Source organism: Hibiscus syriacus, unplaced genomic scaffold, assembly GCF_006381635.1.
Source record: "Hibiscus syriacus cultivar Baekdansim isolate YM2019G1 unplaced genomic scaffold, ASM638163v2 tig00110945_pilon, whole genome shotgun sequence".
Taxonomy (NCBI): Eukaryota; Viridiplantae; Streptophyta; class Magnoliopsida; order Malvales; family Malvaceae; genus Hibiscus; species Hibiscus syriacus.
In genome coordinates, this window is record NW_024062926.1 from 58,472 (window position 1) to 130,560 (window position 72,089).

General features: G+C 34.3%; 4 protein-coding genes, 1 long non-coding RNA gene and 2 pseudogenes across 5 annotated transcripts; 2 read left to right on the forward strand and 5 right to left on the reverse strand.

The window, feature by feature from the left end:
* Positions 1 to 7,686: 7,686 nt before the first annotated feature.
* On the reverse strand, positions 7,687 to 10,178 carry LOC120147880 (MDIS1-interacting receptor like kinase 2-like). The gene is made up of 5 exons (XM_039161137.1): positions 10,174 to 10,178; positions 9,847 to 9,980; positions 9,013 to 9,108; positions 8,257 to 8,792; positions 7,687 to 7,992 (listed from the first exon to the last, which is right to left on the reverse strand). The coding sequence occupies exons 1-5, from the start codon at positions 10,176 to 10,178 to the stop codon at positions 7,687 to 7,689; spliced, it is 1,077 nt and encodes a 358-aa protein (XP_039017068.1).
* Positions 10,179 to 10,559: 381 nt separating this feature from the next.
* Positions 10,560 to 24,041, forward strand: LOC120147984. The gene is made up of 3 exons (XR_005518331.1): positions 10,560 to 10,658; positions 12,890 to 12,894; positions 23,960 to 24,041. It is a non-coding gene; the product is annotated as an uncharacterized LOC120147984 (long non-coding RNA).
* On the reverse strand, positions 21,284 to 23,149 carry LOC120147983 (annotated as a pseudogene).
* Positions 24,042 to 46,151: 22,110 nt separating the features above from the next.
* LOC120147959 (glutathione gamma-glutamylcysteinyltransferase 1-like) lies at positions 46,152 to 48,255 on the reverse strand. Its single transcript, XM_039161179.1, has 4 exons — positions 47,958 to 48,255; positions 47,625 to 47,781; positions 46,941 to 47,179; positions 46,152 to 46,454 (listed from the first exon to the last, which is right to left on the reverse strand). Exons 1-4 carry the CDS (start codon positions 48,033 to 48,035, stop codon positions 46,332 to 46,334), a joined length of 597 nt encoding a protein of 198 aa, XP_039017110.1. The 5' UTR covers positions 48,036 to 48,255; the 3' UTR covers positions 46,152 to 46,331.
* Positions 48,256 to 52,782: 4,527 nt separating this feature from the next.
* Positions 52,783 to 54,158, reverse strand: LOC120147958 (annotated as a pseudogene).
* A 2,971-nt stretch (positions 54,159 to 57,129) lies between these two features.
* LOC120147881 (17.4 kDa class III heat shock protein-like) lies at positions 57,130 to 57,572 on the reverse strand. The gene is made up of 2 exons (XM_039161139.1): positions 57,362 to 57,572; positions 57,130 to 57,267 (listed from the first exon to the last, which is right to left on the reverse strand). The coding sequence occupies exons 1-2, from the start codon at positions 57,497 to 57,499 to the stop codon at positions 57,130 to 57,132; spliced, it is 276 nt and encodes a 91-aa protein (XP_039017070.1). The 5' UTR covers positions 57,500 to 57,572.
* Positions 57,573 to 62,996: 5,424 nt separating this feature from the next.
* Positions 62,997 to 63,383, forward strand: LOC120147882 (uncharacterized mitochondrial protein AtMg00810-like). Its single transcript, XM_039161140.1, has one exon. It carries the CDS (start codon positions 62,997 to 62,999, stop codon positions 63,381 to 63,383), a length of 387 nt encoding a protein of 128 aa, XP_039017071.1.
* Positions 63,384 to 72,089: the final 8,706 nt, after the last annotated feature.

The window sequence follows — 72,089 nt, forward strand, 5'->3', positions numbered from 1 at the left end:
AGGTCTATCATGTTGATCCAACATGTATTTCTCTTTGAGCTTCCACCATATTAAAGGAATGGTTGTGCTCATCATAGAGATACTTCTTAGTTCCAGAATCTCAGGAACTTTGGGATGTGGTGCTTCATCAAGAGCTTAAGATCGTCTCTTATGTCGTTGTTGCACCATTTAATATTCGAGCCGCCTTTTTAGGTTTTCGACTTGAATCCTCCTTTGGTTCCAAGATGTTATTTAAAATTATATCTTAAACCCCCTTTTATCATTTTTCATATCATGCATTAAAGATTTAAAAAACTATTTTGTAAATAAAAATCAATCCTGAGAGACAGAATGAAATTTGAAGATAGTCTCTTTCACAAAAAATCCATGTATGATTAGATGGACTTTTCATGTACGTAATGTAGGCCAGGGCTCATGGTTACGAAAGAAAGGGATAAAAGGCCCAAACAAGTGTTAAGGGTAATTGAACCAAGGATCAATTCATTCTGATGCCTTCAATCTTGCCTTGCTTGACTTGGATCTGCTTTGCTGGGGATTTTTCATAAGATTCCTTTATCTCCAACATTTCTTATGTTTCTTGTTGAATGAATCTTTGAACTTATTACACTTGATCAACCTTTACTTGAGGCTCAATGAGTCACCCATCTTGATTCATTTTTTTTTTTCCTTTTCCTTTTTTTTTTTCCTTTTTCCTTTTTCCTTTTTTCCTTTTTCCTTTTTCCTTTTTCCTTTTTCCTTTTTCCTTTTTCCTTTTCCCTTTTTTTATTTATGATGATATAGGACTTCAATTTCTTTGAGAACCTCTTTTCCTCTTGTATTTCGTAAATTTTTTCGTTATTCTTGAATGGATTGATCTTCAAGCACTTTACATTTGATCTACCTTGTAGTTCAAAACTCTCTTCATTTCATGAAGATTTGCCTTCGTAATTGACAATATTTATTCATGTGAGCATATCTTCTTCTTGCCCCCCCCAATATGGAGGGTGATCCTGTTAGGGTTGAATCAGAAGAAAAATATTATAGGCTCAAAAGGGGACGATAAGGGATATTTTTACATATATTTGAAAGGATAAATGAAACAATGCCGTTCGTCATCTCATAAACAGAAGCCTTTGTAAAAGTGGTCCCTAGGGGGATGAATATTCAAGATTAATCTTTATTTACATGAAAAATGTAATTAATGCATGATATTTATCTAAATCAATTTTTTCTTCTTATTTTTTATCCTTCTTGCTTTGAGTATGCCCCAATCACTCGAGATTATCTTCGATAAGTTGATCCATGATGTCTCATCTCATCTCTTCTTGCAGGAAGATTCACGGATAATTTGAAAGTTTGGTTCTTTTGAGGTCTTTTGGTTTATGATGGTTTTGTATTTGGAAGGACAAATACGTGGAATGTTATAAACCAATCAACAATCAACTCTACCCAGGAAGGTAAACATGGATTTGGTGTCTCAAAATAGGTAGAGATATAACTTCAGAGTCTCAGATATTTGTATGGTCAAGATTGGTTTAATAAGGGTCAGTAATTGACATTGGATGTGATATGGAATGTAATTTTACCACTTGCCAAAGATATAATTCTTGAAAAAATATTTAATCTACTTGATACTAAATAATTTCAAGATTAAAATTTAATTCCTTGCTCATAACCATAAAAGCAACACAAGTTTATTATCACAACAAGACAGAGAAAGGAACGAAAAACATGTTCAAACAAGATGTTGAAAGTAGAAAGTACTACAGTGGTAGATAACAACTTCCACTTATTTTGTTATTTAGCTTGCTCTCATTCCTCGAATGTTGGGTGTGTATTTGGCTCTTATTTTCCCCTATTTCTTGATCATTTCTTGTGTCAAGATTCCTTTGTCAACAAGCATCTCTATTTCTTTTAACAATAGCCTACAATTGCCTGTGGAATTCCCAATACCCCCAAGTGGAAATCACAAACACTACCTTGATCATAGCTATGAGCAGAAGGGTTTGGTGGCATTTTAATTGGTCTTGGTGTGATGTATTGACCTTTAATCAAATGAGAGTACAAGTCTGAAAAGAAGTTTGGAACACTTCCAAAGTATTTCTTGATCGTGTGACTTTCTTGGTCGATTGGACAACTACTTGTTCTTTTTCTTTTGCTATTGAGGGGACTCTGGATGCGACATTCATTCACGTCATTAGCTTTCGCTCTTGATCCGTCGGGATCTTGGATGTGACTTTTGAGTTTCTTCGTTGATTACATTTTCAATTAATTCTCCATTTGTCATAAGATTCTTGAATTCCTTCGTCGGATTTGCCAACATTAATCAAAGAAAGGAGCAGAAGGGAATCCCGAAACATATGTGATATCATTCTTCTAAATTGGAGGTTGAACTTGTGCTGCCACCTCTCCATCTTAAGGCATGCTTCTAAAATCCTTCATTGGTTTTCATCTTTACTTGAAGATCCATACGTGTTGGAGCTAAGCTTTTAACATACCGATATTATCCCAAAAAATGCATCAGCTAAATCAACCCATCTCCTAATGCTCTTGGGTCAAATGATATACCATACTACTACTGGTCCAATGAGGCTATCATGGAATGAGTGAATTAATAATCATCAGAATTTAAATATCCTTCCATTTTTCTGCAAAACATTCTCAGGTGGATTAGGGGACAACTGGTGCCATCATATTTTCAAAATCAGGCATTTTGAATTCATGAGGAATAATCAAGTCTGGAACCAAGCTGAGCTCTCTTGCTTCTAGTTCTTGTGGGAGGAATTAACACCTTTCATATTTCTGATTGCTTCATCCATTCTCTTGAATCTCTCCTCATATTGTGAATAATTAATGAGGCTATTCTTTGGGCTTAAGTGGATGCCCCAGGGTATGTTATCATTCTCGACTCTTCAATCTGATAACATGGTTTCTCTTTATCAATTATCTCTTCTTTATCAGATGTCATCCCTGACTAATTTGATTTGATCCATCTGGTACTGAATCCGATGCTTTTTTCCTTGTATCTTGAGGTAACCTGTCAATTGTTCTGGCCACTGATCTTGTAGTCCCTCACAAGATTGCTCCATTGTTTTCATGATGATATAGTAATATGAATGAATGATATTGGTTTACTATTACAAAACCTTTCATGAATTATTTACATATTTTTATAATTAATGTATATAGCAATACTTAAATAAAAATGTAATGTAAATGAGAAAATGCATAAATGCAAAAATAAGAATGCAAATGTGCATGAAAAAGCAAACATAAAAGTATGAATACAAAATGAAAAATGCAAAGATGCAAAATACAAATGCATGTATGAAAATGTGTACTCAATAGTGACCATCTTACAACAGATTTCATTGAACACAAAGTTTCGTGCATCAAACAAAACTTTACATGTAGGGGATAACTTTCACTCCTAATTTCTCTATTTCCCTTAAAAGCAAACTAACTTCCACTCATGCTCAGGTGTGGAGTTATCAATCTTCCTTAATTCTCTCGTGAAACTAGCTAAGTCCACGAGCTTAGAGCCATATGTTTGCTTGAGCACAACTTCCTTCATGATATTATCTTTTTCCTTCATCTTCTATGTCAATTCCCGAGTTGTAGACAATGTTGTTCATTTTTTCTTGTGAGAATCTTTATGTTCAAGAATTTCTCATACAAGATCTCCATAATCATCTAAACATTTCTTCAATGTCTTGTTCTTGGCCTTGATTTCTATTCAATATCAATCTGATGTGATGGATGATATGAGCTTCCATGTTAGTTATAGTATTATTCAACATTTGATTTTTGACTTGACATTTTTTCAAATTGACTACAGTTGTATTGCATCGTTCTTCTGCAACTTGTCATGAGAAACATCTTGGCTCGTTTCCTGTATCTTGCAGTTCTTTTTCAGTTGGTGACCTCTATTATCCACTCTTCTGGGGTGTTTCCTATGCCAGCATTTTGAAAGCTTGATTGGCCTTCTGGAAATCTTCATGCATGGTTTCCATTTTGGTGCTCAATTTATTGTTTTCAATCTTTAAATGTGTATTTGAGCCTCAGACCTCAGCAAATCTTCTTCCTTCTGGACACCTCTAATACTTTTACCTTTGAAGACTTTTGGTATTAATCTAGTAGACCTTCAGTTACCAAACTAGGTCGATCATTTATCATAAATGTAAGGTTCCATGATCCAAAGACTTTGGACTCGACGTTTGAAGGTAAGACAATTCTTGATGGTATGTCCTTGAGCTCCGATATGATTCACAATAAACGTTGATGTCATACCATTCGGATACAGAGGTTGGAATAGTTTTATGTATGGAGCCACTTCTCGTGCTTCAAGTATCTTTCATATAACTCTTTATATGATATAGGGATAATCAACATGAGAACTACCTTTGTTTTGGATTGAACCTGAGTTTTAGATGTCGGGAGCAGACTAAACTTCGAAGATTTCGATTGTATGATTTCATCTCATTTTTAGGAGCTTTTAGTTGTCACCGTTTCCTTGGTATCTCCTGATAATTTGTGAATACGAATGATGACTGTCCGTAATTCTCAAATTGGTTAAGATCCGAAGTTCCTTGTATATGATATTGTAGGGTTGTCATTGGCTCTCTCTCTTTTTGTGCAGGGATCTCTTTTCCTTTGGCCAAATAGATATTCTACCCATCATCTTAGACATCTGCTCTCTTATTCTCGTACTCCTTTTGCTCTTCAATGGGCATACGATCTTTGGGTGTATAGCTCTCATCTATCCTTGGAGTTACCTCAGGATGCCATTCCATGGTTGCATCATTTTGTTCGATCATAAACTTTTTGTCCATTTATGAATTCTTCCAATTTGATGAACAGTCTTTCAAGTCAACTCATTTTGGTTATGCCATGATCATGCAATGCAAACAAAAGAATCAATAAAACAAGTTAGAGCAAAACCAATGTATGAAAAATAAAATGAGAAAAAAAAAAATTGGTTAGTACCAATAAATAGAAAGAAAAGATTCTATCTATCATGGTAGTTCCATGTTTGTTTGGAAAAATAAACCTAACCGCATGATTAGTTTGCATGCATTATTTAGAAGAAAAAGATAAATCAAATAAATTGAAAGCTAAATCTATTTCTCCTCTGTGTATACCTACGGACAGGGTTTTAGTATTATCTTAGATCAGGTGAATTCTAGGGTTTATTATATGCAGAGTTTCGGTTCTAAGAGTAAAGGTACTAGAACTGTCCTTGTTGGTGCCCCTTAGGCTGACAAACCCTTAATCCTAGTCCATTATAGACTAAAGCATATCGAGTTTAATTCGAGGGGATACATTTCCCTATGCCTGACACGGAGAATAAATTCACGAAGACATAGATATATGAACCTCGAAAGTTACTTACTAGGTCTGACACGGATAATAAATTCTCACGAAGACGTCGCTTTCACTCCCACTTAAAGGGACAAGCTTGATTAAAAAGCTTATGTTATGCAATGTACGTGTTGTGTGTGAGGAGAATATTCAAACCTTTGACAAATAAATAAATAATAAAAATAATGAAATTTAACATATGAAAATAAAAAGAATTAATGAGGGGATACATTTCCCTATGCTGAAACGGAGATAAATTCTCACGAAGACATATGATATGAACCCCGAAAGTTATTTACTAGGTCTGACACGGATAATAAATTCACGAAGACGTCGCTTTCCACCACACTTAAAAGGGACAAGTTGATTAAAAAGCTTATGTTAGCAATGTACGTGTTGTGTGAGGAGAAATATTCAAACCTTTGACAAATAAAAAATAATAAAAATGAAATTAACATATGAAAATAAAAAAGAATTAATAAAAAAAATATATAATAAATATTATGAAAATCATAAGTAATAAAAATTTTGAAAGAAAAGAATTATAAATATGAATTTTTAATTTCTAACTAATAGAGACAATTTATAATTGATTTTAAAGCTTGGCCAGGTCCTAGTGGAGTTGCCAAGCTGTCGTAATCGGTTTTCGCCCGGGCATGAAATTTTTACTGGGGGAAAACTAAAATGAATAAATAAATGATTTTGATTTAAAAAATGTTTTGGGAGTCGCCATCGACCTTTTTGGGTTAGGTAGGTGAATACCTAAAAATTATCTTTTAAAAGAGTTTTTAAGAAAACATCAGTTAAAAGATAAACTGATATGCGTTTAACCAAAAATTTATTTTTTTAGAAATAAAAAGGGATTTGTGGTCGATTACGTTTAGGGAATGATTATCACTCCTATAACGCCTAAATTGGTAATCATTAATTATAAATTGTCTCTATTATTGGAAATTTAAAAATTCAAAAATATATTTAATTCAATTCTGTTATTTCAAATTTATTAATATAATTTTAAGAAAATATAATATAAATATATATATATATATATATATATAAATAAGATATTTATTTACTTAGAAATATCAGAAAATGACTTTTAGGTGCTTTAAGACAGTTCATTTCTTAATATTAAAAAATAAATAAATATAAAATATTTCTGTAAAAATAATTAAAATAAATATATATAATTTATAAAAATAGAATATTTATTTATTTAAGAATATCAGAAAATGACTTCTAGGTGCTTTAAGACAACCCATTTCTTAATATTAAAAAATAAATAAATATTAAAATATGATTATTTTTCTAAGAAAATAATTTATATAAAACAATATGTATTTTCTGGTTTTTATAAGTAGGATATTTATTTATTTTTAAAATATAAAAAATAAGATATCTAGTTGCTTTAAGACTGCCATTTTCTTTGATATTAAAAAATAAATAAACATTATTATTTAATTATATATATATATATGACTACAATAATAATAAAATAATAATGAAAGTAATAATTTAAAATATATCAAAAGTAATAATAAAATAATATTGCAAATAAATAAAAGAAATTAAAAACTATAGGATCATTTTCATAAATATATAAATTTAAAATATAAAATAATAAAACTTATGAAAAATATATAAAAATTAAGGATCAAATTATAAAATATAAATAATTAATGTACATAATTAGAATTATCATGTAATATAGACATTAAGAGTGTAAATTAACCATAATAAAATATTCGGGATTACAATAATAATAATTAAAATTTTAGGGACTAAATATTGTATTTACCCTAAATATATATAACTATGGTATAGTGACTAAATTATAATAAATAAAAATTAAAATATACAATTAATATTATGAAAATTGATTTTAATGACCAAATTGCAAAGATACAAACATAGAGGGCCTGCGCGTAGGGTTTGACCTTTATGGGAAATTACACAAATACCCCCCCTAAAACGACGTCGTTCAGGAGGGGTTTAAATACCCTTTAATCTGGCCCTAACAATGTCTAAGCCTCATTTTCCCTTTCTTTTTCTCTCTAAAAGAGAGAAATTCAAAATGCTCTCTCCTTTCTCTAAGTTTCCCTCGCAGGAGGGAAAAAGACACCGGCCGCCGCCGTACTGGCACGACCACTGTAAATGGTGGCCGAAAATTACATATCTACCCAAATTAAAGCCCGGCTTTCCCTAAAGCCAAATCCGAAGATATTTTAGCCTAGATCACTACCAAAATGCGTAAATCTAAAGTGGTTACCCCGACGTTTTGGCTTCAACGGCATAGGGAGGCTCCGACGAGGTAAGTCTCGTTTCTCTCTTTATTTTTGTTTTGGCTTACTGCTTGATGTGGGTGCTTGTTGATTGCTCTGCTTCATCGTTTCTTTTCTTGGTTGTTGGTGATGTTTTGCTCTTGGGTTCTTGCTCTTGGTCTTTTCTTTTGCAGGTTTGGTGGCCATATTTATAGGCCACCACAAAGCTGTCGTCGGACCGGTTAAAAGAAGGATCGTCCGGTGAGTTACCATAGTTATGGTGGTGAGTCACCATAGAGCTTGACGTGTGGAGCACGTCGTGGCGTTTCTGGAGCATTCTGGCGAGGCGTCGGCAGTGGAGTGTGGACGTGTAGGCGCCGCCGCATGGTCCCTAGGGTATCATAACCCTAGGGTTTCACCTGGAACCATCTGGGCCGTTGGATCAAAGCCAGATCTAACGGCTGTGAGCTGAGGCAGCTAGTTGAGATGATGAAAACCTAGAAGGGTTCTGCTGGGCCTGGACTGGATTGGGCCTCAAGGATTTGTAAAACGGGCCTCCTGGTCTATTTGTAAATGGGCTCTGATTTTGGGCTTGTATTTTTTTAATAATAATAATAATAATATATAATAATAATATGAAAAAATTAATGTTTACAGTGTAACTTAAAGTGCCTTCGAATGAGGTCCAATTGGATGAGTCAGGCTTTAGAAGCCTGGCAGCACCAAAGTCTGCAACATGAGCCTCATAGTCTGAATCAAGCAGAATGTTCTTGCTTGAAATGTAACAATGGGCTATAGGAGGGGAGCAGTCATGGTGCATATATGACACAGCATTAGCCACGCCTTTAACAACATTTACTCTCTTAATCCAATCCAACTCCACTGCTTGTTCATCGGTCTTTAGTATCTTCTCCAGGCTTCCTCCTTCCAAGAACTCGTATACCAAAAGCGAATGTCGGGGATGTGAACAGAAACCGTGAAGTTTCAGAATATTGCGATGGCGTATTTCAGTCAAAGCTTGAATCTCACTGCAAAAAGGCTTTTGATCCGCCACCACATCTTCTGGAAGTGGATGACGTTTCTTCACAACAACCACTTGACCATTAGACAATTGTGTCTTGTAAACGCTTCCATATCTTCCGACTCCGATGCAGTATTTGGAGTCGAATTCTTCAGTTGCTTCAACAATGTCTTGTACACCATTTTCCCATCAAAGTTGCAAATTGCAAACAGATTATCACTTGCTACTATCCGTGGCATGTTATCGGTGTTCGTTCTCTTCGTTGTGAAAAAGAAAGAATCCCAAAGATAACAAATGCAAGTAGCAGTGTGCATGAAATTGGGACTAGAGTTGCAATCACAATTTTGCTATTTTTCTTCTGATCAGCATCATGGTTTAAATTTGAGGAACATGGTTCCAGACGAGTGGTATTTCGCACAAGCCTTCGTTGTTCCTCAAAGCCTCCAATGAAGCCTCTTGAAAGGCCTTGTTGTGTGGAAGAGGACCCTGCAAATGATTTTCGGATATATCAACTGATGTTAGGCTTACCATATCATCCAAAGTCGACAGAATAACACCGAGCTTATTCCAGAGAGGTTCAGCTTTTCCAGAGATTTCAAGTTCCCGACTTACTCCGTTTTATTGATCAGCAAATTCTGGCTGAGATCAAGAACTTGAAGGAAAGACAAGTTGCCAACCTCAGAAGGAATGGCTCCACTCAATCTATTGCGGAAGACGGCTATCGGATAGAGTAAAATCGCAACTGATAATTTGAGAAATAAAAATGAAGATAAAGAAGACACAATTTACATGGAAAACCCCTAAATAATATAGGGTAAAAATCACGGGCAACGGTAGAAGAATTTCACTATGAGAAAATAAGAATTACAACTTCTCTCGATTTACCAAGGAGAAAACAATGATAATTCTCTCTTGATAAAAAGGAGGAGAAAACAACTCTCAAGAAACTCTCTGAATTCTCTCTAGTATTGGAAGAAAGCTAGAATGCTTTGGGATGATTTTGAAGCTAAATGAGTTAGGGTATTTGTAGTTAAAGCTTAAGAACTAGTCTTGAAAATATCCTAAAGTACAATGACTAAATGTGAGATTTTACTATTACAAAAAAATAATAATTTTGATGAATCATTATGCCAACTAATGCACTTTATCATTGCTGCCAATAATACACTTTCGGTGCATTATTGAAACCAATTTGGTGCTTTCATAGCTGGCAACTTTCAATACTATTGACACTCAGATTTAGTTCCAAGAGTGTCTTGCATTTCCACAACCAACGTGGAATAGAGCCATTTAAGTTGTTTGCAGCCAAGTTAAGACGAGCAAGACCGGACAACATTTCGATTTCGGGGGAATACTGCCTGAAAGATGATTATCATTCAGGTTAAGGTCGAACAAGAATTTCAGCTCTCCTAGTTCCTTTGGAATGCCCCCAGTTAGATGATTTAAAGAAATGTCACACTCGTATCTGAGTTGCTTTTCCAAGTTCCGAGTGTATCGCACCGGAGATATTATTGTTCGAGAGCTTTAGGCTTGTTAGATTGTGGCACTGACCCCATTTACGGCTAAATCTTCCGATACATTCCCCGTAAGTGTGTTCAAGCCGAACTCTACGTAAACTTGTACAGTTCTTCGAGGGGATTGGACCTGTCAAATAGTTGTTAAGTGTAGCAAAAATTTCAAGTGCTCCGCCAAGGCACACCTGCTGTGGTAAATGGCCTATCAAGTAGTTTTCACCGAGTCATATACTTTCAAACTTGTAAGATTGTTCATCTCTGTAGGAATGAAACCACTAAGGTTGTTAATGAACAGCTTTAGGTAGGTAAGGGAACTCAACATTCCAACTTCTTTCGGTATGGATCCGGAAATTTTATTATCAAAGAGACCAAGATAATGCAAACCGGTTAAATTTCTGACAGAGTGAGGAAGAGAACCAACCAGATTATTTTCGGATAAGTCAAGGTCATTCAGGGACTTCAACATTCCAATTTGTTGAGGTATAGAACCAGAGAGCTCGTTTGCGTATAAGTAGAGAAAGAGTAAATTTGCCAAGTTTCCTATAGAACCAGGAATTTCACCAATAAGACTATTAGACAAATCAAACCGTTTAAGGGCACTCAGCATTCCAATTTCTTTTGGTATGGACCCCGAATTTATTACTATAAAGGATAAGATCAGATAAGTTACTTAAGTTTCCTATAGATGAAGGGGTAGAACCAATCAATTTATTTCCAGGAAGGGAAAGTTTAGTCAAATTGTCAAGTTAACTATAGAAGCAGGAATTTCACCTGAAAAGTAATTGTAAGACAAGTCAAGGTATCTTAATCTGGATAGAGTACCAACATCTGATGGAATGGTTCCATTGAGATAATTATTGCTTAGATCAAGAACAGTAAGCCTGGGGAAAGAAGACAAGCTAAAGCCATGAAGTGTACCTCTCAAACCAAAACTCGAAAGGTTTAAAGGGCTCACTTGTGGACTTGTCGCAAATGATCCCGGTCCAGTTACAGGGGCCATTTCCATCCCAAGAAGGGAGGAAAGATTGACTTTGAGTATCGAGAGTGGCCTTCCATTTTAGAAGAGCACTGGCTTCCTTCTGTCTTGCTGGTGATGAAGAGCCAAAGACAAGGAAAGGGGAAACCAACAGCAGGGTGAAGAAGAAGACCCTGAATGTAAAAGATGTTACCTTGTTGTTAAACGATACCATTGCTTAAAATAGGGAACTAGTTGCAGGGAATATGAATATGAATGAAGAGCATGTGTTACACTTATAGCTAAAAGCATTTCAACCATGCAGAGTATCAGGACGCATGGTGATTATTGGGGCTGAAATTTATGCTTCATATCCTATTTTGCATTACAAGTATTTATCCCTTAAATCACCACAACCAATCGTGTTTTTTTTTTAACAAGGTTGTTCACCAACCTTTTATCTTTGTATCCAGACCTTCATACAACTGTTTATAGTCAGAATTGAAAGCCTTGAAACCAATCACTTGGAATATTCAACCTTTCTGCTTGTTTCATGCAACAATTAGTGCTATTCTAGCCGAATGATAAGAGATTTGAAAATAGGCTGTTTAGAACATCAAAAGCAACCTGCAATTGAAGCTGTCGTCAAGTATCTTAATAGGGTCTTTAACAATATATGCTATCGGTGAAGACAGTCTACAATTCCATATGATATGTTCGGCTTTTGTCTGCACATTGCGAACTTTTTTTTTGTTTTGGCTCATATTATCCATCTTTAGAGGAGATGGTAACATATAATATTGCTCTGTTAATATATTGACAGAAGACTATCCTTGAGTGCAGTCTCTTACCACTGGTTAGTCTTATTAACTTTAATCGAACGAATTGTAATACCCCAAACCTGGGTTAGTAACTAAGTGTAAGGATTTAAAAGTTAATGATTTAATTTTGATTAATTGAAAAGTTCAATGATTAATTTGGGATTTTGTTTAGGACTAATTATCAAAGAATTAAGAATGTAGGGGCATTATAGTCTTTTAGCAAGAAAAGAATTAAAATTCATTTCCTAAAGACGTTTAGCATGTGGGAAAAGGAAATTTCTGGATACTATTCTTTTTTTATATTCTTTTCTTCACGTGAAGCTTCATTGTTAAGGTGAGTTAATTTTCAAGTTGAGTTTTCTTTCGTTTTTGAGTTTGTTTTTAATCCTTGGGTGGCATAGAAACTTAAGGAAACTTACAGGATTTAGGAATTTTTGGTAAATTAGTAAAGTAGGTTTTTAAGTGAAAGGTGAAATTTGGTTAGTAACTTGATTCTAAAGACATATTTGACTTGTCAAAGGCCTAATTAAGGTAATTGAAATCTTAGAATTGGTGGAGAAAATGTTTGAAAATTTGATACGATTTTTAATCTCAAGAGTTATATGGATAAATTTGGATGTTAAAAGGAGATATTAAAATAAGTTAGTTGAGGTAAGTGATAATGAGTTTAAAAGCATACATAGAGTTATGGTAAAAGATTTAAGTGAGTTTTGGGTAAATTTCGAAATGAAATAAGTGATTATGGGTAAGGGTATCGGTACTGGAATAACTTATCATACTATAAGGTTAAATTGAAGGAAATAATATGAACTAGATGAACAATATCGATACTGGTTGAAGAAATATCGATACTGATGTGAAGGTATCAATACCAAGGATAAGTATCAATACTGTAAGTAAAGATGAAATTCCAGAATATTGAAATTGTATCATTAATGAAGTATTGGTACAATATAAGAGAAGTATCAGTGCTACAGGAAGAGTACTGATACTATTCAGTCTGAATTGTTAAATTTGGTTCTTCATTTCGCTTAAGTAATGATTAATTGGTTAGATATTAATTGAGCTCTGATATTCATATCGATCATGTTAATGTGTAGATTTGATTGAAAGCAAGTGCTGAACGAATTGACAAATAAGGATAAGGTGAAAGTGAAAAGGAGTTGATTAGGGCTTAAGTGAGGCAAATGTGAGTGCTCTTTATTTATTATATATATATGATTGGAGGACGACTTGCGAGAAGTCAACCTTAGATGCTTTTAAACAAAACGATTGGTATTATTTGTGGTTTTAGTTAAATCACATTTTAAAAGAAATGTTTAAATTTTTGCTATGAGTATATTTATATATTCTATGTGAAATACTATAAATATGAACATTGTGAATATGTTTTACGGAAGAAATGATAATTTGAATAATGGCATATTAAATGTTATGAATATATGATCTATGTGAATAAATGATAAGTTAAGAAGATTCGGTGAATGAAATGAGTATGTTTTACGTGAAAAGATTCTAATATATGCTATGTGAATAAAAGCTATGTGAAATGAAAACTATGAGAATAAGCTCTATATGAAAATGTGATAAGAAACCTTAGCTTATGCAGAATTATTCTACGTGAATGTGATATATGTGAAAAAGACATTTTTAATAATGATATGTTAAATAATTATATGGAAAAGCCCAAAGTATATTTTATGAGAATTAGGGGTATAGTTGGCATGCCAAGAGTCGAGGATTCCATGTGGTCATTCGGGATAAACCTACATGGTCATTCAGGACAACTATGGCACTTCAGTGCAAATTATGTGAGCAGTGGTGACTGCATCAGTGCACAACCTCAATGTATTCACATACCTTGAGTTCTTAGCAATACGCTGGGCTAATAAAACAAATTAAATAATTTGAACAATGAGTAACAATATAAAATGTTCATGAAATGTCTATTGGATTTGATATGAAATGTTTTTAAGGAAATGTAAAATCAAGTATCCAATAGTTATAAAGTAAGTAATGTTGAGTAATATGTATAAATTATGAAGAATATATTGATTTTTGTACTTAATGTTATTTTGAAAAAGTAACATAAATGTTTTACTACTTTATTATACTCATTATGCCTCACTAAGTCATAGACTTAGCGTGTGATTGTTTTCACACGTAGGTCCAAAGAGATTCGAGGTGCAAGCCGAGTAAGCAAAAAAAGGGCAACATACTAGTGAAGATTAATAGATCAGAGAGATTTGAATTGCATGTGTTTTTGTTATGGTCATTTTGGTTGGCATGTACTATAAATGTTTAAATTTTAGATGTTATGATATGTTTTGTAAATGTGTTTCATTTTTTTCAATAAAAGTCAAATTTTAGTCAAAATTTTCAAGAGTCAAAGTTGAATAGTAATGTGACACCTTAGAGTATATTCGGGTTGGGTACGGGTCAGGGTGTTACATTATTGATATCAGAGCTTAGGTTGAGTCAAGTTTTTTAAATAGACCGGCCGATCGACTGTAAAAAAATGTTTGGTTTGTATACCAACGAAATAACAAATATCTCTGATCTAATAGTGTAATGATTATGTTATCATTGCTAGTATATTTAAGCGATTAGGTATATTAGATGTAAGACAAAGAGATTTTTCGAAGTGAAAGGGGAAAAAGAGTTAATAAGAAAAGTAGCAATCATCAAAGTGAATAACAGACATCTCAGGGAGTACTTTTCTGACGTTGGATGTGATTTTGAAGCGTTTTCAACTATCTACTTCTCTGATTCCTAGGAAATGTTGTTAAAAAGATAAAAAGTTTAGGAGCACCAAGTTTAAAGAAGGAGTTGAAGAAGATCTTGTTTCTACGGATCTTGGCTAAGTGATGAGGAAATTTTGTTTAATGGTTTTCACTGTTTTAAATGGAGGAGTTGGATGTAGTAATGTCACTATTAATATGTTAAGCAAGTGTATGGTGGACTAAAGTGATAAATACAGTAAATATGTTTCCTAATAGGATTTTGAAGTAACTATTATTCAGTTATTATTATAAGATTGTTAATCCTTCTTAGTGGATGAGGTGGATACTCAAACTTTCATAGTTAAGTTAAAGCATAATTTGACTGTTTGGGAGTATCCAATTGTGTATCTATAAGGGTTACCTGAATCACCTCTAGAAAGATATGTAGGAAGAAAGATAAGTTATGAAATTATTGACAAATTTTCGTCCATTAAGTAAAGTAGTAAAGAAGAAAAGTACCATCTTCCGGGGATTTATAATATTTGATTAATTAAAAGGGATTATTGTATGAATTTTTCTTAAGGTTGGTAAAGAATGTTTTTCCATTGGGTAAAAGAGTAAATTGAAACGAGACTACAAATTTACTCAATTGGAAAAACAATAATACCAATATAGAGTAATGGTTAAATGTTTTCAAGCCACAAAGGCAAGAATAAATAACATATAAGTTGCTATCAAGGATGTATAATAATTTTGGTTGCAGATTAAATATTTTTTTGTTAAGCTATAGAAGATTGTTCAAAGTAATGATTCAGAGAGGCTCGAAAAGATTTCAAGATTTTGATGATTGAAAAAGAGAGTAAAGATAAATGAAGGATATGAAGTAGAATATAGATTAATGGTTAAACTTTCCGAAAGAAGTTAAGGGAGGAATGGTAGAAAGTATATATGTTTGAGTTATGATTGAGTGTAAGTTGGAAATGGATAGTTGTGAAAGATAAGTCGGAGAAGTAATTGCAATGTCACAGAAGATATTTGAAATTTATTCAATGTGGTGAGGAATACAAATAAAGCAAGTGGGTTTTGTTTGAAGTAAGAGAAATTTATTTCGAAAAATGAATAGGAATTCGGAATTGTTAGTTATAAGAAGTTAGTTTAAATGTAAACTATGTAAACTGGATTAGAAAATCAGTCAGAAATTACAAGTTGAAGTGGAAAAATTATTTTAAATGGTTAGATAAAAATTGAATTTAGTTTTAATGGATCAAGGGGATAAATTATTAATATAAGGAATAATAAAGAATAAGATTCTTTATAAAGGAGTGTAGATTACCAAACTTAGGAATGTGCAATAATTTGGCAGTCAGTAAGGATTTCAAGTAGTATGGTGATGATTTTCATACCATTTGAGAAGGATATTGGAGTACGAAGAAAAAGAGATGACATATGTTACAAGTAAGATTTTGAATTAAAAAGGGAAAAATTTCCGAGTTATGAGTATATATATGACTTTCTATGACCTATAAGAAAGTTATGGAAATTAATATATTACATCCATTGGTTGTTGGAAGAAGAAATAGCACCAGGAATGCAAAGGTAAAGTTCAAGTTTATTAGAATAAAGGATGAATTTATATAAGTACATGTTAAGGATAGAACAGGAAATCAAGGAAATGGAGGAGTATATGAGATGTTAAGGTAATTAAAGACTTAAGAAATTAAAGTGAATGGTTTAGAGAACCAAGTATGACAAGGATTTTAAAGAGGTATAGCTTATAAGCTTGATATGTTGAAATTAAGTTATTAAATAATTTGGAATAAAAGTAAACAATTTTAGTTCTCAGGAGAACTGAGAAAGAGTTTTAATGGATCTTGCAACGGGTTACCTTTTCATCGAACAAAAAAGGACTCAATTTGGGTAATTGTGGAGCAGTTAACAAAGACAACACATTTCATTCCGGTTCGAACGGGTTTTTTTCAATGGATAAGTATACAAAATTATACATCAAGGATAGTTAGACTACATGGAGTGCCAGTTTATTTATATCTGATGGGATCTAAGGTTTACTTCAAGATTTTAAAATTCTTTGAACAAGGCTTTCGGAACTCGATTTAATTTTTGCATTACTTTCCATCCGCAGATTGATGGTTAGTCTTATCAAATTATTTAGATTTTGAAGTTATGTTAAGGAGTGGGTGATCGAGTTTAAAGGATATGGGAGCATGGTATGATAAGTTGACAAATAGTAAATGTGGAATTTTGTTAGGTTGTATTCCTTAGCCATGTAGACTCAATTAAGATGATAAAGATAGTAGACAATTATATTCCCCTAACCAAGTTATAGATGATAGGCATGTTACTTATTGGAACTATTAAGTGCCAAGAAAATAGTGGAAAATGAGTATCATAATTATAGGATGTGTGTGTTTGCACAAGAAGAAAAGTTGAAGTTACACTGTTAAGCAATTAGAGAAGATGAAATAAATCAATTGATTCACGATCTCGAGTTAGCAATGATTGGGGATGCTTTGTGATAGAACACCATTAATTATTTGGTGAATGATGTGATATCCATAAGGATCTAAAAAGTCAAAAGTATGTATTAAATCGAAGGAGTGAAAGACACAAAATGAAGTAATTCTTGAAAAATGAGGACATGTTTATCAACTACAACCATGAAAGGTTAAGGTAGTGGCTGATGATACAAAACTGAAAGACATTTATACTTTTGAGTTTTTAATAAGTGATTATCTTTAAAGTAATACCATGTTTTGATTTTATAAAGCCTTTTTTACTGGATTGAATAATGATTTTTTAAGAGAAAAGATGTAAAGAGTTATCATTGAGTTTGTTTTAAATAGTTGTCATGTCAGCAAGTTAAAGTAAAGTATTAAGATCACTCAATGTGAAGACTTATATGAGTGAAAGTGTCGGACACCATTAATATGGTTAGAATTAAAAGACCGAGACTTAATAGGGACAAATCCGATCCAAGAAGTTGAACATAAAGTGAAGATTATTCAAGATAATCTTAAGATAGTTGCTAATCGAAAAAAGTCCTACGCAGATTTAAAGATAAAAAATTGAATTTCAAGTAGATGAAGATTCTTCTTCTGGACGTAAGAAAAGTTTAGTCCTAAATTCATTGACCTTAGGAGATCTCAAAAGGAATTGGATCAGTAGCCTATCAGTTAACATTGCCACAGAATAAATATTCATCAGGTTTTAATGTTTCAGGTTGAGGAGATATTGATTAGATTGTTCTTACATCATAACACTTGAAGAGATAGAAGTTCAATTGACTTGATCTAGGAGAAGAGCCAGTACAAATTTTAACACTTGAAATCAAACAATTAAGGAAATAGAAGATTCAGTTAGTTAAAGTTTTGAAGAAATTATACAAAGAAAGAAAAGAATGGAGCATAAAAGGGCATAAGGAGGCATTTCCTCATCTCTTTGTACAGTGAAATTGAGGACGAATTTTCTTAAGGGGAGAATTGTAATACCCAAACCTCGGGTTAGTAACTAAATTGTAAGGATTTAAAAGTTAATGGTTTAATTTTGATAATTAAAAAGTTCAAGGATACTTTGGGAATTTTGTTTAGGACTTATTATCAAATAGTGAAGAATGAAGGGGCTATGGTCTTTTAGCAAGAAAATAATTTAAAATTCATTTCCTAAAGATATTTAGCATGTGGGAAAAGAAATTTATGGATACTCTTCTTCTTTTTCTCTTCTTCTCTTCACGTGAAGCTCATTGTTAAGGTGAGTTAATTTCAAGTTGGGTTTCTTTCGTTTTTGAGTTGGTTTTTAATCCTTGGTGGTATAAAAACTTAAGGAGCTTAAAGATGATATATCCTACAGATTTAGGAATTTTTTGTGAATTAGTAAAGTGGTTTTAAGTGAAAGGATGAAATTTGGTTAGTAACTTGATTCTAAAGGCATATTTGACTTGTCAAAGGCCTAATTAAGGTAATTGAAGTCTTAGATTGATGGAGAGAATGTCTGAAAATTGATATGATTTTTAATCTCAAGAGTTATATGGATAAATTTGGATGTTAAAGGAGATTATTGGATATAGTTGAGGTAAGTGATAATGAGTTTAAAAGCATACATAGAGTTATGGTAAGAGATTTAAGTGAGTTTGGGTAAATTTCGAAATGAGATAAGGATTTCTGGGTAAGGTATCGGTACTGGAAGAACAATACTGATACTATAAGTTAAATTGAAGGAAATTATAATGGATGAACAATATCGATTGGTTGAAGAAGTATTGATACTGATGTGAAGGTATTGTTACCAAGGATAAGTTATCGATACTGTAAGTAAAGATGAATTCCAGAATGTCGAAATGGTATCGATACTGAAGTAGGTATAGTACCATAGAAGGAAGTATCGACACTACAAGAGAGTACCGATACTACTCAGTCTGAATTATTAAATTTGGTTCTTCATTTCGCTTAAGTAAAGGTTAATTTGCTAGATGTTAATTGAGCTCCGATATTCATATTGATCATATTAATGTGTAGATTTGATTGAAAGCAAGTGTGAATTGACGTATAAAGATAAGGTGAAAGTGAAAGGAGTGCTTAGGGCTTAAGTGAGGCAAATGTGAGTGCTCTTATTATTATATATATGATTGGAGGAGACTTGCGAAAGCACCTTATACTTTTAAACAAAATGTTGGTATTATTGTGGTTTTAGTTAAATCATATTTTAAAAGAAATGTTTAAATTTTATTCTATGAGTATATATTTATATATATTCTATGTGAAATACTATAAAATATGAATATTGTGAACATGTTTACATAAGAATGATATTTGAATAATGACATATGAAATGTTATGAGTATGTCCTATGTGATAATGATAAGTTAAGAAAGATCCGGTGAAATGAAATGAGTATATGTTTATGTGAAAAGATTCTATGCTAATATATGCTATGTGAATAAATTTATGTGAATGAAATACTATGAGAATAAGCTCTATGTGAAAATGTGATAAGAAACCTTAGCCTATGTGGAATTATTCTACGTGAATGTGATATATGTGAATAAAATACATTTGAATAATATATTAAAAATTATATGGAATAAGCCCAAAGTAATTTTATGAGAATTAGGGATATAGTTGCATGCCAAGAGTCAGGATCTATGTGGCTTTGGGACAAATATGTGACACTTCGATGCAATATATGAGCAGTGGTGACTGCATTAGTGTAAACCTCAATATACTCACATACCTTGAGTTCTCATCAATATACATTAGGCTAATAAAACAAATTAAAATTGAACAATGAGTAACGTATAAATGTTCATGAAATGTCTATTGGATTTGATATAATGTTTCAAGGAAATGAAAATCAAGTATCCAATAGTTATAAGTTAGTAATGTTGAGTATATATGTTGTAAGTATGAAGAATATTTATTTTGTACTAATGTTATTTTGAAAAAGTTACATAAATGGTTTAGTGCTTTATACTCATTATCTTACTAAGTCATAGACTTAGCGTGATTGTTTTCACACGTAGGTCTAAAGAGATTCGAGGTGCAAGCCGAGTAAGCAAAAAAAAGGGCAGCATACTGGTGAAGATTATTAGATCAGAGAGATTTGAATTGTATGTGTTTTTGTTATGGTAAATTTTGGTTGGCATGTACTATAAATGTTTAAATTGTAGATGCTATGATATGTTTTGTAAATGCATTTTCATTTTTCCAATAAAAGTCAAAATTTTCAAAGAGTTAAAAAGTTGAAAAGTTAATGTGACACCTTAGAGTTGTATCCGGGTCGGGTACGGGTTGAAGGTGTTACACGAATATTGTCATCATTGTGCCACACTGTTTCATCGTCACCATCATTTTCCTTCTTGACATTCTTGATAGTGATCTTATCAAATAAAAGACAAACTCTTTAGAAAATTCTTGCATGTGAAAATCCTATAACGGGGGGAAGGATTATATTTCATCCTTTCATTTCATCATTTTCATCATATTTCAGGAATGAGCAGCACCTAGCAAACCAAATAGTTTTTTCCTAATGCTACACAGTCTCAACTCAGCTCCCGATTTTGCAAATATAGTGATCAGCAACAAAAGCAATGACCAAACCTTCAATGGCTGATAAATACTTTGAACCATTCTACTTAGAGCATCTCCAGCTACAACACGTAATGTTGCTGCATTTGCTGAGCCTGCTCCAATTGAACCAATAGAGTGCTCGGGATCATTGCACAAACCGACCTCCATGTGAATAACTTTCTCAGAACACTTTGATCTCAGATCAGTTTACATCGAACCACAGAAAATTAGTATGTTTCAGCTTGATATACAAATAATGATGCCAAGCCAAGGGACATCAATATTAGCACCGAGAATCTTTAATCCCTTTTAAGTTCATTAGGTGATTTGTATAAGGTTTTAATACCCTCGGAAAGAAGCAAAGCATAAATTGGAGGAATTACTCCATTCAGATAGAAGCTATAGATCCGAATAGAAGCACCGGGATCTCTTACTTGTCGAGAGATGCATGCTGATGCGCTCAAAGAAAGAGCATGGATAATACGTTTCTTTTCATATTTATGGAACTGATTCAATCTGGGAAGCCTATATCTTTCTTGTTTTTGGTTGATGCATTCAAGGATTCACACAAAAACAACTAAGACTTGCCTGTTACACTTTGGAAACTGTTCTATGCTCATAAGGTCCAAATAAACAGCATGGAATTATACACACTAACAGGAAAAACAAGTGATACGACATGGGAAATCGAGGAAATGTACAATCAGAACAGGAAAAACGGAAAAAGGGCAGTAATTCCATGTGCAGCCTTCAGGATGTATAACCGCTAGAATCAAGTAATTGGCTTAATGTTATTTTGTGAAAAGGCTCCAATAAGGGTGGATCCTGAGTTGAGAGCTCCTGAGAAACTTGTAGCATACTTGGTCGAGATTGTGCAGTGACACGTAAGCATCGAGATGCTAGTTTTACAATGGACACCACTTTGGATGCTGTTTGTCTCCTCGGAGATGGAAGACGCTCGTCTAACAGATCTTTCAGTAGTAAATGAATGAAGGTTTCTTCTGATGATGTGCATGATGGTGAGAAGGAAGAAAATGATGATGAAGAAAAGATATCAGATCCCCAGGACGTCTTCCCATAAGTGTTTCCAATGCCACCACTCCGAAGCTAAATACATCGCATTTTTCGTTGATTTTCATTGTATAAGCAAGCTCTACAAAACAATAAGCAATCTCAAGTGCATGATTACTTCAGCTTGTGTTCAACAATTTACTTTATCTAAATTCAGAACAATTATAGCATAAAAAATGAAAAAGATAGGAAGAATTAAAGAAACATACCTGGCGCCGAGTAACCAGAAGTGCCTTCGAATGACGTCCAATTGGATGAGTCGAGCTTTAGAAGCCTGGCTGCGCCAAAGTCTGCAACATGAGCCTCATAGTCTGAATCAAGCAGAATATTCTTGCTCGAAATATCACGATGAACTATAGGGGGAGCAGTCATGGTGCATATAGGACACAGCATTAGCCACGCCTTTAACAACGTTTACTCTCTTAATCCAATCCAACTCCACTGCTTGTTCATCGGTCTTTAGCAACTTCTCCAGGCTTCCTCCTTCCAAGAACTCGTATACCAAAAGCGAGTGTCGGGGATGTGAACAGAAACCGTGAAGTTTCAGAATATTGCGATGGCGTATTTCAGTCAAAGCTTGAATCTCACTGCAAAAAGCCTTTTGATCCGCCACCCCATCTTCCGGAACTGGATGAAGTTTCTTCACAGCAACCACTTGACCATTAGACAATTGTTTCTTGTAAACGCTTCCATATCTTCCGACTCTGATGCAGTATTTGGAGTCGAATTCTTCAGTTGCTTCAACAATGTTCTTGTACACCATTTTCCCATCAAAGTTGCAAATTGCAAACAGATTATCACTTACTACTATCCGTGGCATGTTATTGGTGTTCGTTTCTCTTCGTTGTGAAAAAGAAAGAATCCCAAAGATAACAAATGCAAGTAGCAGTGTGCATGAAATCGGGACTAGAGTTGCAATCACAATTTTGCTGTTTTTCTTCTGATCAGCATCATGGTTTAAATTTGAGGAACATGGTTCCAGACCAGTGGTATTTCCGCACAAGCCTTCGTTGTTCCTCAAAGCCTCCAATGAAGCCTCTTGAAAGGCCTTGTTGTGTGGAAGAGGACCCTGCAAATGATTTTCAGATATATCAACTGATGTTAGACTTACCATATCATCCAAAGTCGACGGAATAACACCGGTGAGCTTATTCCGAGAGAGGTTCAGCTTTTCCAGAGATTTCAAGTTCCCGACTTGCTCCGGTATTTTATCGATCAGCAAATTCTGGCTGAGATCAAGAACTTGAAGGAAAGACAAGTTGCCAACCTCAGAAGGAATGGCTCCACTCAATCTATTGACACTCAGATTTAGTTCCAAGAGTGTCTTGCACTTCCACAACCATCGTGGAATGGAGCCATTTAAGTTGTTTGAACCAAGTTAAGACGAGCAAGACCGGACAACATTTCGATTTCCGGGGGAATACTGCCTGAAAGATGATTATAGTTCAGGTTAAGGTCGAACAAGAATTTCAGCTCTCTTAGTTCCTTTGGAATGCCCCCAGTTAGATGATTTAAAGAAAGGTCACACACTTGTACCTGAGTTGCTTTTCCAAGTTCCGAGGGTATCGCACCGGAGATATTATTGTTCGAGAGCTTTAGGCTTGTTAGATTGTGGCACTGACCACATTTTGGTGATAGCTCACCAATCAATTTATTATAACTCAGATCAAAATAGTCCAAGTTTGGGTATACGCCTAAATCTCCGATACATTACCCGTAAGTGTGTTCAAGCCGAACTCTACGTAAACTTGTACAGTTCTTCAAGGGGATTGGACCTGTCAAATAGTTGTTAAGTGCAGCAAAAATTTCAAGTGCTCCGCCAAGATACACCTGCTGTGGTAAATGTCCTATCAAGTAGTTTTCACTGAGATCATATACTTTCAAACTTGAAAGATTGTTCATCTCTGTTGGAATGAAACCACTAAGGCTGTTGGTGAACAGCTTCAGGTTAACAAGGGAACCCAACATTCCAGCTTCTTTCGGTATGGACCCGGAAATATTATTATAAAAGAGGCCAAGATAATGCAAACTGGTTTAGTTTCCGATAGAGCGAGTAAGAGAACCAACCAGATTATTTTCGGATAAGTCGAGCTCATTCAGGGACTTCAACATTCCAATTTGTTGAGGTATAGAACCAGAAAGCTTGTTTTGGAATAAGTAGAGAAAGAGTAAGTTTGTCAAGTTTCCTATAGAACCAGGAATTTCACCAATAAGACTATTATTAGACAAATCAAACCGTTTAAGGGCACTCAACATTCCAATTTCTTTTGGTATGGACCCCGAAATTTTATTGCTACGAAGGATAAGATAAGATAAGTTACTTAGGTTTCCAATAGATGGAGGGAGAGAACCAGTCAGATTATTTTCAAGGAGTTGGAGTTCATTCAGGGACTTCAACATTCCAATTTGTTGAGGTATGGTACCAGAGAGTTTGTTTACGCCAAAGTATAGAAAGAGCAGATTTGTCAAGTTTCCTATAGTTGCAGGAATTTCACCAGAAAGACAATTGGAAGTCAAGTCAAGGTATCTTAATCTGGATAGAGTACCAACATCTGATGGTATGGTTCCACTGAGATAATTACAGCTTGGATCAAGAACAAGTTTGGGGAAAGAAGAGAAGCTGAAGCCAAGAAGTGTACCTCTCAAACTGGAACTCGAAAGGTTTAAATGGCTCACACTTGTGGACTCGTCGCAAATGATCCCGGTCCAGTTACAGGGGTCGTTTCCATCCCAAGAAGGGAGGAAAGACTGAGTTTTCTTATCGAGACTGGCCTTCCATTTTAGAAGAGAACCGGCTTCCTTCTGTGGTGATGATGGCTCATCTCTGAAAGTGGCAGAAACAGAACCAAAGACATGGAAAGAAGAGAGCAGCAGCAGGGTGAAGAAGACACTGAATGATAAAGATGTCAAGTTGTTGATAAAAGATGCCATAGCTTAAAATTATAAGAGCAAGTACTGGTTACACTCAAGTTTAGAGGGAAACTAGTTGGTGGGAATATGAATATATGATTAGGAATAAAGAATATCACAATTATTGCCTACCTTTTCCATTCAGTTATCTCCTCATCTCATGGGACAGTGGAAGTGAATCACCAATCATGATTAAAAAAGGAACCCAATCACTAACCTACTCGTTACATCTGTCCTGCCATGCTTTTCGTGGACAAGCGTGTTAACTAACCTTTTTCACTTTTTTTAGAGATGTAATCTTTCTGTAATTTACCTAGTAGATATGGGCTATGTCTTAAAATCGGACTGGATCGGCCGGTTCAATCGAGAACCGTTATTTAGTCTGGTTCAATCTAAACCGGTTGAATCGTTATTAGTGAACCGGCCAGAACCGCTGAACCGTTCGAACCAGATCGGTTGAAAATCGGAAAAAACCGGGAAAAATCGGGATTTTTGTTTGTTTTTTTTTTAAATAATTAAACCAAAAAACGTCGTTTGTTAAACGAGCCAAGTCGAACTCGAGTATTGCTAAGCTCGACTCGAACTTGAAAACTTTAAAAGTAAGCTCAACTCAACTCAAACTCACAAGCTAAAAATTATCAAGTTCAACTCAAACTCGAAATATAATATTGAAACTTGAACTCAAAAAGACTTGAACTCAAAAAAAAAATTAGAAGCTCGATTGAAGCCTAAAATTCGAGCTTGATTGAAGTGAAAGAATAGTTCACTCAATGCTCACTAAAATGTTCCATGATTTTGAATGTGAAATTACCTCTATTATTTATAGAAGTTAGTTGTGATGCGCTTCTATGTTTCTTAGCAATGTGAGATTGTTTTGTTATCATATTTTTACTCTTTAGACTTTTGGGATGCTCTTCTATGTTTCTTAGCCATGTGAGATTGTTTTAAAAAAAATTAAACCAAACAATATCATTTTGTTATTATTTTTTTAACCCCAAATTTATTTTTTAATTATATAGTTATATAATTATATTTATTATTTAATATGTTTTACCTTAAATATTATGTTGTAGTTAATTTGAATCATTTTGTTTCTGTAACACACGTAACTCGTATATTTATACCTATACAGATTACGGATGTCACCCGTATTTTCTAAAACCATTTTACGATTCGAAAGCAATTTAAAATTTATTTTCTTAAAATAGTAAATGATATTATAAAATTATAATATCATAAAAATTACGTTTCGTTGTAACCAATTTAATTCAAAATATTTTTAATTATGAATAGTGAATAGTACCCGAATAGTGAACAGTGAACAGTGAACAGTGGGGGAATCGATTCCCTGTAGCAGGGGAATCGGTACCCTTTTTCATACTGGAAATTTTGGTTTAAAACGGGGTTGGTTACTGTTCATGCTACAGTAACTTACGAAAATTTACATATAAAACTCATAAAAATTAACCTTTCATCACTATAAAAATTCCTAAAAATTTACTCAATAATTAAATTAAACATTTCCAAATTACATGACACTATCTAAAATCAAATTTCACAATAGGATGTCTTACTGATATTGAAATATACCTCTCGATGCTTGATGTCGTTCTGAACTCTTTATTCTTATTCTTTGCTTTTTACCTACGCGTGAAAATCATCACACGCTAAGTATAAACTTAGTGAGGCAATTAAAACAATATATAGTGCAATACAATTCATGCATGAATTTAGATTTCAAATCCAATGCCATAAAACCATGCTAATAGCATCTTCAATATTTTACCATAATCAATATAATATAAATTTCTTACCTTTTATCCCATAAGCTCATAAGCTTATTTTTACCAAAATACTTACCATTTAAAATTCCATAAGCTCGTAAGCTTATTTTTTTTTCCAATATACTTGCCATTATTCTGTAAGCTCATAAGCTTATTTGCATGGTTACTATTATTAACCAATAAACCATAGACAATAGCCCAATATAACACCCTAAGGACCCTGGGTATACGAGTAAAATACCTGCACCGTACTGCTAAACCTGCACTAAGCTTACGCCATAGTGCTAATCCGGACAATACACATAAGGTCGTGCCCACCACCTACACTAAGCTTACGCTATAGTGCTAATCCAGATATAAACCTGCATTTAGTGTCCTTACACACTATAGTGTTAATATAAACCTGCAGCTGCTATACTCTATGACATGCCAACTATACCCTGTCCCTCAATGACTTACTTGGGCATATAGTCTATTTTATTCGATCCATCTATGGCAAAGTATATTATCAAATTTAACATTGGGCAGTTCATACCCGAAAACATTCATGGTAAAATATCACATTTTGTTTTCATGATCAATGCATTTTAATTTCATCCTCTGATATCTCAATGTCAATTTATAAAAAATGATATAAAATCATGTCGATATAAACAAGGTCGACTTATCGTAAGTCTTCCTTATGATGTATAAAACATCCATGTATAATTTCATGCATGTATTGCACTCACCTTGACACTTTATGTCTTTCAAAATATATAAGCCTCACTATTGTTCACCATAAGCCCTTTTATATTTGATTTGCTTCGATTACAAATCAATCACAATCTGTATAAATCATCAATTCATAATAATCCATATGTTAGTATTTTACTAACATAAATACATTCCACCATATCTCCATACTATATTTGAAATTCATCATCTATCAAAATATTTAACTCTTAATTATTCCTTATAACATTGGAACCAACTTTTCCCATTTACTCAAAATGGTCTTCACCATTTTACCACTTAAATTCTTAATACCAATAATTCCAACATTGAAATTATTTCCATTCAAATGCTTTTACAAAAGCATTAATACATTTACGTATCCCAACTATGCAATTGTTGTACTTAAATCACCAATCATTTCAATCTTCCCAAAATAATCAATTTCACATTTAACACTCATTTCAATTCTCAAACAACAATTCCAGCATAGTACATCAATTATATAACACTTACACAATAACCCATCAATTTTCCAGAATTCAGACAACTCGTACTACCTTTAAAGAATCATTAAACTGTATTGATACACACACTGGATTTTAATTCCGTTTTTTCCATTGAAAACTAGACTCGAATACGAATCTATCCATATAAATAAATCATTCTAATTCATTCTGTACAATTTATGGTGAATTTTCAAAGTTCACCAACAGAATCTGTTTTGTTACAGAATTCTGCTGTCCGACTTTTCTGACCTTTCCTCAGTTAACAATTCATATCTATTTGTATACAATTTGAAATTGATCCCCGTTTATTTTAAACGAAACTAGATCCATATATGAACACAATATATAAAAATAACCTCCAAATTATTTTTATATATTTTCTAGTGAATTTTCGAACTTACTGTAATTCCCAAAATCTACATTGTTTTTCTTTAACCTCGTCCTTGTGTTCTTCATCAATTCTTACAACCTCAAAATCATCAATAATCATCATCAAGTTAACAACCATAGTATAAAACCAAATTTCTAGATTTGGGGATATTTGAATCAAGCAAGATTATCATGCAATATTGATATCAAATGATAGCGTTTTTCGCAAATAACCATTTTCTATTTTCATCATACTCATAATCCTAAAGAAATTGCTTGAAACATGAGTTGAAGATCTCTTACCTTTGAAGAAACCCACGCAGCTTTTGGAGGAGAAGATGAACACATTTGGTTGAAATGTCATCTTAATTTACATTTCATTCCACTTTAAATGAATATATTATTCATTTAATTGTGATAAGACCAAAACACCCTTAATGAATCTCCAAAATCACCATAAACCCAAGCCATCTGATATTACAAAGTCAAATATAATTTAATTTGACTTTGACCTACGAAAATGCCCTGAAATTTTCAAAACTTGCGTTTTAGTCACTAAATTTCACAGTTTCGGTTAAATCTGGAAATTTGCACATTTCCAGACCAAATTTCTCTGATATAAAATATTAAAATAATATTTCCAACCATTTTATAACATCCTTCAAATTTTTGTAAAATTCCAATTCGATCGGAATTTACCGATTTCTTACCGGCTTTAACTCTTTCTTTACTAAATTCCAAATCCAACAATATGATTTCTATAAAACTCTACTCCCAAGAGTAAACCATCTATTTATAAAATAAAATTCTTTTTAGGAAATTATCACTTAATTCCCTAAACTTTTTCCCAAATTTTATACTTTGGCCATCAAACTTCCAAAATTTACATTTTGGTCATTATCTAAATTTTTGGGGTATTACAATTCTCTCCTCCTTAAGAAAATTCGTCCTCGAATTTTAAACTTTCTATGAAAACCATAACTTCTCTTTTATGAGGTTTGCACTTTCTATTGTAGATTCATAACCCTAATTTAGGGTTGTACGAATTGGTAAGACATAATCTCGTCTCATACAAAAACCTCTTCTGTCAACTTCTTGAATTCCAAATTTTTTTATTTACTTTGAGAATTTTGTAAAAATCATGCACATTATTATATTTTGAACTTGTTTAATCAAATTCTTCAATCTGATTTAAAAATATCTACACATTCTCATATCATCCTCTCTATCCCAAGTAACGTCCTCTATATTATGATTTTTCTGAATCACTTTAACTAGAGAAATCATCTTGTTACGCAGTTCTTTGATTTCTCGAGCTAATATCCGAACTGGTTTTTCTTTATAATCAAATCCGTTTGTATCTTAATTTCCTCTGATTAAATGACATATGAAATATCCAATCGATACTTTCTAAGCATCAACACATGAAAAACATTATGTACTTTGTCTAACTCTGGTTCTCCATTACCTCCATAATAAATGCTAACTGATAATCCATCAGTCTAATTTTTTTTTATCTCATAAGATCCAATGAATCTTAAGCTTAGTTCTTCTTTGCCTTTTTGAGCGCATAATATTTTTTTTTCCAAAATGATACCTTGAGAACTACTTTATCACCTTCATAAAATTCAAGTCTGCATAAGACTTTTGCCAATTACATATCATCTTGAGATTTTCTTGAATTATCTGTACTTTATCATAAACCTCTTTCAATAAATCTAGGCCAACAAAATTTCAATCTTTTAATTTGAACCCATTCAATGGTGTTCGACATTTTCTCCCATATGAAACTTCACACGGAGTTATCTTGATGCTTAATTTAATAATGCCATTGTAGAAAAATTCTACTAAAAACAATTACTTTTCTTTTCCCATGATTCCTTAGAATCAATCATACATGCTCTCAGCATATCTTTTAATATCTGAATAGATTTTTTTTTACCATCCGTCTGTGGATTAAAGATCATACTGAAATTAAATCAAATACCCAACACTTTATGCAAATATTTCCAAAGTCTTAAAGTGAACTTTGGATCTCTGTCAGATATAATGGAAACTGACATTCCATGTAGTCGAATTATCTCCTTGATATACAACTCTGTATATTTATCCAATGCATAATCCATTCACATCGGAATAAAATGTGCCGATTTATTTAACCGGTCACTATCACCCAAATGGAATCCTTTTTATTTGATGTCAAAGGTAGTCTTCTAACAAAATCCATAGTGACTCTTTACTACTTCCACTTTGGAATAGAAATCAGTTGTAATAATTCCGAAAGCACTTGATTCTCAGCTTTTATTTGTTGACATGTCAAACATGTAACAACAAACTCAGTAATACTTCTTTTCATACCTGGCCACCAAAATAACTCTTTACATCCTGATACATTTCGTTCCCACTTGTATGCATAGTCAGTAGACTATAATGTGCCTTAGAAAGAATATATTTCTTCAACTCATCATTATGAGGAATACAAATTCTTCCTCAATAATTTCCATCAAAGTTGGCTTCAAAGTCTTTAGTCTCGCATTTTTTTTCCACAAGTGAAATATTTTTTTTCATCTCTCATTTTTTTCTCTTTTTCTTTTCTTTCTCGTTTTCATTTTTTTCTTCTTCGTTTTCATTTTCTTTTTCTATATTTTTTTTCTTCTATTTTTTCTTTTTTTTTCTTCTTCTTATAATATATATATTTTTTAGCTCTTGTGCCAAATGCCGAGACAACATGACTAAGAAAATCAACTTCTGATAGCCAAAACTCACTCTTTGACAGTTTAGTATATACCTTTTTATCCTTAAGTATTTCGAATACAGTACGAAGATAAGCATCATGCTCTATCTTTGTATTCGAGTATACTCGAATGTCATCAATACAACCACCTCAAATTAATCCAAGTAAAATTGAAATACTTGATTCATCAAGTCTATGAATGCTACCTGAGCCTTTTTCAAACCAAACGGCTTTACTACGAACTCGTAGTGTCTATACCGTTTCTTGAAAACTATCTTTAGAACATCTTCCTCTTTAAAATTTAACCGGTGATATCCCATTCGAATATCAATTTTAGAAACATTATTGCTCCTTTTAAGCTGATAAACAAGTCATCAATACTCAAAATAGGATATTTGTTTCTGATAGTTACTTTGTTTAACTATCAATAATCTTTTCAATAATCTATGCATAGTTGCATATATCCATTTTTTTTATAACCAATACCTGTTTACCCCAAGGTATAAAATATTCAGTCTAATGCATCCTTCATCTATCAATTCTTGCATTAGTTCTTTATTCTCTTAGCTCAATCGAAATCATTCGATATGAACCCATAGTTACAAGATTAATGTCTTGATAACCATCAATATTGAATTCTACCTCTCAATCTGGAGGTAACCCATAATAATAAATCTAAAAAGACTTATGGAAATTCCTAAGTTATGGAAATAACATATAATCTTACTTTAGATACTTGAGTATCTATCACCTTAGCTAAAAAAGCTATTCATCCTTTTTACATCATCTTAATCGTAACCATTGTTGATATCACATTAGTGATGATTTCACTTTTTCATCAATCATTAAAATTTTTAATTTCTCTGCTCTCTTTTTTTAAAATTAATCGCTTCTTGTGACCATTGACCCAACTTTATTACAGAGACCACCAACTTATGATCAAAATGGTCTAAAACTCGTTAATGATAATCCCATCAGATTCATCAATAACATAAGCTTCTGAATCTTTATCAGACATTTACTATTTGTCCTTCTAACCCTTGTATCATGACCGTGACCGTGACCATGACCATGACCATGACCTATGGGTTTTCCGTTATAATATCACTCGATATCAAGTAGAATTGAATATTTCTACTTTATAATTCCATAATTCATTGTAGCATGGAAAGTTGGACAATCCATTTTCACATATTTACCTTCACAAGGTAACTCTATCCAATTTTATGGACTTGATATCCATTTTCAAACCAACTCATAACCATTTGATTTACTAATAATTCAACTTTCTTTAAACATTTAGCGGAAATCATATTACCGCTTATGTATTTCCTCTTGCTCAAATCAACAATGCTTTTAACAATTTATTGCATAGCTTAAATATTTCTCACTTATTTAAGCTTACCTGAAGAACCTCAGAATCATCACTAGATTCAGAAATCTACTCTGGATCCTCATCCGATTCGACTTTTCTTGTAAGTCATCCAAATTTTTTAATCGATTCTTTCCACAAAAATGGAGAAAAATCCTTTATAACATCCACCCTTCTAAGGTGTTTTAAATAAGTCATGTCGGTTCCCTTTTTAGTCGATTTCAATCTCGACTTTCTTTTCAACATTTCGACTTTATTACCTTTGTCATTAATTTCAACATATGAACATAGTCAAAATCATCATACATTATTAAAAGTAACTTTACTCCCAATAAACATCATCACAGTATATATACAAATATCAGTAACTTTTGACATTCTAGTGGCATGTATACACTTTTTTAACTCAAAATCAACCTCGGTTTAGTCCTAGAATCGGCTAAACCTGTAGCTCTGATGCTAATAAATATAACACCCGTAACCTGTATATTTATACCTATACAGATTACGGATGTCACCCGTATTTTCTAAAACCATTTTACGATTCGAAAGCAATTTAAAATTTATTTTCTTAAAATAGTAAATGATATTATAAAATTATAATATCATAAAAATTACGTTTCGTTATAACCAATTTAATTCAAAATATTTTTAATTATGAATAGTGAATAGTACCCGAATAGTGAACAGTGAACAGTGAACAGTGGGGGAATCGATTCCCTGTAGCAGGGGAATCGGTACCCCTTTTTCATACTGAAAATTTTGGTTTAAAACGGGGTTACTGTTCATGATACAGTAACTTACGAAAATTTACATATAAAACTCATAAAAATTAACCTTTCATCACTATAAAAATTTCCAAAAATTTACTCAATAATTAAATTAAACATTTCCAAATTACATGACACTATCTAAAATCAAATTTCACAATAGGATGTCTTATTGATATTGAAATATACCTCTCGATGCTTGATGTCGTTCTGAACTCTTTATTCTTATTCTTTGCTTTTTACCTACGCGTGAAAATCATCACACGCTAAGTATAAACTTAGTGAGGTAATTAAAACAATATATAGTGCAATACAATTCATGCATAAATTTAGATTTCAAATCCAATGCCATAAAACCATGCTAATAGCATCTTCAATATTTTACCATGATCAATATAATATAAATTTCTTACCTTTTATCCCATAAGCTCATAAGCTTATTTTTACCAAAATACTTACCATTTAAAATTCCATAAGCTCGTAAGCTTATTTTTTTTCCCAATATACTTGCCATTATTCCGTAAGCTCATAAGCTTATTTGCATGGTTACTATTATTAACCAATAAAACATAATCCATAGTCAATAAACCATAGACAATAGCCCAATATAACACCCTAAGGACCCTGGGTATACGAGTAAAATACCTGCACCGTAGTGCTAAACCTGCACTAAGCTTACGCCATAGTGCTAATCCGGACAATACACATAAGGTCGTGCCCACCACCTACACTAAGCTTACGCTATAGTGCTAATCCGGATATAAACCTGCATTTAGTGTCCTTACACACTATAGTGCTAATATAAACCTGCAACTGCTATACTCTATGGCATGCCAACTATACCCTGTCCCTCAATGACTTACTTGGGCATATAGTCTATTTTATTCGATCCATCCATGGCAAAGTATATTATCAAATTTAACATTGGGCAGTTCATACCCGAAAACATTCATGGTAAAATATCACATTTTGTTTTCATGATCAATGCATTTTAATTTCATCCTCTGACATCTCAATGTCAATTTATAAAAAATGATATAAAATCATGTCGATATAAACAAGGTCGACTTACCGTAAGTCTTCCTTATGATGTATAAAACATCCATGTATAATTTCATGCATGTATTGCACTCACCTTGACACTTTATGTCTTTCAAAATATATAAGCCTCACTATTGTTCACCATAAGCCCTTTTATATTTGATTTTCTTCGATTACAAATCAATCACAATCTGTATAAATCATCAATTCATAATAATCCATATGTTAGTATTTTACTAACATAAATACATTCCACCATATCTCCATACTATATTTGAAATTCATCATCTATCAAAATATTTAACTCTTAATTATTCCTTATAACATTGGAACCAACTTTTCCATTTACTCAAAATGGTCTTCACCATTTTACCACTTAAATTCTTAATACCAATAATTCTAACATTGAAATTATTTCCATTCAAATGCTTTTACAAAAGCATAAATACATTTACGTATCCCAACTATGCAATTGTTGTACTTAAATCACCAATCATTTCAATCTTCCCAAAATAATCAATTTCACATTTAACACTCATTTCAATTCTCAAACAACAATTCCAGCATAGTACATCTATTATATAACACTTACACAATAACCCATCAATTTTCCAGAATTCAGACAACTCGTACTACCTTTAAAGAATCATTAAACTGTATTGATACACACACTGTAATTTAATTCCGTTTTTTTCATTGAAAACTAGACTCGAATACAAATCTATCCATATAAATAAATCATTCTAATTCATTCTGTACAATTTATGGTCAATTTTCAAAGTTCACCAACAGAATCTGTTTTGTTACAGAATTCTGCTGTCCGACTTTTCTGACCTTTCCTCAGTTAACAATTCATATCTATTTGTATACAATTTGAAATTGATCCCCGTTTATTTTAAACGAAACTAGATCCATATATGAACACAATATATAAAAATAACCTCCAAATTATTTTTATATATTTTCTAGTGAATTTTCGAACCTACTGTAATTCCCAAAATCTACACTGTTTTTCTTTAATCTCGTCCTTGTGTTCTTCATCAATTCTTACAACCTCAAAATCATCAATAATCATCATCAAGTTAACAACCATAGTATAAAACCAAATTTCCAGATTTGGGGATATTTGAATCAAGCAAGATTATCATGCAATATTGATATTAAATGATAGCGTTTTTCGCAAATAACCATTTTCTATTTTCATCATACTCATAATCCTAAAGAAATTGCTTGAAACATGAGTTGAAGATCTCTTACCTTTGAAGAAACCCACGCAGCTTTTGGAGGAGAAGATGAACACATTTGGTTGAAATGTCATCTTAATTTACATTTCATTCCACTTTAAATGAATATATTATTCATTTAATTATGATAAGACCAAAACACCCTTAATGAATCTCCAAAATCACCATAAAACCAAGCCATCTGATATTACAAAGTCAAATATAATTTAATTTGACTTTGACCTACGAAAATGCCCTGAAATTTTCAAAACTTACGTTTTAGTCACTAAATTTCACAGTTTCGGTTAAATCTGGAAATTTGCACATTTCCAGACCATATTTCTCTGATATAAAATATTAAAATAATATTTCCAACAATTTTATAACATCCTTCAAATTTTTGTAAAATTCCAATTCGATCGGAATTTACCGATTTCTTACCGGCTTTAACTCTTTCTTTACTAAATTCCAAATCCAACAATATGATTTCTATAAAACTCCACTCCCAAGAGTAAACCATCTATTTATAGAATAAAATTCTTTTTAGGAAATTATCACTTAATTCCCTAAACTTTTTCCCAAATTTTATACTTTGGCCATCAAACTTCCAAAATTTACATTTTGGTCATTATCTAAATTTTTGGGGTATTACAATTTCACTTGATTTTATGGTTTTTAACTTATATATGTTATGACTTGCTTTGAATATGACTTGTGATATAAAAAATTATTTTTTATTAAATATTTTTTGTATTTTGTATTTAATTTTTTAAATAATTATGACGTCGTCCGGTTCTTCTGACCGGTCGGACCGGTTCGACCGGTTGAACCAGTGAACCGGTAGCATGACCGGTTCGCTAATCGGTCCGGTTCTGAAAACCATGGATATGGGTTTTGGATTTGATTTTTTTTATATTGATCTCTTTTTAGTTTTTTTTCCCCACTCATTAGAACAATGGAACATAAAAACATCAAATGAAATATCGTGTAGAGTAGCTTTACGTCTATTAAAGATGATGAGGAACCTTTCGGATAAAACCGAACAGCATCCCTGCTATGAGCAGTTAGTCGAGTCGAGACAAATGGTTCAAAAAAAGGGTTATTTAAAGGAATGCAATAACATAGAAATAATGAAATGATCTTTCTCATTACATAGAAATAAGAGAAAATTACAGTCACTGCAAAATGAATGTTCTAAAACAATATGGAAATGGCAAAGCTTGTCTGGATGGAAGGGCTTTGATGAGCATTCTAAAAAGTCACATTCAACCTTTCTCACTTGCTTTGAATATTTATGTTTCAGAGCATAATTGGACATTAACCTGTTATACTAAAATGCTTTGGAGGTGCTTGATTTTAATGAATTTATCTGGAATCAAAGGGATACTTTGGTACACGAGAACATATTCCAACCGGCTTTCTTGATTGTGGATACTGCTCGGCAATTGTATAGGGGTCTCACATCCACGTCTCTCATCCCAGGTCTGCCTTGGTTAGAAATACTCCGCGCTGGATGAAACCGCCTGCAGGAGTTATTAAAATCAACGTCGATGGAGCTTTCGTGATGGCTACGGGACATGGGACGCTTAGGGTTGTAGTTTGTGATCACACTAGGCAATTGGTGGCTTGCCATGCACGTCCAGTCAGTGCCATGCAGTATGCAAGCTTTGTAGAAGCTGCGGCTTTCACCGAAGGAATCAAGCTGGCGGTATAAAAAGGCTGGAGAGAAGTATTTTTGGAGGGGGAAGCTTCGAACATCGTAAACAAACAATTGCAGTAGATCAATGAAAGCAAGGCTCACTGAATATTTATAATAAATTAACAAGACTGAATATTTATAATAAATTAACAAGACTGAATATTTATGGACATGGGATCATTGCAATAACTAGAAACCTTCATGTGACGTTTAATTCGCTAGAATGTTTATGAGGGAATTGAAATCTGTGAAGGAATTAGAACCTGTCAGGAATTGGAATCTGTCAAGAATTGGAATCCAATTTCATATTCTGTTTGGTTCGCAGACTTGTCAGATGAATTTGATTTCAGTAATGTAAAATGACAGACTTACCCTTCTTGTTTTTTTTTGCTTTATTTTAGTTTGTTTTACAACTTACATGTAATAATATATTATAAAAAATTAAAAAATATTAAATTTTTATTTTATTGATTGATTATTCATTTTAATAAATTATAAAAATCATGCTAATAAACATCATAAGTTAAAATCATCGCAATCAAAATATGTTAATAAGTTACCAAAAGATAGAGTAATATTTCGATACATTCCAATCGGAGTATGTTAATTAGTTACAAAAAAATATACCAAGAACTATTTTTATTCAATATATAAATTAGAAACTCGACCTGACACGACACAAAATAATAAAAAAATTATTTTTATTCAATAAAAACATTGACTTAATTGAAAAAATTATATATAGATGGGTATTATTGTAATTATTCCTAAATATATAAGATAAAATTATATATATTTTTCGGGTCGATCCGGTTTTTTCACCCTAAACTCGAACCCAACCCGACTCGACCTGAATATCACACTTAAAAAACCCGATCCGACCAGAACAAAATAAAGTTTCACCCGACCCGAAATAATAAAAAATTATTTTTATTCAATAAAACACTTAATTGAAAAAATATATATAGAGAGGTGTATTATTGTAATTATTCCTAAATATATAAGGTAAAATTATATATATTTTCGGGTTGGGTATTTTCACCCTAAACCCGAACTCGACCCGACCTGAATATCACACTTACAAAACCGACCCGACCCGAATATATGAATTAGAAACCTGACCCGACCCGAAATAATAAAAAAATATTTTTATTCAATATATGAATAAGTTACCAAAAGATTGATGAGAATAGTATGGTCAAATTTCAATCCATCCATTCTTGGATATAATTCACTTTCCCTTATTTGACGGAAAGTTGAAGCCATGAGGGATTTCAATTCTCTTAGAAAACTTTAACCAAACATGAGAAAGTGGTGAAATTGGATCCCAATTCCCTCCAATTCCAAGGGATTCCATCTAACCAAACGTCACCTCAGTATTATTGAAGAAGGTTGATGGTTGAAGAAAGTTGTTAATTGCTGTTTGTTGTAACTGTTTACGGTTTATTGTTGGTAAGTCAATTTAGCCACACCTAGGTCAAACTAAATAGTGTTGACCCATCAGGCTAATATTGGACTATATAATGAGCTTTGTGGTAAAAAGGGCCTTAGTAACTTTTGGCTTACATTCTTTGTTCTCTCTTACATTTTTGTATCGCAGATGGCACCTCCAAAACGGCTACGTGTTTTGTAGATGGGTGATGTACACTTGACGTTTACTTCAGAAGCTTCTAGGCGCTGTAATCAGATGAGCCGTCAGTCTTGGAGATGGGTAAACATACAATTATTGTGGTTAATTCTTTTACTTATAACATTTTCAATATAGTATCAGTTGTCTAGCGATTCAAGTGCCTGTGGAGAATTTGTTGGGTCTTTCCGTTTTCCTCTGCTTTCTATTTTCTTTGTTTGGTTTATGTTTGTTATCTTGTCATGACTACTTTCCCCGCTATTGGGTATTTTGCTGGTGAAATCTGTGGTTCGATGACTGGTGATCACTCTATTGAGGTGTCGTTTGCAAATAAGTATGTCAACATTCGTTTGGATGAGCATAACTTTTTGCTCTGGAATCAACAAGTAATCTTGATGATACGGGGTCATGATTTGGAATATCTTCTTGATGAAACATTACATGTTCCTGCATAGACGATTTTGGGTGACAATAGTGAGCGGATGGTGAATCCAGCGTATCGTGTGCATAGAAAGTAAGATAGTTCTCTGGTTTCGTGGTTGTTATCAATGATCAGCCCGCCAATTCTACCTTAGCTTGTGGGTGCTGAATCGTCTGCTAAGATATGGAAGATGGTTCTTTGACTTTATTTTAAGCTTACAACGTCTAAGATTGTTGGGCTCTATTGTCGGCTCAGATCAAAAGGATCTGTGACCTTCTCGCCGCAAGTGGCAGTCCGGTTTCGAAGCCCAACAGATTGCAACCTTTCTCAACGGTGTCCCAGTTGAGTTTAAACTGTTTGTGGCGACGATTACGGTTAGTCAAGAGGCCTATACGTTTGAGACGGTTACCTCGGTTCTTGTTAGAGTTTAACTCGAATTCAAAGTGGCACAAATTAATTAATATATAAATATTGGAAAAGTAGGAAATTCAATTTAATTAAAAGTATAAAACTTTATTAAAGTAGATTTCTACTTTATTTAGTTTTCCTTTGTAATCAAGTATTTATCCCTATAAATAGATACTAAGGGCCAGGGTTAGAGATCAAGTTTTTCTTTCACCAAAATCTTCTTGTATTTTCTTCTTTCATATTAGTGAAATTCTTCTCATCTGCCTGTGGTTTTTCCCTTTTTGGGTTTTCCGCGTAAATCATGATGTTCTTTTCTTTTCTTTTTTGATCATGTTTATTTGTTTTCCAATAATCATCGTTCCGATATTATAACAAACTGGTATTAGAGCTTTGGACTCAAGATATGACAATAATGAAGTATGATATTTCGTTGTTGGATTGAAGCACCAAGTTTTCGCTATGGCAGGTAAAGATTCGGGATGTTCTTTCACAGTTAGATTTCGAAGATGTAAAAAAATGATTTGATGAGAAGCCAGAAACACAATGGACGAATGAGAAAAAGCGTAAGGATTGTAAAGTTCTTTCTCAGATGCGTTTACACTTATCAAATCAAATTTTGCAGAATGTGTTGAAAGAAAAAACAGTTGCATCTTTATGGGCGAAATTGGAGCAACTTTACATGCAGAAATCATTGACCAACAAGTTGCACCTAAAGCAACGTCTTTATTCACTTAAGTTGGCGAACGGTTTGTCTCTTGAAGAGTACATGACCACATTCAAGGAAATTGTCTATGATCTAGAGACCTTTGAAGTGAAGTATGATCAAGAAGACTTAGGAATGATCCTCCTATGTTTGACGCCTTCTTCCTACTTATCTTTCATAGACATAATATTGTACAGTCGTGAAACTCTCGTTCTTGAAGAGGTTTATAATGTCCTACACTCGTTCGACAAGATGAAACATCTTGTATTTAGTTTCGAGCCCCAAGCAGAGGGTCTTGTGGTACATGGATCAACTAGCTCTGACCGTGGAAGAAAATATGAGCGTTCTTCTGGTAGTAAAGGAATGGACATATCAAAATCTTCCAACCAGGGTAAAACTTGTCACTTTTGTAAAAACAAAGGTCATATTAAAACAGAGTGTTACAAGTTGTAGAATAAGATAAAGAGAGAGGCTAAAGAACAGTCCGTAGAGAGACCTAGTGTTGCGGATGTTGCAAAAGATGTTGAATGCAAACTCCTAGTGGTTTCTGATGACAATGTGAAGGCGAGCGAGGAGTGGATCCTTGATTCTGGGTGTACCTATCACATGTTTCCTAACCGTGAATGGTTTGTAACCTATAAAGTTGTGTCAGTAGGTATTGTATTGATGGGTAATAATGCATCTTGTAAGATTACAGGAATTGGCAGTGTCAAAGTCAATATGCATGATGGAATTGTCAGAACCTTGAGTGATGTTCGTCACGTTCCAGATTTGAAGTGTAACCTGATCTTGCTAAGTACTCTTGACACAAAAGGGTATAAGTACTCCGGAGAAGGTGGAGTTTTAAAGGTTAGCAAGGGTTCGCTTGTTGTGATGAAGGCAAAGAAAAAGAATGAAAGGTTGTACGTTCTCAAGGGGTTTACGATTACTGGTGATATTGTTGTTGCATCATCTGCACTTTAAGAGGAAGATGTAACTAAGCTTTGGCATATGCGCCTAGGGCACATGAGTGAACTTGGCATGTCAGAGTTGAGTAAAAGAGGTCTCCTTGATAGTCAAGGAATTTACAAGCTAGAATTTTATGAACACTGCGTATTTGGCAAATAGAGGAGAGTGCGGTTTACCAAAGGGATTCACAATATGAAAAGTACGCTAGATTACATTCATATTGATCTATGGGGATCGTCTAGAGTATTCTCTCATGGAGGTACAAACTACATGTTGACAATCATTGATGATTATTATAGAAAAGTTTTGTAACATCCTCAATACCGGGTTAGTGATTAAAGTGTAAAATTTTAAAATTTCAATGATCAAAGTAAATAAATTGAAAAGTTGAAAGATTTAATGGAAATATTTCATGTAGGATGAATTAGCAAATAATGAGAAGTTAAGAGGGTAAATGGGTCTTTTATCAAGAAAATAATTAAATATGGGTGGTGGGTATTTTATAACCCACGTGTAACCCATTTTTAGGAAACAAAAGTTTCTAGAGATTTCTCATTTTCATCTTCTTCTCACAACCGTGAAGCACCCAAGCCAAGGTAAGTTGGATTTCTTTTGATTAATCCTTCAAATTAAAGTATGGTTTTGATTCATGAAGCTTTAGGAAAGATGATGGAGATGAAAAAGGTTATAAAAACTCAAAGATTTGTAAGTTATGAAGGATTAAAGATGGGAAGTAGATAAGTGAAATTTTGAATAAGGATGTATAAATGGATTTAGAAGTTGAAATTGACTTGTCATGGGTGTGAATAATAAGTTATAAGTGTTAGAAATAAGTTTGGATTACATGGAAATTTTGGTATGATTCTTAGTTTTAAGAATTTGAATGAGATATGGGAAATTCTAAAGTGTTGGAATGATAAAAGTTAGTTAAAATGGTTGTAGTTGAGTTAGTGGTATGAAAGGAGTTTTATATGAGGAAATTTAATGAAAAGTTGTGGAATTTTCGGGTGAAACCAATTTATTATTGACATGTGCATCGATGCACTATGAATAGGCACCGATGCACTAAGACAAAATTTGAAGGTGCATCGATGCATTAAGGGGTGCATCGATGCATGGAAATTTTGAACCTAATTTGGGTATCGATGCATCCATAGTGTATCGGTACACCCCTAAAGGAAAACTGAATTTTTGGGTCATTAAATTAGTTCGAGTTATTAGTATCAAATTATAAGGTTTAGGATTCTTATAATTGTCTTGAAAATTATATTTATGTAGATATTGAGCCTAAACAAGTTCTAGAACAAGTGACAAGTAAGATCGATCGAGGAAAAGGCAAAGAGATATAGGTGAGTGCATATTATTATAGTAAATGATTATATGGAAATTAGACTTGCGATGAGTCTATTTTCAATGTTCTGAATTCATGATTTCATGAATACTAATATGTGACTAATATGACTTCTATGTGTACATGACTATGATCATATGTTATGTGTGTTATATGCATCGTTTTACCTGATTTATGTATTACATATCATTCTATGTGATTACATGAAAATGCGAGACAAGTTATGCAGCATGGAGTTATATGATTACATAAAAATATTGTATGAGCTATGTGATAAAGGTAAGAAGTTTGTCTACGCGATATAAACTACGTGAAATGTAAAAGCCCATGTTATGTAGATGAGAACTATAGGTATAGTTGGCATGCCAAGAGTAGAGGGTCTACGTGGTCCTTCGGGACAAATTCTACGTGGTCCTTCGGGACATATATGTATTCTTTGGAGCACGTATGAGATCTTTTGAGACACCTACTTGATCCTTGGTATATGTATATGATTCTTAAGGAATTTCTATGTGCTCCTTAGGGACATATTATATGGCACTACGGTGCAATTCTACGTGGTACTTCAGTTCATTTCTACGTGGTCCTCCGGGACAAATTCTACGTGGCACTTCGGTGCAAATGTATACGAGCTGTGGTGATAGCATAGTGCACAACCTCACATTACTCACATACCTCGGGTTCTCAGTATTGTATCATGGGCTATTGAACCTATTGAACTTATTAGATGAATTCATTACATTTCATCTTATTATGGCATCATTATTATATTTCATTGTTATTATTATTATGCCTCACTAAGTCGATGACTTATAATGTAAGTGTTTTACACGTAGGTACCGAAAAGCAGAGAGATCCATTATAAGCTCATCAGAACAACATAACTCCCCTTGAAGATCAGATCAGAAGTAAATTAAATAGTATGTATTAGTATGTTAAAATAGGTTGGCATGTAAACAAGGTCGGCAAATTAAGTATTTATGCTCTGATCGAGTTTTGTAACGTTTTAAACGTAATTATGTAAATTAAATGCATGGTAATGAACGGTTAAATTTTTACGAGTTTTATGTACATTTTCGAAAATCATTGTAGCACTGTAGCACTGTCCATTTCTGTTCATATCGTATTTTACTGTTCAAAAAATATATATTTTCTTAAATTGGTTATAACGAACACAATTCAACAATATATGATCATATTTTCTTAATATGAGTTCAAATCTTTTTGTTATTTTGTAAGAATATGGTCTTAAAAAGTTAATGTGACATCTCGGATTCGTATCCGGGTCGGGTACGGGTTGGGGTGTTACAAGTTTGATCGTTATTCTTGAAGCAAAAAAATGATGTGATGGCCACATTCAATAATTAGAAGACAATGATTAAGAAACAGACTGGAAGACAAGTTAAATGTCTTCATACTGAAAATGGTTTAGAATTTTGTTATGGAGAATTTAATGAGTTATGCAAGAAAGAAGGGATTGTGAGACACCTGACATTTCGTCAAACACCACAACAAAACAGTGTTGCTGAACGGATGAATATAATGATAATGGAGAGGGTTCGTTGCATTCTCTCTAATGTTGGTTTACCGTAGTCATTTTAGGCTAAAATCGCTTCGCTAGCATGTTTTCTGATTAACATGTCTCCTTTTATGGCCATTGACAAAATGACTCCGCAAGACGTATGGTCTGGTAAGCCTGCAAATTATTTTGATTTGAAGATATTTGGTTGTCCTGCATATGCTCATGTAAACAATGGTAAATTGGAGCCTAGATCCATAAAGTGCATCTTTATAGGATATAAATCAGGAGTCAAAAACTATAAGTTGTGGTGTCCTGAAACTAGAAAGATAGTTATTAGCATTGATGTGATATTTGATAAATCTGCTATGTTGCAAGGATCACCCCTTAATGAAACTACCAAGAATTCACAGGAATCATAGATCGCACAGAAAAAGGTGGAGATTCAATTTGAAGTATGGTCCACATCCGACACACTAGTATATAATAGAACTCATCCACAAAAATTTGATTCGTCATCGTCTATTGCACATAATAAACCTAGAAGAGAAATCAAGTACCGCAAAGGTACGCAAAGGTTGATCTAGTTGCGTACACCCCTAAGTGTCGTGAAAGACTGATATAGACTAAGAGCCATCATCTTATTCAGAGGCTATTAACTGCAAAGACTCAGACAAGTAGATGATTGTAATGTAAGAGTAAACAGAGTCACTTAACAAGAATAACACTTGGAATTTAGTAAAACTTCCCAGCGAAAAGTGAGCCATTCAATGTAAGTGGTGTACAAAAAGAAGGAAGGAATTTCGGGAGTTGAAAAACCTAGATACAAGGCAAGGCTGGTTGCGAAGGGATTCAGACAAATCCCTAGTATTGACTTTAATGATGTGTTTTCTCCGGTGGTAAAACATAGTTCAATTAGAGCTTTACTTGGGATAGTAGCTATATGAGACCTTGAGCTTGAGCAGTTAGATGTGAAAATGACATTCTTGCACGGTGAACTTGAAGAAAACATTTACATACAACAACCGAAGGGTTTCATGGTCTCAGGAAATGAGAATCATGTTTGTTCATTGAAAAAAAATATCTTTATGGACTTAAGTAGTCACCTAGACAATGGTATAAGAGGTTTGACACTTTTATGATTTCTCTTGGTTTTAAGCGAAGCAATTTTGACAGTTGTGTTTACTTCAAAAAGAATCGCAATGGTTTGTCTATATACATGCTTCTTTATGTTGATGATATGTTGATAGCTGCAAACAATAAAGAAGAGATTAGACATGTGAAAACTCAACTTAATAAGGAGTTTGAGATGAAAGATTTGGGTCTTGCGAAGAAGATACTCGAAATGGAGATTAGAAGAGACAGAAAAGCAGGTAAATTGCACCTAAGTCAAAAGGGGTACATTGAAAAGGTTCTTCACAGTTTCAATATGCAAAGTGCGAAGCCTGTGAGTTCTCCGCTGGAAACTCACTTTAGACTTTCATCGGACCGTTCACCAAAATCAGATGTGGAGCTAGAGTGCATGTCACATGTTCTATATTCTAGTGCAGTAGGATCTCTGATGTATGTTATAGTTTGTACGCGTTAGGGCTTAGCGTATACAGTTAAAGTACATTTGTTTCACTGAAAACAGTTTCCGAAAATTGAAATCTGGAAAATGAATTACATTTTTAGAAAACATTCTCTAGAAAATATTTTCCAGTGTTTTGATGATACATTGTAAAATATTTTACACTGTTTGGTTTATTTTTTTTGAAAAAAGTTTTCAGAATCTATTTTTAATAAAGAATCATACATATTCGATATGTTTTTATTCTTTACTTTAGTTTTAAAGGTTCATTTTATTTTTTATATAATTATATTTTATAAAAATTTGTATTTTTATAAGTACACCAAACTAAATTTTTAGATAATATTAATAATTTATAGTGATTATGTTATAAATACACTATTTTAGGTTTGAACTCTTCACGATGCTTATTCATTCGTATTTTTAGAAATGAATTTCAACGTATAATTAATATTATGTAAGTTTATTTGATATAATATTAATAATTTATAAAAAATATATTATAAAAGTTTATAAATATTTTTTACATTTAATTAATAGTACACCACATTTAAACAACAATAGTACATAACATTGTAATAATAATAATAGTGTCAAAATGTATAATTAAAGGGTTTATAACATTAAAATAACAATAATATCCAACCCTAAATCAAGAAACTATACCATCCAGAAGAGACGCACTTGTACCAAATAAAACTGTAAACATGTTGCTAACACCTGTACTAAACCAAAAATCAAGAAACTATACCTGAATAAACTTTGTTAGAGCATAACAAAAATACACAAATAAAAAGGTCAACCAAATACTAGTTTGTTGATGAGAGAAAGAGGCCTTGTGTAGTTTTGGTGATAATATTTGTTGCTAAATTGTTACCAAAGAAGTTTCAGAGGGACCCAATGAGGAGGATACTTAAAACGAGCAACATCTAAAATCAGGGCCATGTCCCTTCCAGCATGATAACCACCAAGAGGAGAAAAATGACCAGTGCCCGTCTGCAAAAAATATAGCCAATGTTATCCACCACTTAGCAGATGTAACAAGATTAAACTCCACTTGGATTTTAATACTGACACTAGGTTAATAAATAGCATGGTCAAAAGAATGGCACATTACATCAAAATGGAAGACTTAAAACACATCAATAAATGATTAACCAAATACATGCCATAAGATTCAAATTATTTACAATGACAATTGCAATTATATACAAAATGCTAAAAGAATGATCAAGTCAGCTGATCTCATATAAAGATGAAATTTGTCTCCCCATATCATTTTCAATATTGCTTCATTACACATTGTGACAAGTCACAACATGAAAAGAATATAAAATGGATCAAAAAGAAGCCTCTGACATTATTACATCCAATGCTGCAAGCATTTGAACTGATGAGCGTTCTGTTAAATAATATTATCACAAATGAAAGAACAAGAAAACATACCTAGTATAATGTATAAACTATAAAATTGAATCTCACCTGTTTAAAAATTGACCTGTGATATGATGAAATTATATGACGCTCATCAGAAGTGGAACATCTCACAACAAATATACGAAAGTCATCCAAGGAGCTTTGATTTGTGCGGAACGCTTCAACTTTTGCTCCAGCACAATGAGCCAAACATACAAGCTTGCCAAATGATATTCCTTTCTCTTTAACTTTTTCCAAAGGCTCACAACAATCAAGCATAGATTCATCAAACCACCTCCAAGGTCCTACAAAAAGAAACTTATAACTGCTCAGGTGTATACTTTTAGATGACAGAAAATGCATTCTGCTACTCATGGATCAAACGTTCAAGGAAGTATGACAGAGATCAATGACACACTACTCCCATTACAGGAGACAGGGTTGAGACTATTCAAAAGATTAGAAAAAATAGACGTGAATATGGGCCAAATAGTTATAACACCAACTGACATAAAAACTTAAACGTTACTATTCGAGCACTTATAAGTTACAAAATCATTTGCATAACTAAATTTAGAGAATTTGAAATTCCTAGAATTCCATGGAAAATGGCATTGCCCTGCTCTCTAGATTGCAAACACATTCACTTATTGATGATAAACAATAACTTGATTATTGAAAAAATCTAAAAAACTTCTTTTTAGTGCAGAAACAATCTGAAAAAAATGTCCACTTAGTTGTAGAAGTTACCCTTCCATTTTCTGCCAGGGTCAATAGCAAGGGCATTCAAGACCATTGAAAGACTGGCTAGTCCACAGTAAGCTGGCTCTGATTGTGTTTGAAAGTAAGATATCAACCTATAAAACCCTTCCAACGTCCCGTTTTGAATAGCTTTGATGAAAAGTTGCTGCAGTTCCAATACATTGCAACAACTGAAAATATTAAAAAAAAATCACTAAAAACACAAATGCATCATACAAGTTCTGCCGATTCCTCAACTGGAAATCACAATCAAAGAAAAATGTGCAAATGATTAAGAAAACCTAAATAAATGATAAGTAAAAGTGGAGAAGCAATGGTTACCTTTCCATCGGAGGAAGCGAAATCAACGGCAGGAGAAGGAAGAACTCGTTTATACAAACCAGCCATCGCCATCTTCATTTTGCTTAGATTTTTCTCGATTTATACTAATTATATTCAACCTCTTCTTTGCAGTGATTTCCCCGGAAAGGAAACTGAAGATCTCTCGGAATCAAAGCTCAATCAAACGGACCCTGATTTTGGGTGTGGAGAGAGGGAAGGGAAAATGAAGGAGCCTGTGAAGGGAAAATGACTTCCCTTTTCGAAATGGTAAGTTATTTTACGGTGAGAATGGCTGAGATTTCCGTTGACCGTAAAATATTTTCCCTTGATTTTTCTGTTTTACTTGAACCAAACATTGAAAAACGGCCCAACCAAACGAACCCTTGGTTTAGTGAGTAGATACATGGCGGATCCCGGTAAAAAATTTGAAAAATTGTCCAATAGATTTTCAGGTATCTTTGCGGTACTAGTGATGTTTGCTTGCAGTTTGCACAAACTAAAGATGGAGTTGTAATGTTTGTAGATTTTGATTTTGCGGCAGATCTTGAAAAGTGAATATCCCTTACAGGTACTAAGGGTCAGTATTAGAAATCAACAGATTAAAATATTAAAAGTATAAAATTTTATTAAAGTAAATTTCTATTTTATTTAATTTTTCTTTTGTAATTAAGTATCTATTTATATAAATAGATATTAGAAATCAAGTTTTTTTTTATCAAAATCTTTTATATTAATGAAATTCTTTTCTATTGCTATGATTTTTTCCTTTTCGAGTTTTTCACGTAAATCTTAATATTTTTTATTTTTTTCAATTATATTTATTTATTTACCGATAATCATCGTTCTAATATTATAACAGTTCTCATTGATGTTGAATCTAGGATTTACGTTCCGCTCCGTGTTCCTGCCAGCATCAATATGACCGGGCTTGATAATAAGCGTCGTGGTGGTGACTTGAAGTCTAACAGGGGATATGCTAGTGAAGAGCGTTCCTCTTTTGATGGTAGGTCAGGGGATTCTAGGGAGAAGAACTCCGGTAACAATCGCTATCGGGGGCGACCAAGGCACCAATGCCAGCTTTGTGGTAAGCTGGGTCATCCGGTGGATAGGTGTTGACACAGGTTCGATAAAAACTATAAACATGGATCGTCCGATGGACAAGCTAATGTTTGTAAATACTCTTCTGAGTCACCTGATTCTGGTTACAATCATTTTGTCAGTTCTTCAACAGGGTTCAACACTATGGATGATGTTGTTAATGAGGACACGGCCCAGATCAATGCTCTGATTGCTAAAGGAATCTTGAATGTCTCAGAAAAGTGGGTCCCTGACTCGGGTGCAACTCATCATGTCACGTATGACAAGTCGATTGATCCTTCCTCTCGATATACAGGTAAGGGGAAGGTATATCTTGGGGATTGTTCTAAGCTGCAAATTTCTCAAATTGGTGATACGGTTCTAGCTACTGATTCATGTGCTTTAAAAGTTGATCATGTTCTCTGTGTTCCTCAGATAACCAGGAACTTAATGTCAGTTTCTTGTCTTACTCGGGATAACAATGTTTATCTTGAGTTTCTCTGTGTTACTCGGGATGGTTCTATTGGAAAGCAAGCTTGAAGATGGGTTGTATAGCTTTGAGCTTGCCTCGGGTTCAAATGAATCGCTTCACCATGTTACTGTCAATAAAGAGATACTTAATAACAATGTTGATGCCTCTTACAGATTGTGACACAGGAGGTTAGGGCACCTTGCCTCGAATGTTGTTTTTGATTTGTTTAAAAATTTGAAGAAAACTGATGGAAATGAGGTTTGTACTACTTGTTGTTTGGGCAAAAGCCATAGACTCTCTTTTAATAAGTCTTCTACGGTTTATACTAAACCTTTTAAACTTGTGAAAGCTGACGTCTGGGGCCCCGTGCCTGTGAAATTTGGTGCTCGGTAATATTACGTATCCTTTGTCGATATGTACAGCAGAAATACTTGGGTTTATTTGCTTTGTTATAAGTCTGATGTGTTTCAAGCGTTTACTATGTTTCAGGCGCTTGTAAAGAATCAGTTTGGTGACCAACGACAATTCTTGGAGATCTCTTGCCATTCCAGAAACTGTATAAAAAGGTTCCTGACTATCAGTTTCTTCGTGTGTTTGGCATGCAGTTCTTTCCATGCCTGCGAGCCTATAATAAACATAAGTTCGTTTTTCGCTCGAAGGCGTGTGTATTTCTTGGTTATTCGCCACAACACCATGGTTATCAGTGCTTGGATTCTACTAGAAGAATATATATTTCGATGCATGTGAGGTTTAACGAATCTGTTTTTCCTTTTGCTTCAATTGGGTCAGGTTTTGTGGTTGCTAAGCCTGGTGATACGTCAGCTTGGCAGGTCCCCTTTTCGGTGTTGGGGCGGTCTGGTGGTCCAGCTAGTCCTAATGAGTGTTCGAGTCCTGTTCCTGCATCTGGGGCTGTCGATCATTCTTCGCAAACTCCTGCTGCTATTGGGTCTGAATCTGGTCATGAGTCTGTCAGTCCCTCTTTTGCTGGTAATGCAGTTCCGAGTATGGAAGGTCCTGTTGATGCAAACACTGTGCTTGAGGCTGTTCAGGACGAATCTGTCGAACACTCTAATGCGTGCAGTGCTCCTATAGAGTTGGTGCAACATAGTCCAGCGACTGTGGTGGCGGGCCCAATAAATAATCATCACATGGTGACATATAGTAAAGCGAGTATTTTTAAACCTAAAGTTCACAATACTTTTCATGTTGACACTCCAGTGTGCAGGATGTTCTTAGGTAAAAATTGGCTCCAAGCAGTGGAGTTAGAATATAATGCCCTGTTGGATAATGGCACATGGGAACTTGTTCCCTTACCACCTGATAAAAAAATGATTGGTGCGAAATGGATCTTTCGAGTAAAAGTATAATTCGGATGGTACTATTAGCCGAAACAAGGCTAGACTTGTGGCCAAAGGGTACTCTCAAGTACCGGGTTATGATTTTATCGATACTTTTAGCCAGGTCGTTCGGTTCACAACTGTACATGTGCTTTTGTCTGTGGCTATTTCTCGTAGGTGGCAGGTTCTGCAAGTGGATGTTAACAACCCTTTCCTCAATGGGGATCAACATGAGGAGGTGTACATGAAACAGCCTGAGGGGTTCGAACAACCCTTTCCTCAAGTGCTTGCGTGCAAGCTTAAAAAGGCACTATATGGCTTGCGACAAGCACCACGAAATTATTTTGATAAGTTGTATGGGTACTCGTGTATTTTGGGTTTTAAGTCTTCATGTGATGATAAATTCTTGTTTGTATATAATTATGTTGATGTGACTACTTATGTTGTTGTCTATGTTGATGACATTTTAGTCACAGGTTCCTTTGAAGCTCATGTTCAGAATGTTATTGACAGTCTTAATAGTATGTTTACTTTGAAGGACTTGGGGCTCGTTCATTATTTTCTGGGTGTTGAGGCTTTCCACACCTCAACTGGAATATTTCTAAACCAACGACGATATGTGGAGGAGCTGCTTTAAAAGTTTAGGATGGCAACGGCAAAACCGGTTGATACGCCTATACCTGTCACTCTGAAACTCAGTAAGCACAATGCTGGTACCAGTGTTGATCCTCATCGATACCGTAGTGCTGTAGGAGCGCTACTTTACGTGTGCCATACGGGGCCCGATATCTTGTTTGCTATGCATAAAGTTGCTCAATTTATACAAAGTTCGTGTGAAGCACATTGGTCTGGGGTGAAAAGCATTCTTCGTTATCTTAAAGGTACTTTGGATTTCGGATTGTGGATTGCGCCCATGACTGATCTGGGTGTGTTGAAAGCTTTCTCGGATGCCAATTGGGGGAGTGATCCCGATGACAAAATATTGATTTCCAGACACTGTGTCTTTTTAGGTGATCATTTGGTGTCTTGGACATCCAAAAAACAGAGTTGTTTCTCGTTCGACAGCAGAGGTAGAGTATCGAAGTTTGGCTGAGGCTACTTCAGAAGTTATGTGGTTGAAGGCAGTTTTGAGCGATATGGGTGTCGTGCTTGCTTCTTCGCCTACCATTTGGTGTGATAATACCAGCACAGTTGCATTGGCAGCCAATCCGGTTCTACATGCTAAAGTCAAACATGTAGATCTGGATGTCCATTTCATTAGGGTGAAAGTGTCAGATAATGTTCTACTAGTAAGCTATGTGCCAGCGCAACCTCAGATTGCTGATGTATTCACAAAGCCACTTGTCATGGCTCGGTTTCACGAGCTAAGGACGCAGTTAAAGGTAGTCTCCTTCCAATGTTTGGGTGCTGTTTCTGGCAGGTGTTGAGCAATGTAGTTTCAGTTTGTTTAGAAAAGTCCTGGTCTTGAAAGTAGGGTGAATATTGAAGAAGGTTGGTGGTTGAAGAAAGTTGTTAATTAATGTTTGTTGTTGGTAAGTCAATTTAGCCACACCTGGATCAAACTAAATAGTGTTGACCCATCAGGCAAATATTGGACTCTGTAAAGAGCTTCGTGGTAAAAAGGGCCTTAGTAGGCCCAGCCCACGCTTGTGAGGTGGGAACTTTTGGTCTACATTCTTTGTTCTCTCTTACATTTTTGTATTGCAGATGGCACCTCCAAAACGGCTGCGTGTTTTGTGGATGGGTGATGTACACTTGACGTGTACTTCAGAAGCTTCTAGGCGCTGTAATAAGATGAGCTGTTAGTCAGGGAGATGGGTAAACATACAATTAATGTGGTTAATTCTTTTACTTGTAACATTTTCAATAAGTATAACCTAAACATGTTCCTAACGGTTTTGTTTACAATACTATAATAACCACCATTTACTACATAAAATCAGTCTCATGGACAACAAAATATTCAAACAGAAGTTCAAGACAACTGCGTTTTATCTCTTGATGAAAACTGTTGGGATCATCTCTTGTCTGTCTCCAGTGCAATCTAAGCATGGTGGTTTATCAGCTCCATAATAAAAGAATGCCATCATTTTCGACAACTCATCCGCGGTTCGAATAGCTGAACAAGCAACAGATTACAGGTTCATATAGTCAATAAGAAAATGGAGGCAAGAAGCCAAGATTGTTACTGGTACTTTTAAGCAAGTACCTCGCTCGCGGTATAATTTTTTCCCAGCTTTAGTGAACATTATTTTTGGGAAACCTGAGACATTTAGAGCAGAGACCAAATCATCCTCTATTACAGCATCAACTGCTACACACTGATAAAGAGGAAATATAAATTAGTACCAACGATCGAAAGAAATGCAACCACATCAGAAACAATGGTATAATAGATATCATACTCTTGGTGAAGGCAGCCTGCAATTCCATATGATGTTCACAGCCTTGGTCAGCTCGTCCCCAACTCTTTCATTTTCTTTTGTCCTGCAAATTATCCATATCTTTAAAGGAGATGATTAACATGTCGTACTGACTGGTAAAAAGGAAAACTAACCTTTTGTAGTGGAATGATTAAAGGACTAATGTCCTTGAATACAGTCTCTTCCCATTGATTAGTCTTGATATCTTTAATCGGACGAATATAGTCCATCATCTTGCCATACTATTTCCTTCTCGCTGTCATAATCATCTCCGTTACCTTTTTCCTTCTTGTTATTCTTGACAGTGATCTTATCAAAGAATTGATCCAGGTTGAAACCCCAGCCATCGGCATCTTTGGGCCAATCCGGATCATCCTCATCTACAACCAATGGACAATCGGACAGGAGCTTTTGCATCTTCTTCAACTTATCAACAGGGTCAACCTCCCCCTCGAATTCGGGATGTTTATTGATAACTTCCCTAATTTTGGCTCTCCATTCGCGCCGCTCATCAGCATCCAAATGATAGGAATCATCAATCTGACCCTTTTTCATGGATGACTCGTCGTCGTCGTCACTGTCACTTGGTTCTTGTCCCATAAATTTTTTACCAAAATTTTCCACCATCCCATATGTTTCTTACCCCATTTCTTATGGAACCTGGATTCCGCATTAGCCAACAATTAGTAACTTGAAAGGTGAATTTGCACTTCTATTCAGAAACACAAAAAAGAAAGTTCGAGCAAACATACCCAGAAGGCATCTTAAATAATTTTGAAGAAAAAGGCTTCAACTTATTCAGTTTTACAGGAGAAATCCAATACTGAAGATGGATTGCGTGTTGCAACGCCATTTCCATCTATTTCTGTGAAATCTTTACCAAAATTATTACTGCAAAGAAAAAACACTTTAGAAAGCTCTTGCATATGGAAGCAACCAAAACTTGAAATTAATAGGAACAATTTGATTCACCACCTTCATCACCCAACTCCAATCCTTTTTCCTTTTCTTTGAATGAATTAAAACCCTTCGCTAAACCACGAAAGGTGGTGCCGGATTGTGGTGTGTGTAGATAAGGCCAGCCACTGGTCTTTACATTTAACAAAAAGCCCAATTCATATTTGATAAACAAAGGCTTGGTCTGAGCGTAATCTTATACTAGTATTTTTATAAGGGTAATATCCTTATCATATTTGATTAATACATGATTGATCACTTATGTTTGTATTTTATTTAATTTCCATTACTAGTTTAAAAAAAACATAGTATATGATCATTTTATTTTTTTTTAATTAATAAATGATCACTTTCATTTTTATTTAGTTAAGGTGTTGTAACCATGTGTTAACTGTTGTTAACAGTTACAAATTACGTGGTTGTTAAATATTTAGTATAATTACACATTTGATCCTTGTTTTTTTACATATTCTCTCAATTTAATCTTATTTTTAATAAATTATAATAAATTTAATATTCTAATCGAATGATGCTGCATGTGTCGTGCCATGTGTCACCATTCGATTTGAGCATTAAATTTATTTTAATTTATTAAAAGTATGACCAAATTGAGAGAATATGTAAATAATATGGACCAAATATGTGATTATACCAAAATATTTATCTGTCACGTTACCTAATTTGTTAATTATTGATGACAGTTAACCCGTAGTGACCACATCTTAATTAAATAAAAATGAAAGTGACTATATATTATGTTTTTTGAAATCATTGAGGAAAACTGGACAAAACACAAACATAAGTGATCAATCATGTAGTTAACCGTATCATATTTGATATTTGTATTTTGATAAAATATTTAATGCGGTATTTACACTTTTAAAACATCTAATATGATCAACAATTTTCTAGAGCAAATGATTAAGAGTTTTAACTAGACACTTTTCATTTCTCTTAAGTTGTGGGTTCAATATTCATTATGGGTAATTTTTTTCTTTATCTCTTATAGGTAGAAATTGTAAAAAAAATGATATATATTGAAAAATATTTAATATGATATAAGTATCGAATTCATTGGGTGATTTTAGTGATAAAAGAAAAGATTATTTTTTTAAAATTTTAAAATTTAGATAATTACATTTATAAAATATATGTATGTTATCAATAACTTAAGAAAATTTTGAGTAAATATTATGTTATAATTTTTTTATAGTGATGTGGGTTTAAAAATTGTCTTTTTTTCTATCACTTATGTTGGTTTGAACACAACACCTAATTCGTTTTTTTACGTGACCAGTTTGAACACAACACCTAATATCAATATCATGTTACAATTCATTTTTCTGTCATTTATGTTGGTTTGAACACAACACCTAATTTATTTTTACGTTTATAAAATATATGTATGTTATCAATAAATTAATAGGTACACGTGACATTTTTATGGGAAAATTGTAGCATTCATCACTTAATTATCTTTTCACTCATATTTTGATCACTAAAGTTTAAATATTTTTAATTTAATTATTTAACTTTTAAATTATTCCTAATTTAATCACTTTGATGTTCAAATTTATTTATTTTAATAAAAAATAAAATAAGAGTGAGAAGTTAATTAAATGATGATTGATGTAATTTTTTCATAAAAATATAGTGTCATTAAATTTTTAATGATAATGTATTAAAGTGAAATAAAAATTAAATATTAGACATAGATTTATAAAAATTAAATGTTAGGTATTAAAATATATTAAAATTGATAATTTAGATATTTAATTTATCCAACGTTTATTATTTCCTTAAGGGCCCGTTTGAATCAAGTATTTTATCATTCCCGGTAATAAAATTTTTTTCCTGACTAAAGATACCCATGTTTGGTTGGATAAGATTCCTAAGTGAGGGTAATGTTTCAATACCAACAGTAAATTTGGTGTGTTTATTCCTGGGAATGTTATTCTCATATGTATCTTAAGTATTTTTTTATTCCCGTACTTAAGGGCTAAAGTACCCTTATTTTCCCATGAGCTTGCCTCTGCGATATTTCTTCTCCCCGTGAGCTTGTCTCTACAAAAAATTCATCGTTTTCCAGTGATCTTCTACTGTAAGATTTCTTCTCCGGTGAACTTGCCTCTGAGATATCTTCTTCTTAAAGTTTTGGTTGCTTTTTGAATGGAAATTAGTGTAGTCGATTTAAGTTAACCTCGATCGATAGTTTCCTTTAAACGCCTAAACTACACTTTTTCGATCCCTCTTCGTTCCAAGAAACAGAAAGAGGCGGGGAAACCGTTGATGAAATAAAAGAAAAGAGTTTACGATTTTCCTAATTTATATAGCAATGGTAGGGATCATGAATCCAGCTTCGAGAGAAAAGCTCGAGATTTTATCCAACTCAGTGAAGTTTGCTGGTGACTTAAGTCCAAAACTAGAGTTGTGTCGTCAATTGAAGCATGATTTCTTGGAGGAAGACGCTGCTGCTTTGTCCGAGTTCCTTCCTCGTATCTTAGACCTTTACTCGGACCCGTCTGGTCCTGTCCGCAAACTTGCTACCCAGTACGCCTCCTTTGAAATCCCTACTTCAATCTGCTATGCCTTAGCTGTTTTTCTTTATTTCTTACAAATTATTTTTTAAATTAAATGTAGGATTATTGGTGAAATTGGAGTGAAGTACCTCGAATTTGTACCTGAAATTGCACCCTTTCTTATAACTGTTTTGGAATATGCTACACCTGTTGTTGCCCGACAGTCTATTTCTTGCAGCCTTGGTTTAAAAAAGCGCGCATCAGACGCGCCTGATACGTGATGCGGCCGTTGCGATGGTCAAAGCGCATTTGGCAGCTTGATGCGGTAGGGGTACATAATGCGATCTGATGTGGCCCGACGCATTTAGTAAAATTTTTTTTGGTTTTTTATTTGAACTTCCTCATAAGCTTTTGGGTTGCCTTCCTCTCGAGCCTTATGTATTTACACTCTTCCTCTTCTACTTCCTCACGTTTCCACTTCCCACCGCTTTTGATCACCAGAGTATTCTCATCTTTAACAGTAACCTGAAAATCAGACCGAAAAGAATTGATGTCAGCCAAAAAAGAAAAAAAAATTAAAACACCCTGATGATAGTTGTTTTGGTTTCATATCTATTACATGTATATCAGACTTGGACAAGCCCGAAACATCTAAATAGAAAACGATCTCCTTGGGAGTGTCTAAAATGTCGACCGGTATGGTACTGATTCCTTTGTTCCAGTTCTCACGACTGTCGTGAGTCCGTGAAGGGAACATTATTTTTCCGATGTTTTCTGGGAAATTAAATCAATGGGTGATTGTGTCTGCAACTGCGTTCATTTTTTTGGACGTTGTTGCAGGGAGAAATAAGAAGAAGAGCAAATCTCTAGTGTCAATACAAAAAATACTTGTAAACGTACAACTCTCTTCTTGAGGGAAGAAAAGTATATAGAAGTAGAAGAAAACTCTGGATAAATCTCAAATAATTTGGAACCTTCTTGTTTCCTTATACGTGTAATATGGATGCTGCCACGTAACCTACTTAAGCTGTCGTTTTCTTTCCCATTTCTTGCTCTGGGTTGATCAATTCCTCCTTATTTGGGCTTCTCTCTCTTGCCTAATCATAGATTTGGGGCTTCAATAATCATCGCCGTAATAAACAAGTTCAAAATCCGAAACTAACAATAGCTACAGGTAATATAGGGCTTTTAGAGGAGGTGATGATGGGTCGGCCCATCAAGAAATGATAAAGGAAAAAGACTCGCTCTTGTTGATGAAGATGAGATGGAGGAAGACATTGGAGTGACTGATGATGATGTGGGAGATGGAGACGTGCTCGGGTTTGATGATGGGGATATTTGAGACATTTAGTTTGTGACTAGAGAAAGTTTGGAGAACTTTGTGGGGGGAAAGGGAAGTGGAGGCTATTGTTGATTTGTCTTTTTGGTTGTTTTGATTTTCCTATGCGTATTTGTCTATTATGTTATTCAACATTTATGAAGTACTATTAAACTACTTTTGGTATTAATTGAACTATTTTTGATATATAAGTATTTACAAGGTATAAAATTAGTTCAAATGTATTTTTTTGTGAAAGTTGGCGCATCGAGTTCGTGATGCGAGTGCATCATGCATCACGCATCGGCTCCCGGACACTAAACGCATCAGAGCGCATCCCGCATTTTAAAACCAAGCTTGCAGCATTGATTTGTTTCGTCATACTCTCAAAAAGATTACAATTCAGGTTTGTTTCCATAATCTTATTTTGTAGAATATTAATTTGTGAATACTAGCTTTTCATGGATTCAATTATTGATAAGGAAAAGCGTTTAGTTTTGTCTTCACTAACTGTTGCATTGTATTTCATGTCAGTTTCTAGAAGGTGATGGATGATTTGATATCATTCAAGCTTTACATTAGGCAATAGTCTATTTGCTGCTTGCTAACTTTAAGTTGCACCTTCTACAAATTCACATGGTGTTTGTGTTTGTTTCAGGGCCATCAGTCCAGTGAATTGGTCAGTGATCTTGAATCATCATGGTCGTGGTTGTTAAAGTTAAAGGAGAAGATATATTCTATAGCTTTCCAGGTAGCTTTTGATTCTTTCTGTTTCACGACGATTCAAAATATATTCATTACCTGATTCATAATGTCTCTCCAGAACCCCCTTCTAATGAAGGTAATTTGCTTTAGATAGTTGTTTCATCAAGGTTAGAGTGCTTGATGAAAAAGATTTTCATAATGTCATTTTAGTACTTTATTGACTAGCACTTAAGAAATTTTATGTCTTATTCAATTTACTTTGTAGGAACCCCAATAAAGTTTAATATAGCTTGGCTTCATGGGCGCCATCCTTCTCTCAAGGTCAGGGATTTGTCAATTATTAGCCATTAGTTAGCTGAGTCAGTAACAGTTTGTAGACTGTTAGTTGTTAGCTGATCAGTTAGTTTGTTAGTGGTTGTTGGCTTGTTCATGTTGACAGTAACTGCTTCTTAGCAGTGTATAAATACCTTGTAAACATGTGGCTTGAAGATGCATCTTGATCATTGAATATACTTGAGTTTTCTTGAAACTGATACATCTCATTATGGTATCAGTCGCTGGTGGTTCTGGGTGAGTTCGAGGAATTCCTTTCTCTCCGCTGCTCGTGAATATCTTTGTGTCTCATTCGGGATATGGAACTTCAGCTTGGGTGTGCGAAGAACTTCTCGAACAAGAAGGTCAACATCGTTCTTGATGAGACCAATTTGTTGCTCTGGAAGCAGTAGGTTCTCTTAACCATCAGAAGCCATCGCCTTGAACGACTCTTAACTAGAGCGTTACTGCCTCCACCAGAAACTGTAGTTGATGAGAATGGTGAGGAACGTGTTAATGATAGTTATGAAGAGTTCGTTGCTCAGGATAGTGCTGTTGCTTCTTGGCTTCTATCGACCATCAATCCCCAGCTTCTTCCTCAATTTGTAGGAGCAAAAACTGCTGCAGTAGTTTGGCGAACGGTGTTACAGTTCTTTGCAAACAGGTCCACAACAGCGTTAATGAACCTCCATTACAAACTCCACTCGTTGAAGAAAGGTGGCGACAGTATGCGCACGTACCTCACACGAGTCAAAGAGATGTGCGACGCCCTTGCTTCTTGTGGGAGTGCTATCTCCCATGTCGAACACATTGTTACGATCTTGAAAGGCTTGCCACGCGAATACCAGCCATTCATTGCTATCATAACGACAATAAAAGAAACGTTGTCCCTTGACAACATCTACACTATGTTGATGGATGCCGAATCTCAGTTGGTAGGATTTGATGAGCAAGTTGAGCTACTTCCTGCCAGTGCGAATGTAGCTCAGGGCAGTATCAGCCATGGGCCCTTCAATTCTTCTAATCATCAAGATTCCAGGACAAATCGCTCTACTAATGGATCTAATGTGAGAAATCAAGGCAGGGGGCGTGGGCGAACCAAGTTGCAGTGCCAACTCTGTGGCAAGCTTGGTCACTTGGTCGATCGATGCTGGCACAGATATGATGAAGAGTTTACATGTGTAACAATCCAAAGTTATGGATCAACAAAAGATGATTCAGGGAATGCACGTTATGCCTCTGGGAAAGCTAACTCAAGCTGTGAATGTTGTTCTAAAGGATGCTTGGGTGCACCCTCTTCCAGCATGCAACCACAAGCCAATGTTGTCACTGCCACTGCTGATCGATGGGTAGTGGACTCAGGGGCCACTCACCATGTTACCCTCGATGCCTCCAACATGGTTACTCAAACTGACTTCCTTGGGCCAGGTAAGCTTACGGTAGGTAATGGAGTAACTCTTGACATTGATAAGATTGGCAAAGTTGTTATTCCTTCTACTACTCATGTGTTATTACTGAATAATATGTTACATGTTCCCCAAATAACCAAAAATCTCCTCTCGGTCTCCAAGCTTGCTAGAGATAATGGTGTCTTTCTTGAGTTCCATGCCAAGAAATGCTTTGTACGTGATGAAGCAACTAAACAAATTTTGTTGAGTGGAAAAGAAATAGATGGCTTGTACTCTTTTCAGAAAACTAGTGCAGCAGTAAGAGGAGATATTAACGTAGCGTCAAAGCCTTTGCAAGATGAAGAGTTATGGCATAGGCGATTGGGCCATCCCTCCTTTGAAACGTTGAACAAAGTAGCAAAGCTAATTGATGTAAAGCTCTCCTTTGATGTAAACAAAGTTTGCTCTGCCTGCCATGTGGCAAGAGTCACAAACAATCGTTTGTTCAATCCAATACAGAATACATTTTTCCATTTCAGCTTGTTCACACTGATTTATGCGGGCCTCCTCATGTTGCTTCAAATGGGTTTAGATATTACATATCCTTTGTTGATGCCTTTACACGCTATACGTGGATTTATTTGCTTCGCACAAAGTCACAAACAACTATGGCTTTTCAACTGTTTCAGAAAATGGTCCACACACAATTTGGAATGACTATCAAGGCAGTCCAAAGTGACTGGGGTGGGGAATTTCGACCTTTTGCTGACATCCTGGCGAGTGCTGGTATTACTCACAGGTTAACCTGCCCTCATACGTCCGAACAAAACGGCAAGGTTGAAAGAAGACATCGCCACCTAGTTGAATTGGCATTGGTTCTACTATCCCAAGCCTCGATGCCTGTAACATTATAGGCTTATGCCATTGTCGCAGCGGTTGGTCTCGTGAACAAGCTCCCAATAAAAGTGCTGCAAGGAATTTCTCCCTTTGAAAAACTCTATGGCAAGCAACCAACTATAAGTTGCTCAAAGTCTTTGGATGTCTTTGCTTTCCCCATCTTTGACCATTCCAAAGACATAAACTAGACTTTTGGTCTCAGCCCTGCACGTTTTTGGGTGTTAGTCCACAACACAAAGGCTTTCAGTGCTTAGCTCGGGATGGGTGAGTTTATATCTCCAGGCACATGGTGTTCAATGAATGGCACTTCCCTTTTAAAGAAAGGCTCGATGAATCGAATTCCACTGCTCAACGCTATACTACCCTCAGGAACTCGATATTGTGTCCAATGTCAAACAATTGGTGAACATACAAGGTGACAATGATAAAAGTCTGCATGGATCATTTAGTGGTGAATCACAACCACATGAAGATAATAGCAATGTGCATGTTGATGAGGCACACACTGGTACAGACTTAGGAACTCATGATGATAATAATGGTGAACCTGATGAGAACGTACAAAACAGTCTTGAGCAACATATAAGTAACAGCGGCCATAGTGACTCGCAGTTAAGTCAATCTGATCAGCACTCGGTACAGCTAAACAGTGAAGAAGAGCATGTTGATGAGGCACACACTGGTACAGACTTAGGAACTCATGATGATAGTGGTTGTAGACAAGAAGTTGCAGAACAGTCTGCACCACAACAAATACAGAACGCACATCCTATGCTGACAAGGAGTAAGTGCGGAATCTTTAAACCAAAAGCTTTCTCTAGTTTTTTTGATGATGCTGTTACCACAAGTATTCAGGAGGCACTCCAATCTTCAGAATGGAAGTGTGCTGTTCAAGCAGAAATTGAGGCGTTGGAAAGAAATGAGACATGGTCTCTAGTTAAACTGCCACCTGGGAGAACGACAGTTGGCTGCAAATGGCTCTTTAAGGTTAAACGTAACCCCGACGGCTCTGTTCATCGTTACAAAGCCTGTTTAGTGGCCAAGGGCTTCACTCAAGTACCTGGTCACGACTTTTGTGAAACTTTTAGCCCAGTGGTCAGGTTCTCCACGGTTAATGTCATCCTTACCTTGGCAGTTTCCAATGACTGGGAGTTGAGGCATATAGACATAAATAATGCGTTCCTTAATGGTGATCTTAAAGAGGATGTCTTCATGCAGCAACCTCCAGGATTCGAGCAGCTAGCTGATGATGGCTCGACCTTGGTTTGCAAGTTACAAAAGGCATTATACGGATTAAAACAAGCACCCCGAAACTGGCATTCCAAGCTGAAGGAAGCCTTGTTGGAAATTGGCTTTCAAGTTTCCCGAGCGGATCCATCCTTGTTTTTTAAAGACAGTGGCAGTAGTCGTGTGTATCTGCTAGTGTATGTGGACGACATATTAATCACGGGAGGGTCTTATCATGGCATTAAAGCTGTTGTTGACATACTGCAAGGGAAGTTCTCTCTTAAAGACTTGGGAGTACTAAGTTACTTCTTGGAATTGAAGAATTAAGGAGTAGCAGGTCTCTTGTCCTTAGCCAAAAGAAATTTGCCTTAGAGTTGCTAGAAAAGGCTGGTATGAAAATTACGGCTATGTGTTCCACACCCATGACTTCAGCATGCAAATTGTCGCGCGAAGAAGGAGAGCTGCTTGAGAATGCAAGCGAGTACAGAAGCATTGTTGGATCACTGCTTTATCTTTGTCACACTCGACCTGACTTGTCGTTGAGTGTAGGAAAAGTTGCGGAATTCATGCATGCACCCCGAGTGACACATTTTGCTGCTGTAAAGAGAATTCTTAGGTACCTGGCAAGTACGGTGAACTATGGGCTACTATTTTCACCATCTGACAACAAAGCATTGGTCTCAGCCTTTGCTGATGCAGACTGGGGTGCCAATCTGGATGATCGAAGATCAGTATCGGGCTATGGAGTATTCATTGGAAAATGCCTTGTTGCGTGGAGTTCTAAGAAGCAATGATCGGTGTCAAGGTCAACCATGGAGGCTGAATATAAGAGTGTTGCTGATGCTGCAGCTGAAGTCACATGGATTACACCTTGTTAACTGATCTTGGTGTTCAAAAGCAAGGTAAGTCGATAATTTGGTGTGATAACATGAGTGCAGTGGCCATGAGTGCCAACCCAATTTATCACGCGCAGTCCAAGCATATTGAATTGGATGTGCATTTTGTAAGGGAAAAGGTTGCTGCTGGGCATATTTGTGTTAATTATGTGCCTGCTGCACACCAAGTGGCGGATGGCCTCACTAAACCGCTGTCAAAAGAAGCATTTGAGGAGTTTCGAGACAAAGTTTGTGTTGTGCTGCGATGAAGGAAGGAAGGTGAAGATGCAGGGAGAATATTAGCCGTTAGTTAGCTGAGTCAGTAACAGTTTGTAGACTGTTAGTTGTTAGCTGATCAGTTAGTTTGTTAGTGGTTGTTGGCTTGTTCATGTTGACAGTAACTGCTTCTTAGCAGTGTATAAATACCTTGTAAACATGTGGCTTGAAGATGCATCTTGATCATTGAATATACTTGAGTTTTCTTGAAACTGATACATCTCATTATCAATTGAAGCCAGCCAGTGTTTGGTTTTGTTGCTTGATCAACTTAGATTTCCAACAGTAAAGTCTCTAATAACATCTGTGATTGTTGTGCTTATCAACATGTATGGCATCCATTCAACTTATTTCAACCGACTCTTTTCTTGGCATTCAGTTCATCATGATACATGAAATCTCTATCTTTAACACTGATATGAATTGTGAATAACCAGGAAATGATATCTATGTAAAACAGTTCTAATTTTCAATTCTGTTATAAAGATGAGAACTGAAAATTGTAGTTTAATCAAAAGTTTCCACCAGAAGTCCTGAGAGGAAAATTTATTACTGGCATAGCTATTATCCTTGCATATGAACCTTTAAATGTCCACTTTCTCATTCTGTGCTTAATTTAAGGCATCGACGGAAGTGCAAATTTTGGTTTTCACTTTTGATTATATTTCTGTTTTTAATTTATTGGGTTTCCATTGTTTTGTCTTTGATATCAGTCTTTCAGCAATTGCAAATAAGCGGCCAGCATATTATGGACGCATTCTATCAGTTTTATACAGTTTGGATCCCCCAAGCTTTGTAATCAAAGTGGTTCATGTCTATGGAGCACATCATACTTTGAAAAATGCCTTACTATCATGCTTGAAATGTACTCATCCAAGTGTTGCACCGGTATATATTTTATACTGAAGTTTCTTTTTCAGACTGTTATCAATTACCAAGGTTGCATCTCTCTTCTTCTTCGGTATTTTGTTTACATTTTACTTGTGCACGCCCAAGTGCCGCACTTGTATTTGTTTTATATTAAACATCTTCTTTTAGACTCTTATCCATTAATAAAGTTGAATCTCCCTTTCTACTTTGGTGTTTCTTTTACATTTTACTTCATCCGTGAAGATATTTGTTTTTCATATACCTTCACATAAGTTGCTTAGTACTTTTGGTAATCATGAGAGATCAATGGGTGGTCTTTTATACTCTTTTTTACCAATCAGGTGTGTTCTCTAATTTGGTACCATTACTTATTTTTACTGGTTTATTTACCAGCATCTATAGTACCGTTATATCTCTACTTCCATTACTTGGCAGCCATCAAGCATCAAAGTTGAGTACCTTACCCACTTTTTGTATGTACTTTTTGTCTGGTTTATATAGTGGCGGGATCGTTTTCTTTGTGGTTGTTATCCTCCTCTGCATTCACAGCTCTTGATGGTTGTTATACATATATAAGCTGGTCGGCAATGAGGTTAATGTCAAACGTTCTGTTGTGGAAATATTCATACAGTTGAGATAGGTTGTCTTCAGAATTCATGCAAATCCTAGCATTGCAATAGCCATCAATACTCCAACCCTGAAGTAGATGTCATTAACACTTTTTTCGAAAAGCAATCTCATGACCGATAGCTTAAATAATTCGGACATGGTCGAATTAGCAGCCACTTAAAGTTGTTTTAGAATTATCTTTAGATACAGGTAAGCTATTTCACTTGTCCTTTGTGTATAATCAAAAAGAAATTAACGGTTTAATATGTTCAAAGCTTGGCCTCTGTCGGTTTTTATATGTTCGGAGAGAAATTACAGGTTGGGAAACATGAATTATTGGGTTGCTTGCTTTTCGTAATCAGGAATTAAGTACAAATCAGATTAGGACTGAGTATTAATAATTTTATTAAAATATTAGCAAAGATAATGATGAATGACGGTGAAATATAAAATTATAGACAATATGATTTTTAGTGTTATATTTTCTTATTTGAATTATGTTTTTGTAATATAAATTCATGAGATAAATAATAATGATAAAGTATGCAGAATTAAGTATAAATATAAAAGATAAAAAGATAAATTATTGTATATAGAAGATATAATAAATATTATATCTTAGATAACAAAAAATAATTTACAACTTTTTATTATTATGAATATCTATGATAAATTATTTTATATAGAAGAATGTAAACCTTGTCGATTGAAAAATACAAGACACATCCCAGTTAATGCATCACGTATGAACCGAAGCTAGTTTCCACAATGTAAACATTTAGTTAAATATTGATGTAAAATTTTAATATATTTTTACATAAATTATGTAAAATTTAATATTAATTAAAATAAAAATAATACACGATATTTAAATACTTAAGTAATATATTATCAACAGATAGAATTTTTATAATAAATAATTTTTATTTAAATATTTAGAATTTCACTTGTTAAAAAATATAGAACAATGACAATTTGGTAAAATATACATTTCAGTAATCTTTTATTCCTTCAACCAAACGGTGTAATCTTACATTACTGCCAAACCAACCAAACAGAGTAATGTAACATTCTTAATAATCCTATTTCCTAATAATCTTTTATTCTTAGTGAAGATCTTACATTCCGTGAACCAAACTCATCCTAAAAATTATTGCCGACATATATATAATAAAATCTTACCGCACATATATGCCCCTTTCGTCCTCTAGGGTTTCTATCTTGCAAACAGAAAATGGCGGACGAAGCACAGTACTCTTCAGGTCTCGATGCCAACAGTAACAAGCGTAAATACGATGACGAAGCACCGCCTTCTTCAGGAGGTAGTAGGCCCACAGGTTTCTCCTCCCCAGATTCGACCCTTCCCTCCTACAACAGCGTTCAGCCACCGCTCGACGACATCGAGATGGCCAAGCACGAGCTCAGGAGATTACTGCTCGCCTTAGTGACTCCGTCTCTTCTGCTGCCGCTGAGCCGAAGCACCCTCGTGTTGAAAATGGCCCTGGCGGTGGCTTTGAATACGAGAAGGGATTTAGCTCTGCTCCCTCTGGTATTTTTTTTTGTTTTAATAATGAAAACTTCATTCTTTAAGGAGTTTGTTGCATCTAGGATTTTTGTATTTAGAGTTTCGAGCTTTCAATAATATTAAATATCTTTTGATTATTGCTCTTTTTACGATACTTATAGTTTAGATATGATTTTTTGAAAGTCGATGCATATCGTTATGAAATTAGAAAGTGTCGATGCTATACAGATATGTATATAACCTCTTTTCAATCTTAAAGGAGATAGTTACTTCTAGGATTTTGTGTTGAGCTTCAAACTTTTAATAATATAAAATAGCTTTTGACTGCTGTTGTTTGCATGATGCTTATAGTTTAGATATTGTTTTTGGAGGTAGATGCATAGGGTAATGAAATTGAAAATTGATGTTATACAGATGTAAAGCCTCTATCGAACTCCGCTCCTTCAGTTATACCTGTTTCTTTCAGTAGCTACCACGGTAGTAGCAAAAAGATTGACATTCTTAAAATAGGTTGGTGTTATAATTGGGAAAGCTGGAGAAACCATTAAATATCTTCAACTACAATCTGAAGCAAAGATTCAGGTCCAAAGAGATACGGATGCAGACCCTAATTCTTTAAATAGTCCTGTAGAGCTTGTGGGTACTGCTGAACAAATATCTAAGGCAGAGCAGTTGATAAATGATTTTCTTGCTGAGGTGCTTCATTCTGCCTTCCTTAATTATTTATGTCAAATTGATGTATTGTTGTTATGCAGAATATGAGCAATATGATTTATACCCTTTAGCGTTTTTTTCAAGGCTGAAGCAGGGGCTTTGGCATGGTTTCTCGACGTATGATAGGACAGGCTGGAAGTGAACATTTTGAAAGTTCAATTAAATTTGACTTTTTGATGTCTAATTTGCGGAGCTAAAAAAAGTTGTTTCTGATTGTTTGCAAAGACAATTCAGAATCAAAGAGGCAATTGAGAGCCTTAAGGGGGAAGTGAATGGAAAAATTGATGTATTGTGAAAGAAGTGGTGGAATTGAGGGGTGAATTTAAGGGAGTGATGGGAGTTGTTTGAAAAAAATTGGATGAAGGGGGAAAATAAAGGTTGAAATAAAAGATATTTAAGAGTTGAGGAGGAAAAATATGATGAATTTAAAAAAGATGAAGAAAAGATGGATCAAGTGAGGAGGAATGATTTTAATGTTATGCGGACACTAGAGATTGTAATCGATGCTGACCTAGATTCAAAATGTCCTATACCTAAGAAGAAGAAGAAGATAAGATTAATAAAAGAAAATTGAATTTGATTTTTATATTTGTAATCAAAATTGTAGGTTGAAAAAGTGAAAATACCAAAAGAAATTGGTGCCTATGAAAGTGAAATGTGTTTATATATATGAAATAGTGGGTTACAATCGAGGGCAGTGATATATATTGATTTGTGAGTGATATTTAAGTATTTCATGACAAAATATTAATTCAAATTCCTCATACAACGATATTATAATCCAATTGGAAATCAATACGCCACAGTATCCGACGTTGTAACGTTAAAGCTTATGGCATGGGTTAGTAGTGTGGTAAGTAGAAAGTATATATTGTTAAAACCTAGTGAATATGTTGTAATTGTGTAATTAATTTTGTTAGGTTATTGATTTGGTCGGTTGAGTGTTGGTTAATGATTCGAATACGATACCGGGGAAGCAAAAGATTGGCTACATTCTATACAACTTAGCTGTGAGTTAAATTAATAAATGTTGAAAAATAGTGTTATAGATAGTCAATTAATAATTATTGTCGAGGAAATGCAGAATATGACATTGGAACAAATGGCAAGTGTTGACTATGTTGCGAGTTTTGGGGAGATGATATTGAAAGACTATTTAAAAGTAACCGATAGTGACACAGTAAGATACCATACGAATTGCAAATGATGTTTTGTATGTAATTATTTATAAAGAAATGTTGTATTTTGTCAAATTGAGTGTGACATTTATTGTTGATCCTTATTACAATAAACGACAATGCTTTTCATTGTTATCTGTTGGTGTTGGTTATAGTTTCTTGTGTTGCAATGATTTATGATAGTCTATTTACAACGCCAGGGGCCAGAAAGAGAGTGAAAGATGCGTGGAAATTGGTATTTATGAAAGGAAACAATAATTTATAATACATAATTTGTTTGTAATATAAATTGATATTTTTTAACGTAGATGACCGTATTAGATAAATATAATAAGGAATACATTTTTTAAATGCATGTGGGCATATGAAGGCCCTATTGAAAGATTTTAAATTTGTAGATCATAAAATGAATGTGCAATTGAATGGGTATGTAATGTTAGCATAAATTGAACGCACAATTTATGCGGATTTCATATTTGACATGTGTGGTATTCAATTTTTTTAACAGACATGATTGCGACATTTATGTGATGATGCAGATGGAAGTGATCGTTGCTAGAGTGTCAACGAATAATTTGGTAAGTGAAATGAAAAATTACTTTGCGGTTAAAATGTTAAAAGTCGTAGATTGAATGTTGTGGTTAACATACTGATAATTTGAATATAAGTTGTTGGAGATTGGGATTGTATAAGAATATTAAACGATCTCATAAGCCACGATCAAAATCAAAGGAAAGATGTGTTGACAGTGGCTTGCATGAGACACATGGAAAAACATATGTGATGATAAGCCAAATTTTGTATGTGAATTATAATTTTTTATGTTAATGAAATTATGTATGATATGAACAAAGTTAACAATAGGTTGTTGTACATGTTTGTTATACATACCACAAGTTATGTTGATACTTACGATATATGTAAATCGGGACTTGTAGTATTCCAAATGTCGTTGTTGTCCTGAGACGTAATAGACATATTGAAATTATAAATAAGAATTGAAAATTGAAGACATCATAGTAAAATATATATAGTAACTCACATCATTGTCATCATTTGCGGGACCGGTCGACCATTCCATTTCGTCTTCAAAAAAATCAGTTGATGTAGGATGTGTATGCCCCTCACCGTTGCAAAACCCACATCGCCTAATTTTCTTGTCGACCTTGTTCTTTGCTACTTCTTTTCGCTTTCGTTGTTTTTTAGGGTCGCGAACATTGTTTACTACACTAATCGGTTGACTGAATCATTAAAACCAAATAAGTGTTTAAATTCATCCGTTAGTATGTTCATCTCATCTATTTTGGTTTTAAAATAAGCATATGTCTTTTATGCAATATAGCATAACTGACTTGACGTTACACTTAGAGAAGCGAACCTTGTCATTTGCATTACTTCTATGGGTACATTCAGTTAATAAAACTTGGTGCACAAGCCTTCGCATCCTTAGTCCACCTACTTAGAATCAAAGTCTTAGGCAAAAATGTGTAATCCAAGTGCTTCAAAACGTGAAGATGATGGCGATATGGAATTCCTACGACGTGCATGTTAGGGTTTTCGTACGACATTAAAACTAATTTCAAATCTCTTGTTTTTTTCTTTGTACTTTGTCAAAATATAATTTTGACATTCATCTAATAAGGATTGAATTTGTTTCTCAAGCCGGTACAATGTCTCCCATTAAAGTTCTTCTTGGAACAAATGAAATGATTCGCACGTATAAATTTCAACATCATGACTTTCAAGGTCAATTAGTTTTGTGATCTAGAAGGGCTTTGTCTGGGAACTTAAGTAATCCGCTTTCAACTCGTTGATACGCATTTTACTAATTCCTTCTTCAATTACACGAACAACATCTAAATATGTCTTCTTGTTTTTCAGTGTAATCGCGAGTGAAGCATTCATAGACTCACACCTTTGTATTGAGCGAATATTGACAAAGAAATGACCGGCTAGATATGTTTGTACCCATAAGTGTCGAGTATTTCCCTTCTCAATCACCATGGATGCTTTTTGACATTGAATTCTGAAACAAATGAACGTCATTGAGTATCAAATTCCTCTGTTGTCCACCAGGAAGCCATGCATTTTGAAAATACTATTTTAATTTGGGGTCACCAATGTTAGCTTTTGCATTGCGAGAAAGATGCCAAGAACACAATGCTTAGCAAAATGGATAATAGATTTGATAGCCCTCTGCATTGCTATATTCTCATCGATGACAACTGAAATAGGTGATTTATTCATCATGGCTTGTAAAAAATTCTTCAGTAGCCACTAGAAAGATTGGGACATTTCTTCAGCGATTATGGCAGTAGAAAACACTATTGTGCTATGGCGATGATTGACAACAATAATAGGCATAATTGGTTGACCATACAAATTATCTTTGTACGTTGTGTCGAACGCAATTACATCACTGAAGCACGTATAATCTGATCTTGATGTAGAATCAGCCAAATAAGATTATGTAATGCCCCTAATTCATCTACCGAGTATGTCATAGAAAACCATATATCATCATGTTTCTTATAATTAAAGTAAACAATTAGTGCATTAACATCCCCATTGACGATTTCCTTTGCTTTACCTCTTTGAAGTGCATTGTATAGGTCTTTATACGTAAATCCAACATTATGATAACCCCCTGCCTAATGCGTTAAATGATTCATTACTTGTTATGTCCGAACACCGACGTCTTTCAATGATATTGCCTCATCCACATCATCCTTACTCACAACTCTATTTAAACACATAAATGGTGTCATATCAGTTGTGCACAATGCATGATTATGTTCTTGAAAAGACTTACTTAGAACCAATTGACCGTTTGTATTTGTTACTATAATCAAGAATTTTACCTTGCATCTGGTTCTTGTGACTGGCGTATTAGCACGTTGACGATCAACAATATTGACTTCGGATACTCGAAACTCTTCTTTTGAACAATAAAATTCTTGTGTCTTCACATTCCCTTCGTTATCAAGGTGTGTTATTCCTCGACGTGCACTAAAACCATGAATTTATGTGTATTCCTTGTAAAAGTCCCAAGCTTCCTCATGTGAAGAGAAGAGCTGACCAACCAATCTTTCAGATTCATCAACAATAAGTAATTCATGACATTCCTCGGTTGGTTTAACATTGTCTGATGCAGTATGATCCATAACTAATGGTTCAAAAGTATGACAAAAGTTTGATTCATTTAGGAAAGTTCAGTGGTCCCAACAGGAGTAGATGTAAGTAAGTAGAGGTTCATAAAACAACATGCTTCAGTGGTGCTTTCAATTATATTAGGATGTGGTAGTTGAAGGGTGGATACAACATTTATTTCTTAGGAAATATTTAGGTCTATACAATTAATAAGTACTAAATTCAACATTTATTACTTTAAAGTAATAGGTAAATTTACAATGTAAGAGGTAAAAATATATTGGTTTAATGAAAAAATGCATA

What these genes read in the sequence shown, in the direction of transcription:
- LOC120147880 (XM_039161137.1), bottom strand. An exon ending in ACTAAATCTGAGTGTCAATA is followed by an intron (nt 9,109 to 9,846) that starts GTATTGAAAGTT and finishes AATCATTTGCAG; the next exon opens with GGTCCTCTTCCACACAACAA. An exon ending in TACCACTCGTCTGGAACCAT is followed by an intron (nt 8,793 to 9,012) that starts GTTCCTCAAATT and finishes ATGGTGTACAAG; the next exon opens with ACATTGTTGAAGCAACTGAA.
- LOC120147959 (XM_039161179.1), bottom strand. Translation starts at nt 48,035, where the DNA reads ATGAAGATGGCGATGGCTGGTTTGTATAAACGAGTTCTTCCTTCTCCT. An exon ending in CCCTGGCAGAAAATGGAAGG is followed by an intron (nt 47,180 to 47,624) that starts GTAACTTCTACA and finishes TTCTTTTTGTAG; the next exon opens with GACCTTGGAGGTGGTTTGAT. An exon ending in ACAGGTCAATTTTTAAACAG is followed by an intron (nt 46,455 to 46,940) that starts GTGAGATTCAAT and finishes TATTTTTTGCAG; the next exon opens with ACGGGCACTGGTCATTTTTC.
- LOC120147881 (XM_039161139.1), bottom strand. Translation starts at nt 57,499, where the DNA reads ATGTTCCCTTCACGGACTCACGACAGTCGTGAGAACTGGAACAAAGGA. An exon ending in TGTCCAAGTCTGATATACAT is followed by an intron (nt 57,268 to 57,361) that starts GTAATAGATATG and finishes TCTGATTTTCAG; the next exon opens with GTTACTGTTAAAGATGAGAA.
- LOC120147882 (XM_039161140.1), top strand. Translation starts at nt 62,997, where the DNA reads ATGTGTTCCACACCCATGACTTCAGCATGCAAATTGTCGCGCGAAGAA.